Genomic DNA, 72,089 nt, shown 5'->3' on the forward strand with positions numbered 1-72,089 from the left:
GTGTGCATCTCCTTCCTTTTGAAAAAACTACTCAACGTGTCGTACGATATACACGGTGAGTCACTAACTACTGCCACCTAGAATAAATCCGCATGTATGATAGTAGCTGAAATGTTCGTGGGACAAATTTTGCGTGGGACAAAGGGGACCATGATATGACGTTGGTTTCTTGTTGCTAGGTGGGGTCGATTCAGAGATATGGTCAACTATTTTTTTTAAAAGTGGGATGCTATAGTTTGGTACTTATTTTCTGATAGCGGCTATCGAGACGAATCCAATGGTGTGTAACAGTGAGGTCTTTGAAGGTCAACGAAGGTCAAAAAGGTGGCATGAACGTCCATTTAGGGAAGGTGTTCGAAATGATGACCATTGGTATCAATGCAGTGCTACAGTCTTCTTATCATGGAATGAGTGGTACTCCTTATCACTTTGGCACTTATCGAAGCACATGCTCTGACAATTCTCTCTCGTATGTCGTGCAAATAGTAAATATTCGCCGAATGTGCCATTGAATGTAAACACCATTCGACGGTATCGCAATACAACACTAATAGGAACGGTGAAACAAGTATCGTCGAATCAAGCGAATGTGAATGATGTATTCCTTCGAAGAACAAGTCGATATGCTTCTCATTTACGAAGAAGGTCAACGAAATTCAGTGAGAGCTAGAGACTTATACACTGAAAGATATCCTCAATGTACCCACCCTACACGTCGTACATTTAAATATGTTTATGATAAACTAAGAACAACTGGATCTTTAACGCATCGGAAACATCCGGCAAAGGAAAGTTACTAACGAGGAAGCGGAACTTGGTACTCTTGCCACTGTGGTTCGAGATCCTTGGGTTTAGCTCGTGTCAAATTTCAAGGGAAACTGGCATGAGCCAGAGTAGTGTTGTTCGTGTTCTGCATCGCCATAGATATCATCCTTACTGTATCAGTCTCCACCAAGAACTAACTGGTACGGATTGCATGCGTTGCATTGAATTCCGCCGATGGGCTCAACTTCTGATTCACATGGATGACACATTTATTAATTTGATTTTATTTACTGACGAGGCTACATTCACGATCCACGGAAATGTCGATAACATGCATTATTGGGCAACTGAAAATTCATGTTGGTATGCGGCATGTTGCATGCGATAAACCGTGGTCGGTGAATATACGGCGTGGCATTCTGGAGGACAGAATTATAGGTCCCTTTTTCATCGAAGGAGATCTTAATGGTAGAAAGTACACCACATTCCTGGAAGAAATATTAGGTCTGTTATTGGAAGGAGTACCTTTAGGAACAAGGAACAGAATGTGGTATCAACACGATGGGTGTCCGGCACATTTTTCGCTGATGGCTAGAAATGAGTTGCACAGACAATTCCCAAATTGTTGGATTGGATGCGGAGGAGATGTGTCGTGGCCTGCTCGTTCGCCACATTTAAACGCCTCTGGATTTTTTCTCGAGGGGATTCGTAAAAGACGTTGTTTATAAAGACGTTCCAAGTACACCTGAAGATATGCGAGAGAGAATTGTCAGAGCATGTGCTTGAATAGGTGCCGATGTGATAACAAATACCACTCAATCCACGATAAGAAGATTGCAGCACTGCATTGATACCAGTGGTCATCACTTCGAACACCTTCTGTAAATGGACGTTCATGCCACTTTTATGATCTTCGTTGACCTTCAAAGACCTCACTGTTATACATCACTGGATTTGTCTCGACAGCCACTATCAGGAAATAAGTACTAAACTATAGCATCCCATTTAAAGAAACAAAGTTGACCTTCATACCTCTGACGCGACCCCACCTACCAAATAAAACCACCGTCATGTTATGGCCCCCGTTGTCCCTTGCAACTTTTGTCCCACAAATTTTTCAGCTCCTGCCATACTTTCAGAGTTATTCTTGGTGGCAATAGTTAGTGACACACCCTGTATAATATAAAGCACTGTAAGTTATCGTGGTTGTTGAATATGCAAGACCTGTTTCGAGTTTCCAGTTTAGGGCAATAAACTGAACACAACTGAATTTAGTATCAGATTATGTCTCCTGATAACGCGCATTATTCTACACTGATCCACTTTTAAAAAGAGCTGGTGTACGAGGGTTGTTCAATAAGTATGCCCCAAAAATTTATTTTCTCCGATCATATTATTTGCTAAAAGCCAGAATTTGGTAACAATGTACATCAACATGTCTTGTCCATGTCCTATTTTTCTACGGAGACTGCATCACGTTCTATGGTCGTAAGCCAACGTTGTGGAAGAGCATGTATTCCCTGCTGGTAAAAGCTCTTGTCCTGTAGGCGTAGCCATGTTTTCACTGCATGACTTGGCAGTCTCGTCAGCTTTCGTCCCCCGTAACGAACCGTGACAGAAATGCCTCTCCGTCGGCCTCAAAACGCTCCAACAATTCAGATGAAATGGCCTTTATTTGAATCTTGTGGTCCGCTGTGAGCATTCGTGGAACCGATCGTGAGCCCCTCTTTGAATATCCGAGAGTCTCGATCATTGCAGACGCACTTCCAATGCTGTCCGAAAGCTGTAGAATCAATTGTCGAGTTTTGATGCGCCGGTCAGCACGAATAATGGGATCTGCACGATTCAGCATGTCTGGAGCAGTGGCTGTGATAGAACGTCCCGAGCATGGCTGATCATGGAGCTCAGTTCCTGCATTTCCTGAGGCTGTAACTTTCTTTACCCATCACACAACTGTACCCCCATCAACTGCAGCATGGCCATACACTGCACACAAACGATTGTGGATGTTCACCGCGGCTTCCAGAACGGTTCGAAACTTCACCGGCGCACACTGTGGGCCATTACGACCATCGTACATTACTGAAGGTGGAAATTATGTCCAACAGTTTCTACACTTATATTCATCCAGCTGCTATACTTTCTTGAGACAGCAGCATTATTTGTGATTTATCTGGAAGGGTTGTAGACTTTCTTGCACGATTTTTTTTGAGAATACTGGTGGTTCTATTGCCCTTTAATGCAGTCCATACGTCGTTAATTTCGTCTATGTTCGACATTTCTAGTCTAGTATAAAATACTAGGTTCTAGAATGAATCTACAGCAAAGTGAGTGCTTTTTTCTAACTTCCTGGCAGGTTACAACTGTGTTCCAGACCAGGATACAAAATCGGAACCTTCCCTCTTTCCGAATGAGATATCTAGGCGGTATTTACGACTTCAGTACTGGATTTTATTAGTGATACTGACCGAGGTGGCGCTGTGGTAAAACACGTTGTGGTACGAGGTGCATTCAAGTTCTAAGGCCTCCGATTTTTTTTCTCCAGACTGGAAAGAGATAGAAACATGCGCATTGTTTTAAAATGAGGCCGCGATCATTGGCAATATGTCCCAGAGATGGCAGCACCGTACGGCAGATGGAATTTTACCGCCAGCGGCGAGAATGAGAACTGTTTTAAATACTTAAAATGGCGACATTTTCCTTATTTGAACAGCATGCAATCATTCGTTTTCTGAATTTTCGTGGTGTGAAACCAACTGAAATTCATCGACAGTTGAAGGGACATGTGGTGATCGAGTTATGGATGTGTCGAAAGTGCGTTCGTGGGTGCGACAGTTTAATGAAGGCAAAACGTCGTGTGACAACAAACCGAACAACCTCGGGCTCGCACAAGCCGGTCTGACGACATGATCGAGAAAGTGGAGAGAACTGTTTTGGGGGATCGCCGAATGACTGTTGAACAGATCGCCTCCAGAGTTGGCATTTCTGTGGGTTCTGTGCACACAATCCTGCATGACGACCTGAAAATGCGAAATGTCATCCAGGTGGGTGCCACGAATGCTGACGGACGACCACATGGCTGCCCGCGTGGCATGATGCCAAGCAATGTTGACGAGCAACGACAGCACGAATGGGACTTTCTTTTCGTCGGTTGTGACAATGGATGAGACATGGATACCATTTTTCAATCCAGAAACAAAGCGCCAGTCAGCTCAATGGAAGCACACAGATTCACCGCCACCAAAAAAATTTCGGGTAACCGCCAGTGCTGAAAAAATTATGGTGTCCATGTTCTGGGACAGCGAGGGCGTAATCCTTACCCATTGCGTTCCAAAGGGCACTACGGTAACGGGTGCATCCTACGAAAATGTTTTGAAGAACAAATTCCTTCCTGCACTGCAACAAAAACGTCCGGGAAGGGCTGCGCGTGTGCTGTTTCACCAAGACAACGCACCCGCACATCGAGCTAACGCTACGCAACAGTTTCTTCGTGATAACTTTGAAGTGATTCCTCATGCTCTCTACTCACCTGACCTGGCTCCTAGTGACTTTTGGCTTTTTCCAACAATGAAAGACACTCTTCGTGGCCGCACATTCACCAGCCGTGCTGCTATTGCCTCAGCGATTTTCCAGTGGTCAAAACAGACTCCTAAAGAAGCCTTCGCCGCTGCCATGGAATCACGGCGTCAGCGTTGCGAAAAATGTGTACGTCTGCAGGGCGATTACGTCGAGAAGTAACGCCAGTTTCATCGATTTCGGGTGAGTAGTTAATTAGAAAAAAAAATCGGAGGCCTTAGAACTTGAATGCACCTCGTAAATCACTGGACTCGCAGTCGAGGTGACAACTGTTGAAACCCCATCAAGCCAACCACATCTAGGTTTTCCATGGTTTCAACAAAACGGTTGAGGTAAATGCCGAGAAAGTTCCTTCGAAGCGGCCACGGTAGGTTTCTTTCCTCTTCCTTTCCCAATTCGGGTTGAGCTCATCAGTCTCAGCCTGTAATAACCCAGTCGTCGACGTGAAACCCCGAGCTTCCTCCCTTGATTTTCTATTAGTTACAAATTGTTCAGAATAATCTCGTGTAAAATGGTTCGTACTACGTGTTGTGTGCGCACTGTACACGGTATTATAGTGCGTGGGAGGACAGACGGCAGAGCGACCACATCTGGAGGGCAATATGCGCGCGTAGATAAGTGTGAGATAACAGACGCCATTGCCAGTGCTAGTTTAATGTCGGCCGTAGTGTCGGTTGACAACTGTAGTGGAGATACCACGAAGAACAAAACAGACACCGTTATTAAGAACATGTGCTCCCAAGTGCTAGAACCTAATTCCAAGATCGCTGTCTTGTCTTAAGTGCTAAAAGACGTCGGGCCAACGCATTAACTGGTGGCCCCACAGTCATTCTGGCAATCTCTCGGTAACAGAAATACCGTGAGACTCGTTATGGTCAAACTTCGAAAAGGTAGTGTGTGTGTGTTGGACAACAAATTCTCGCTGTCTGTTCCTCTGGCGTTCTCCTAAGACACGTCAAAACCCTGTCAATAAAGCCGTTAAGGAATGGCCACAAAAGAAGGGATTGACATTATGCAAGTACATCACCAGTAATACTAAGTAGACCTTGGTACGCGAAGAGCTTTTATGACAGGGAGTTTGTACCCAGTACAACACGGCTGAGCTGCAATCGTGCATGCTTTACACAACAGTTACACCGCATTCATGCTGTTCACTCTCTGCTCTGTCAACGTGGAAATCACGGAGGATATGCAACCAGTTGCTCTTGGCACGTGACAATCCAAGACACCAATTCTCGACTTCGGTTCGGCGTCTGATGGCACCAAAATGCTCTCTTCCAGTATCTGTACTGACACTCCCCGCGATAAGGGAAACAGAAAAGGTAAATACACTGGTGTGCCACATTTAATGGCAAAAGTAACTTTCGTATGATGTTTCAGTGCCAAGTAACATACCACGATGAAACTTTGACCATACATAAAACAAACTGCTACAGTTTAGTAAAGATAGTAACTGAAATAAATACGCAATGACACGAACGGATATGACACTTTTATTGGTTGGTTGATTTGGGGGAGGGGACCAGACAAGGAAGTCATCGGTCCTATCGGATTAGGGAAGAACGGGGAAGGAAGTCGGCCGTGCCTTTTCAAAGGAACCTGTAACACCATAGCTCTAATGCTGTACTGATTTATTTGGCCTTTTCTTTTGTTTGTGTTATATCGTTGAGTTTCTGTAATTATTCTATAATTAATTCGGGACTGTATAAAAATATGTATTTCTTTTCTTTGTAGAAACTTTGATGTACTGATTTAATACTGTGCAATGTACTGTCTTTATTACTTAAATTCTTTGCCACATTTGGAGGGAACAAAACTTAATATATATAATTGTAATTTTGTTTAAATAATTTTTTATATAAATACCAACATGAGCAAACGATGTGTTTTGTTTAAAGTAACTACTTGCTGTTATGTAAAGACTGATCCTCACTAAGAACTTTTAGTTATTTTGTATGTAAAAGGTGGTGTGGTTCCCCTCGGGAACGGAACTACACTCCTGGAAATTGAAATAAGAACACCGTGAATTCATTGTCCCTGGAAGGGGAAACTTTATTGACACATTCCTGGGGTCAGATACATCACATTATCACACTGACAGAACCACAGGCACATAGACACAGGCAACAGAGCATGCACAATGTCGGCACTAGTACAGTGTATATCCACCTTTCGCAGCAATGCAGGCTGCTATTCTCCCATGGAGACGATCGTAGAGATGCTGGATGTAGTCCTGTGGAACGGCTTGCCATGCCATTTCCACCTGGCGCCTCAGTTGGACCAGCGTTCGTGCTGGACGTGCAGACCGCGTGAGACGACGCTTCATCCAGTCCCAAACATGCTCAATGGGGGACACATCCGGAGATCTTGCTGGCCAGGGTAGTTGACTTACACCTTCTAGAGCACGTTGGGTGGCACGGGATACATGCGGACGTGCATTGTCCTGTTGGAACAGCAAGTTCCCTTGCCGGTCTAGGAATGGTAGAACGATGGGTTCGATGACGGTTTGGATGTACCGTGCACTATTCAGTGTCCCCTCGACGATCACCAGTGGTGTACGGCCAGTGTAGGAGATCGCTCCCCACACCATGATGCCGGGTGTTGGCCCTGTGTGCCTCGGTCGTATGCAGTCCTGATTGTGGCGCTCACCTGCACGGCGCCAAACACGCATACGACCATCATTGGCACAAAGGCAGAAGCGACTCTCATCGCTGAAGACGACACGTCTCCATTCGTCCCTCCATTCACGCCTACCGCGACACCACTGGAGGCGGGCTGCACGATGTTGGGGCGTGAGCGGAAGACGGCCTAACGGTGTGCGGGACCGTAGCCCAGCTTCATGGAGACGGTTGCGAATGGTCCTCACCGATACCCCAGGAGCAACAGTGTCCCTAATTTGCTGGGAAGTGGCGGTGCGGTCCCCTACGGCACTGCGTAGGATCCTACGGTCTTGGCGTGCATCCGTGCGTCGCTGCGGTCCGGTCCTAGGTCGACGGGCACGTGCACCTTCCGCCGACCACTGGCGACAACATCGATGTACTGTGGAGACCTCACGCCCCACGTGTTGAGCAATTCGGCGGTACGTCCACCCGGCCTCCCGCATGCCCACTATACGCACTCGCTCAAAGTCCGTCAACTGCACATACGGTTCACGTCCACGCTGTCGCGGCATGCTACCAGTGTTAAAGACTGCGATGGAGCTCCGTATGCCACGGCAAACTGGCTGACACTGACGGCGGCGGTGCACAAATGCTGCGCAGCTAGCGCCATTCGACGGCCAACACCGCGGTTCCTGGTGTGTCCGCTGTGCCGTGCGTGTGATCATTGCTTGTACAGCCCTCTCGCAGTGTCCGGAGCAAGTATGGTGGGTCTGACACACCGGTGTCAATGTGTTCTTTTTTCCATTTCCAGGAGTGTATGTAGCTCACGCAAAATGTGGTTGGCATGGATGGAAAGGTGGAATGGAGAGTCAGTCAGTCGGGGATGAGCTACTGAACCACCAACAGCTCACGAAAAGGTTGTGAATTGTGCTGGTGCCGAGAGGGGCTTTTTGTGCCGTTTTCCAATGTGCCAAAGCCTCGGATGGATGCAGTAACTAGCTGGAATTATGTTGGAATTGGTATCTGTCATCGCCACCAAGAAATGACAGAGTCCAGCAATTCTACCTGCAAATCCACCTACCAACATGCACTTGCCACCACACTGCGCAATCACTGTAATGGAACAGAAGAACTATAGTAACGGACAGTGAAGGATAAGCTCATTGGATGCTATAGTTTACTCAGATATAAGGTAACTTATAACTGAATTTATGTACCTACCTTGATTTTTTCCTTATCACTACACTTCTCAGGTTTCTCTCCGTTTGAACTATGATTACCGAGTGTCCTTGTTGTGGAAAAAATGAAAGCCTCAAAGCCAAACAGTTAATTAAATAATGTTGTTTGATATTTGGTAAGAAGGGAGTATTCAGATTTACTGTGGATTTGGTAAAATTGTAGGAGGTAGTAAATGTAGCTTTGTGAAAGCCTCCCAGTGATTGAAACAGTCCAATTTAAAGTTTTGTGGACTTTCAAAGTTACCTATTTAATCATTGACTTGAAAGTAGAAGACTGTGATAATAGAGACATTTGCTGTTACTTTTAAAAATTAAAAGTTCGTAAAACTGAGGCTTATAAAGTTTTGCTTAGTTAATGATCATAGTGCTACCTGTTGTAAATTTTAAAAGGTGAGTCAGTTTCCTACAAATTTGTCAATATTGTGTCTCACTACAGTAAAAGTTGTGAACTGCTTTTGTGGAAAGTTATATATTCATGTTTGCTAAGCGCTTGTCTCTCTTCTCTATTGGAAGAGCATATTAATAGTGTAACAGGATCCGCAGTTTGTCTATTGTGCGTATGCTAGGTAACAAGTAACAGAAAGACCACTATCTATGAAAACAGTAACTTCTTTTATTCAGAGGACTGTGAGAAATAGTTTGCTAGTGAAATTTTTTTTTTCCATGTCAGATAGAAAAGTAATTGGTAAAAGATAGACTGAACCTATGTCCAATTTATGATTCTACAGCGAATATTAATAGTAATGTTATTGAGACCATTCAGTTCAATAAGCCCTGAAGGTAATAGTGTGTATCGTTATCTGTTATATTTATGCAAATAGTTTGTTCTGATCTGTCAGCTCCAACCTTAACATGAACAGATGCAGGTGCCAGAGTTCATTGCACTCTCGTGTGACAAAAGTATAGGCTGTGTTTGCCCATTGAAGTTACTGATTTTCAGTTGTTGAACAAGAATTTTACTTATTCTAATGCCTAATTAGGATGGCGACCGTTTTTATTATCATTGGAACGCTGTGGATAGGTAAATTATTGTTTTTTACTGTTTAAATATTTACGTAATTCTGACTTTCACTTCCGATAGGCCACATCCATTAGGTATATCACGGTCAACACAACTAAATTCCTTCCAGAAGGTAACGCTGCTCTACTTCTTTATACTATAATTGCTTTTACTAATAATTACGTGATACAATTTGCCTCCAGCTTTGAGGTTATGGTATAACAGTAGCAGACGGTAGTGTTATAAATCATCCCGGCAATTGCCTGAAGCGATTTAGGGAAATCATGGAAAGGCTAAATCAGGATGGCCGGACGCGGGTTTGAGCCGTCGTCCTCCATAATGCGAGTCCAGTGTGCAACAACGATGTCAACCGCCATTTATGGTGGTCCCCTGGATACTCCAAAACATGTGTGTGATCACTGTGGGCAGCAATGCATGCTCTACAACGTGTTCCCAAGCTGGCCAGAAGGTTAGTAAGCTGTTCTTGTGGCAGGGCATTCCATTTCTCCAGCGCGCTTGACAACTGTTGCATGGTCGCTGATGCTCGTGAACGTACTGCAACATATCGTCTCAACCTAGTCCACATGTGCTCGATAGGATTTAAAGCTGGGGGACGGGCAGGCCAGTCCATTCGCCGAATATCCTCTCGTTCCGAGAGCTGCTCCACCTGTGCTATTCGACGCCGTCGCGCATTGTCATCCATAAAGATGAAGTCACGGCCGAATGAGCCTCTGGAAAGACGCACACTGGGAAGGAATACAGTGTCACAATAGCGTTTACCGGTGTATGTACCCTGTTCAGACATCTGGAGGTCAGTGTACCCACGCAACATTATGCCTCCTACACCATAACACCCGAACTACCAAAACGATAATTTTCCACAATGTTGCTGGGTGCATTACACGTTCTCACCTCTCGTCGTATGAGGTACGCCCAGGATGACTACTCACAAGGGGAGGCCGCCAATTGTGAAATTCAGATTCGTTCATACTGCACATAATAAAAGCTCATGGCCAGAGGTGTAATGTGGCAAAGCACCAAGATGCACTTCTCAGCCGTTGTCGAGAAAATCGACAGTGAAAAGAAACCGTTGCGGTGAAATGCCCTCTACGGTTAATAATTTTATATAGCGTCGTGGCGCAGCGGTAAGCGCACGGGTTTGTAATCGGAAGGTCGCCGGATCGAATCTCACTCCATGCAACATTTTTTTTATTATTAGTTTTTCGTAATTCAAATATATATATATATATATATATATATATATATATATATATATATATATAAACTATTAATGAATTGCTTATGCATGTAGGTGAAGGCGGGTCGCTCTCCAATTGTACCGCTTCCATTTTTCCGTTTGTTTAACAGGGTGTACCAAAGCTCTCACGTCCGCACTGATTTTCGACGATGTTGTAAGTTGCGCTAGGGACCGCATCTACCTTCTTTCGAAGTTAGCACGAAACTACGCTTTTATGCGGCGGCTCGTTTCGGCCCATTCAACATCTGTCCTTCAAGTGTAACGAGCGAGTAACGGAGCTTATATTTCATACCTGCCACAGCAAATTTGTGTTCGTGGGGTTTCTATTCTAATTCGAACGTTTGACTTACGCTATACGTATTCGTTTTGGAATATCGTTTCTACGTCTTCCGTTAACTATACGTGGTTAACATTATGAAGACAATAACATTTGTGAAATACAACTTTGTTTGCGGAAAACATAATGATGTTCGAAGTCGCCAGTTTTTCCACGACAAACGACCTTCAACAACTTATTATATGCATAATTGTTGCAACTGATTGCCGGGAATTATATATATATATATATATATATATATATATATATATATATATATGTGTGTGTGTGTGTGTGTGTGTGTGTGTGTGTGTGTGTGTGTGTATAGACACATTTGAATAACAAAAAACAAATACTAAAAAAAAAAATTGCGTGGCGCGAGATTCGATCCGGCGACCTTCGGATTTCGAACCCGAGCGCTTACCGCTGCGCCACGACGCTGTCGATAATTATTAATCGTTGAGAGTATTTCACCGCAACGGTTATTTTAACTGTAGATTTTCTCGACAACGGCTGAGAAGTGCATCTTGGTGCTTTGCCACATTACACCTCTGGCCATGAGCTTTTATCATGCGCAGTATGAATTGAATCTGAATTTCACAATTGGCGGCCTCCCCTTGTCAGACTGAATCTGGGAAGAGCACGTGATCCCTCCCCTCGCTGATCAAGTCCCTTTGCTCCAGCGACCATCGCAAACGTTCTTGCTGATGTTCAGGTGTCAACGGAACACAACACACTGATCCTCGAGCAAAGCGACCACCCCTTGCAGCCGCCCTGCCACTGTGGAGTACGATATTGCTTGCCTTGCCGTCCTATTAAATTTAGTTGTAATTGCACTCGCTGTTTGACGTGGGTTCCCTCTCACCTGTTACACAATGAAGTCATCTGCTGCTACACTTGACTGAGGGGCGACCGTCTCCTCTCCTTCGCGCAGTACTGCCAGTGGTTCGAAACGCTGGTCGATGGTGGCCGAGCAACTGGCTCGTCACAATACGCCAGTCGCTACTCTTGATGAACTGTGGTATCGTGTTGAAGCTGCATGGGCAGCTGTACCTGTACACGCCATCGATGCTCTGTTTGACTCAATTCCCAGGCGTATCAAGGCCGTTAGTACGGCCAGAGGTGGTTGTTGTGGGTACTGATTTCTCAGGATCTGTGCACCCAACTTTTGTGAAAATGTAATCACATGTCAGTTCTAGTATAATATATTTGTCCAATGAATACCCGTTTATCATCTGCATTTCTTCTTGGTGTAACAATTTTAATGGCCAGTAGTGTAGATTAGCTACCGATGTTAACAGACAACACCGTTCCCTCCGCCGACATCAACGACAAAACTTTCTTGCCAAGAAATCTGAACTCTGACGTCCCCTTTCGTTCCGTTGTCAGGCCTGTGTGAATAACGTATCTGAAACGCATTGTGGAATGTTTTACGTTCCGTCTCGTTCCATTACGCAGAGTGTTAATCGACCTTCAATCGATTATGCTGACGCCACTGCTCGACGACTGTCGCTTTCGTTCGGTATTCAACAGCCTCGTAAAACTTTTTTTTTTAATCTCACTTCCTCGGAAACGCTTGAGGAGCAATTCGTACTGGAACAGTATTTGTTATATCTTAGTATGTGCTGTAGTCACACGAAAGATGATCGAAATCTGTAACCGCTTTGGGTGTACGGCCCGCTCGTGAGCGGAGAGTTGGCTGCGTAAACCGTCGGGCAGCGATGCGCGCAGCCTTGACGAGCGAGCGTAACATTCCTCGAGGCTGCCGCAACAGAATGAACGCTGGGTGCTGGCGCGCCGGCTCTCCTAACGGTACTCACCGCGCGCCGCCAAACAGCTCTCTATTCCCGCCCGCGCTGGGAACTTCCTTCTCGGAGAGCTTGAAGGAAACCTCACACGATCGCTTATTCGCTAACACACCTCTAGGAAAAAAAGTCTAAGGTAATGTCATCCCCAGGAAATGAGCGGATTCGGGAATCCCGCTCTGTCACCCTGGGCAAGACAGGGGAAAGCTGGGTAAGGTAGTCACCCTAAGACAGATACAGTTGTTGTACGTCCATCTTTGTGACTGGAGGTCTGACGCACATGGGCCGTTTACTTATGTAATAAAAAGGGACACCTAAAACCGTCCTTACGATGTCGTTTACTATATGGCTACTAGTTTCGGTGCTTCAGTGCACCATCTTCAGGCATTAGCTGACTCTGAGGGGGTTAACATCATCAGTATACACGATCCATCAGTGGCTAAGATCTGTATCTGGCTTTCGTAGTTCATGGTTGGAGAGACAACATCGCTGCAGTCCGCTAAAAACAGTTATAGATGTTAGTTAGCCACTGATGAAATCTTGCTATGAAATCTTCAGTTACGTCGAACTGACCAGTTATCTCCCGGAACATATTTATATCATTGATGTAATTCGTCTCTACTGGAAGGGCGTGCCCATCGAGCTGTAGCCTGACGGACTGAAGCACATGATTATTTTACATTGACCGTGTTCCTCGATTATCCGCGCTCTATCAGGTGCGCGTTATCCCGGATAATCTGAAGCTTCCTGTAGGTGTAACACTGCAACCGGGGTTCATTAACTGTTTTTGAAGCGCCAGTCGCGGAAAGAATACGTCGTGACAACCAAAAATTTATACCGCATAGGGACTCGACTCCGGATGTCTTAGCTACCGCTTTCTTACGCATTAAACAATTATGCACACCTCCACAATCGCTATGGTATTTATCTTTGATGAAGCAATATGTTTCGTGGCATTACCTTGCGGAACGCCAGATATCACTTCTGTTCTACTCGATGATTTACCGTCTATCACTACGAGCTGTGACCTCCCTGAGAGGAAATCACGAATCCAGTCACACAACTAAGACGATACTCCATGTGTACGCAATTTGATTAATAGTCGCCTGTGAAGAACGGTATCAAAAGCCTTCTGGAAATCTAGGAATATGGAATCGATCTGACATCCCTTGTCGACAGCACTCATTACTTCAGGTGAATAAAGAGTTAGCTGTGTTCCATAAGAACGATATTTTCTGAATCCGTGTTGGTTATGTATCAATAAGTGATTTTCTTCGAGGCGATTCATAATGTTCGAGTACAGTGTATGCTCCAAAATCCCACTGCAAATCGAGGTTAGTGATATGGGTCTGTAATTCAATGGGTTACTCCTATTTCCTTTCTTGAATACTGGTGTGACCTGTGCTACTTTCCAGTCATTAGGAACAGACCTTTCGTCAAGTGAGTGGTTGTATATGATTGCTAAGAAAGGCGCTATTGTGTCTGCTTACTCTGAAAGGAACCTGTTTGGTATACCATCTGGACCGGAAGACTTGCATTTCTAAAGTGATTTGAGTTGTTTCGCAACACCTAAGATATCTACTTTTAGGTCACTCACGCTAACAGCTGTTCTGCAACTGAAATGGGAAAGACCACATAGATAATATTGTGGGGAAGGCGAAACAAAGACTACGCTTTTTTGGCAGAACACTTAGAAGATGCGACAAACCCACTAAAGAGACAGCCTACATTACACTTGTGCGTCCTCTGCTGGAATATTACTGCGCAGTATGGGATCCTTACCAGGTAGGATTGACGGAGGATATCGAAAAAGTGCAAATAAGGACAGCTCGTTTCGTGTTATCACGCAATAGGGGTGAGAGTGTCACTGATATGATACGCGAGTTGGGGTGGCAGTCATTGAAACAAAGGCGGTTTTCTTTGCCGCGAGATCTATTTACGAAATTTCAATCACCAACTTTCTCTTCCGAATGCGTAAAAATTTTGTTGACACCCACCTACGTAAGGAGAAATGATCATCATAATAAAATAAGAAAAATCAGAGCTCGAACGGAAAGATTTAGGTGTTCCTTTTTCCCACGCGCCATTCGATAGTGGAATGGTAGACAAGTAGTATGAAAATGGTTCGATGAACCCTCTGCCAGGCACATAAGTGTGAATTGCAGAGTACCCATGTAGATGTGGATGAACCGCGTATACGGATGGTGTTAACCCCCTCAGCATCAGCTAAGGCCTGAAGATGATGCACTGAAGCACCGAAACCGGTAGCCACAAAATAAATGATATCGTAAAGACGGCTATAGGTGTTCCATTTTATTACATAAGATACAGTTTTTTCTCTGCCATCAGCTCACATATAATCACTTGAAATATATCTGTATAAACTGTGTACATCTTGTAACTTTAAAACAATCGAGGCGCTGAGAACCATAAGGGCCTAAAGCACACCGCCGTCGAGCGTACATTGAAGTGATGATCAGAAGCATCGATGAGTCAACTTTCCGTGAATGTTCATATATGCAATGTGGACCTTGTAACGCTCCAAGGACAGAAAACCCCAATTAACAAACTTTGTGGAAACTTAAAGTATGGAAATGAGTCATCTTGACAGTGACGGCAACTATTGACGATAAAATCTACACTGGTAATATTTTAATAAAATCTACACTGGTAATATTTTGATTAACACCTATATCATTCAAATGCTGAGAACAGCAAACAACGAGGGGGGATAAAAGGAAAGGATTATCATAGGTTCTTTATCAAACATCTATAGAATAAATTCAAAATCATATGAACGAAGGTTAAATCCAAGAAAGTAATTCAGTCAAAGATAATATTTACCATGGAAGAGAGTTGTACCCGCATCGAATAGGAAATTCAGTGCGACTACAATGCAACTCGGATATGGAAATGTTCAGTTAGTTAGTTGCTCTTGAGTCGCTCTAGAGTACTTTTGCGATAGTTGTCTGGACGCAAACGCCATTAGATTGTTTCAGTTTTGGAGGGTTGGTAATTCGTGAGGTAGAGACTGAAGTATTGCTCAGTCATTCGACTGATGCAAATTAATCTTTACCGTTCTCAACGCGACGGTATAGTAAGACGAGTGTTAGACTTCAATTGAGTGATATTGGTTTATCGGACTTGGCCTTCGTACTGATGAAAAGTTGCAATAGATCAACGACAGGAAAACAATTCGTAGTCTTGAGTAGGACACAATAAAACGAAGAGACGAAGAAAGACAAGTACGCCGATTAGTTAAAAGTTGTCGTCAGCATCACGATTACTGAACTGAAGTTAATCTTCAATGACACATCGGTGTGCGTGTGTTGTTGGGACAAACGATTAGTTACAGAAAGAACGATAAAATCTGAGTCAAAAGATAAATCTTACGTGTCACCTAACTCATTAAACGGACAATACAACGTGTATTAATGCAAGTTGATTAACTCTTTAAACATTTTAAGTGACTAAGTGAGTACATGAATAATGGGCAGTGAAAAGTGATTAGTTTAAACCAGTATTACGGTGTATTAGAAAAAAAAAACATTTACTCTAACGTAAGTTATCTCTGGAGTTACGTCGGACCGTTGTTAATACACTGCTGGCCACCGTAAATGCAACACCCTGAAGGAAGCATCCGAATCAAGTGAAATTTACACCATGGGTTTGCAGCGATGAGATATGCAACTGATTAGAATTTCAGCGCAGACGCACATCACGCGCGCCTGTGGCGCCACCTCATAGCGCCATTTAAGGCTTGGCGATTTCGACGAGTGTACGTTCGGCACATGTGTTTATCTTGTGGTTGTTTCACAAGACGATCAGTTTTGCCTCGTAGACAACAGCGAACATCTTTTGATCAAGTATCCGAGTTCGACAGAGTAAGGATAGTGGCTTACCGAGATTGTGGATTATCATACAGAGAAATCGCTCGTCATGTTGGACGAAACCAAACAACTGTAATGCGGATATGTGACCGTTGGATGCAGGAGGGTACGACGGACCGACGTGGTCGATCGCATTCACCTCGGTGCACCACTGCACGTGCTGATAGGCAAATTGTGCGCATGGCAGTGACGGATCACTCAGTGACATCCCGAACCAAAGCACAGCACATTGCGTCTGTAACGCATCGTCCAGTGTCTGCGTGTACCATTCGAAGCCGTTTACAGCAGAGTGGTCTGTCCGCAAGACGTCCATTGCTTCGTCTACCATTGAGGCAGAACCACAGACGTCTCCGTCGCCAATGGTGTGATGACAGACGGATGTGGACGGCAGAATGGAATGACGTTGTCTTTACAGACGAGGCACGCATCTGTCTGCAGCACCACGATGGTCGGATTCGAGTGTGGAGACACCGTGGAGAGAGGATGCTGGACAGCTGCATTATGCACCGCCACACTGGTCTTGCACCGGGTATTATGGTATGGGGCGGTATTGGATATTACTCTCGCACGCCTCTAGTACGCATTGCCGGTACTTTAAATAGCCGGCGCTACATATCCGAGGTGCTGGAGCCAGTTGTCCTTCCTTACCTTCAGGGCTCGGCCACAGCCATATTTCAACAGGATAATGCGCGACCACACGTGGCACGCATTGTCCAAAGGTCCTTCGTCAATAACCAGAGTGAATTGCTTCCCTGGCCGGCTCGCTCTCCGGACCTTTCGCCGATAGAAAACATGTGGTCCATGGTTGCTCAACGAGTGACCCAGATTACATCCCCAGCTGCCACACCAGATGATCTTTGGCAACGTGTGGAAGCTGCTTGGGCTGCTGTACCCCAGGAACACATCCAACGTCTCTTTGACTCAATGCTGAGACGTGTGGCAGCGGTGATCTCCAACAATGGCGGTTACTCTGGCTACTGATTCTGGCAGGAACCACATGTCACAGACGTCTGTAAACGTAATAATTTTATACTTGGTCAACATGTTATCTACAAAATAAATTTTGTTGTGCTACCTCCTGTCTTTCTTGGTGTTGCATTTACGGTGGCCAGCAGTGTAACTTGACGTAGCAACGGCATAGCAACGGAATAGTAGACATCAAAATGATGAAATCAAGAATCAAGATTTTATTTCATCACGGAACTAACCGGGCATAAAAATAAACGATTGCACTTTACCAGTTCGCACAAGCTGAGAAGACAGTTGCGGACAGATAACAGAATATTTCTAAACCACGCGAGGAGTTGTGTTCTTACGAGAGTTACAGGTGCTTTTCCCACGTCACACAGACGGGGACGAACATCGTTACAAGTCGCGTTTCCTCCTGACGAGTGAAGAAGGAGGGAAGTAACGTCACAAGCTACAGCACAGATAAATCTGAATCATCAGAAGAACAACAACTGTCAGAAGCATGAATAAATGCTACAAACTCCGAATCGAGGATAATATGCTTTATGCTCTTATGTCTCTCTTAGTGCCTCAATTGTATTTTTATTCAAACCCTACTTAAGTAGCAAAAGTGAAGGGGAATTCCATTTGGTAGTGAAAAGTGGTCAGAGACAGAGAAAAGGAAAAATAACACTCAACTGAAGTGGAATCTGGTTTTCTAATGTTATACCTGGATGTCTCCGCTCAGCAAGCTAATATGCCAAGTTGCGTGGATCAGTTACCGGTCCGCCGTACTATCCTCGTTCCATGTCAGAAACATGGTTAAGGAGTTTTCCCTCTTGCTCTTGGCTGAACACACAACTGATGTACCCAACAATCTTCTTGTCTTAAATAGCATCATGCTTTTTTAAAAGGACTCTTCTTTCAAGTGTGAGTCTCGATGAACTGAAAAGTTTGGTTGCTGTAGCGAACTGCATCTCTTCTTTTCCTTCAGCATCCAACGTCTATTGCACAGCTTCGGAATCCCATGACTGTTGCAGTGATTTCCTTAAATAATTTGATACCATCTTAACATTGCTTTTCATCAAGTAGTTAATACAGTAATGCCTTAGTAAACTTTTTTTATGAAACATACTTGTCTTATCGCTTCGGCTGTCGTGAAACAAGGTAGATACAATACGAAAAATATGGCCACTTGACCACTTTACCCCGTCGGGCGACTAGCCGCTATGTTCGAATGTGCACCATTACGCTAAATGTTGTATGAATAAGAAATTATTTAACCTAGGCAATTCATACATAAGTGGTTTCGAAAGCCAAAAGATAAAGCTTTATCAGAATTATTACAATTACCGTCATAATATATACATATTTTTAAGATACGTAAATGAATTTGTAACTAGCCTTATGTCAAATGTAGAGAAAATACAGACTATTTTACCACAGAGGAGCACGGGCAACTATCGCCAGGAAACTCGCTGACGAAAACAAAGAAGTCTCTTCGAATAGTTATAAATGTTCGGCAGTAGGCTGCAGCAATCTCCAAGAGAATAAAACGGAGTGGCCATTTTCCGCAAGCTGGCCATTACAGATGTCCTTACGCTACTACTGGATGTGTTTTGCCGTTGCTTTCGTCCGACATATTATGAAATGACAAGTGGCTGTCTGAGTCGTGTGCATCGCTGTGACGAATGCTTGTACAGTGTAGAGTTGTCACAATCATGCAGAGTATCTTCGCAGACGTGTGACTGTCTCGAAGAATATTTCACTTATTGAATCCAGACCCTTATAAGCAGATGTTCCACAGGAACGAAAGTAACATCGCGTGTACCTCAAGGGAGCGTAGTAGGACATCCAATGCTTCCAAGAGACATGATAAGCAGCTCTCTAACTATCGTCCACTGACGCTGCTATTTTGCACAGGAACGTATCATCATTTGGATGATCGTAAGGAAATTCAGGAGGGCTTGGACAAAATTACCGCTTGGTGTATTAAATGGCAGCTCTCTTTATATGAGGAAAATTGTGAGAGAATATCTACAACAAAAATTTCAAGATTAGTGATAAATATTAAGTGTACCAGAGTGTACAGACTGTGGAAGGGCTGGCCGAGTATGTGGTTATCCTTAACAACTTTTATTAAAACCAAATAAACCACACAATAATTCTCAGGCGGAGTGCCTTAAATAAATACAATCTAGCTTATTTACAAAAAATAATAAAAATACTAAATAAAATTTAGCTGCTCGCGCACACACGCCCAAATAATTCTCATGGTAAGTGCCTTGAATAAAAATAATTCAGATTCAGTTTCTTAAAGCGCTTGCTAACGACTCTGTAAACAGTTGCAGTATTTACATTATGCGACTAGTTGCAAACCTTAGAGATTCATTTTCAAGTCAGGCCTACTGAGCCTGCACTGGCAGTGCCTGATCTTAATAGCAAACATCAAAGTGCCAACACATGCTTTATAAACGTTTGCAGAATGACTGCCACAATCCACACGTACCTCTTACCAAGTCAAAATTTTGACTTGGCAAGAGGTGCGTGTGGATTGTGGCATTCATTCTGCAAACATTTATAAAACAAGTGTTGCCACTTTGATGTTTGTCATTACGACCAGGCACTGTCAGAGCAGCCTCAGTAGGTCAGATTTGAAAATGAATCTCTAAGGTTTGCAACTAGTGGCATAATATAAATACTGCAACTGTTTACATAGTCGTTAGCAAGCGCTTTAAGGAATTTATTGAAGTTGCTGGTTCGCTGTCAACAAAATGTTGAAACTGAAAAAAAGTTTCAATTTATTTACCAAAATTAAAACTTAATTTAACTGCTCAGGCACAGTGGTCACATAATTCTTAGGCGCAGTGCTTAAATACAGAACAATTTAGTTTAAGTTTAATTACAAAAAAAATTAAGTGCCCTGGCACAACGGCCACTATAACAAGAAGAGCAAGAACAGTAAAACAATGGGTATTCCCCTCCCATTTTTAAGAACTTCAGTTCAAGTGATTACATTTACAAACACGGTGGTTTCCTTCAGCAACTGGTGTACAAGAAAAAGTTGTCTTCTCTCCAGATTCCTCCTGGGTTGCTGACAGTTGCTCGGGACTCCCGCCGGCATGCCGTGCAGTAACACCCTGCCACACCCGGTAAGACTTGCAAATGTCAACGGAGGAGAAACCGTTGCATTCTGTCACCAGCGTTCACGGCCTGCCGCCTATGTAAATGTTGACTAGGACTGTTGATATTTTTAAAAATATGGGGCATCCAATACACGACGCTTCAAAGAACATCATTATCGGTCCTCGATATATCGAAAAATGTCGTTGTATCGACGGAATAACATCGACGTATCGGCCTATAAAAATACTGGCTGCACGAAAACATGCTGCCGGTTTTAGATCTGTATATTAAAGTATTGATTTATTGTTAGATACTGTGTACATCAATAAGCTAGCAGCCTGGTTATCCCCCTTAGAAAAAACAATTGTTAAGTCAGTTCAAGGCGTACAGACGCAATGTACTGAGCTGAGTACCGAAGTAGGCAGGAAATCAATGCAGCGTTACGCGAAGTTGATAACTGTATGGTTAACGTACCTCAAGTTATCATAGATAATGGATTGAGCGTACGCAACTTTCAAGATTACGATCCGAAACAAGGTATCCCTGTAGTTGCCTTTACTAAGCAATTTAAACACGCGTTTCCAAGACATTATACGGAACGTGCGAAAATTGATACGTGCATTAGCCACATGAAAGGCGAAGCACGTATCTGGGGCATCGGTGTTTCACAAAATTATTCAAAGTACAAAGAATTTGATTCTGCATTCTTGAGTAAATTTTGGTCGCGAGAAAAACAATGGGATGTAAAATCAAAGATTCTTACTCCGCCGAACTATGCAAGACATTATGGAACAATACGTGAATACATGCAGAAATTTTGTAACGACAATGCCTGTCTTGATGATCCGGTCAAGGAAGAGGAATTGATGTTAATTTTGATACAGAAGCTACCATTCGCGGTACGTCAAAAGTTAACGGTCACTCCAAAATCGAACATGGATCAGACCTGCCTAATGATCGATGGGATTGATGTTTTTCACCATGAACGCGAACAGTGCGAGAGAAATAATGACGATCGTCATTTGCTAACAATGGTAACTGGATGTAAGTGGCACACAATAAATGGTGTACGATCGGTCCGTCGGCTGGTTTCGTCACATATCGGATTTGTCTGGATCACTTCATGTAGATTTCCCTGATTTTTTTTTCATTTCTATAGACGCCAGCGACCTATCAGTTGAAGTGGCAAAATTGCATGGTGAAGTTAAACGTTGCAGTTGCTATTGGTAACACCGAGCGCCGATTACATCAGCATTTCCCCTGATCGTCTCCGCCTGTCTCCAACCGCAAAGACCAGTCTTGTCATTCGGATTTTTGTCCTCCATTTTCAAAACGTCTCTGAGCACTATGAGACTTAACATCTGAGGTCATCAGTCCCCTAGAACTTAGAGCTACTTAAACCTAACTAACGTAAGGACAGCACACACATCCATGCCCCAGGCAGGATTCGAACCTGCGACCGTAGCGGTCGCGCGGTTCCAGACTGTAGCGCCTAGAACCGCTCAGCCACCCCGGCCGGCCTATTGCGTAGAGTTATCGATGCTAACAGACAAGCAAAACTGCGTGAAATAACCGCTGTAATCAATGTGGGACGTAGTGCCTAGGCGCTACAGTCTGGAACCGCGCGACCACTACGGTCGCAGGTTCGAATCCTGCCTCGGGCATGGATGTGTGTGATGTCCTTAGGTTAGTTAGGTTTAAGTAGTTCTAAGTTCTAGGGGACTGATGACCACAGCGGTTAAGTCCCATAGTGCTCAGAGCCATTTAAACCATTTTTGTAGCGCCTAGAACCGCTCGGTCACCCCGGCCGGCTCCTCCTTTTTGGCAACTGTTTCTGAAGAATGACGATATGAATAAATAGCATAGTAGTTGCGTTAATTTTTTTTTAATATCGGAGTTCTTCATTGGGCCACCTACACTTGCTTACACAGTCAAAGAGAAAGACGGAATATCATTATAGTTCCAAAAGTAGTAAGATTCCTTCACACAGCGAAAGTAAAGTTATGTTCTGCTACAATTTCAAAAGAAAAATTTTAAATATTTACCAAAAATTGCGAAAAAATAAAATAAAAATATTGGCACTCGATATTGTCATGTCGATATCAATATATCGATGTTAAGTGTACCACGAATAAATATCGATACTTTCGGAAAGTACCGATATTTTATCAAAAGCCCTAACGTTGACCGTACCAACTCGGCGCCAAAACTTGTTCTCTTCGCGAATGGCGCGCTGCTTCAGTGTGCGCGCGCCCTCTATCGCCCAGAAGCCGCTCAGCACGAACGCCGCGAAGTTCAAAGTTGCGCAGCTGGCAGCCGCGGATTGGTACGTCTTCATAACGGCACCCTAAGAAGCGATATGAAACTGGACGATCACGTAGAATCAGTATTATGAAAGCGGAGTGGAAGGCTAGTGGAAGACATAGAGTTGTTGGAAGCGTTCAGGTAAAGTGCAAGGCATCTGTAAAGGAAATCACATTTAAGCCTATAACGCGATCGGTTCTATTGTTCCAGTATCTGGAGCTATTATCAGATAGGAATGACAAAAAATACTGAACGCACTTAGAGACGAGTTGCTATGGTCGTAACGGGTCGGTATGGCCCATAAGGAAGTGTAGCAGGAATGCTCGGGCAACTTTGATCGAAATTCTTGCAACGAAGACGAGGAAGTTAAGCAAATTTAGAGAACACGTACTTCAAGGAGCCTGTGTAACTATTATGCTGCTACAATTTTACATCTCGCTTAGTAAACACGAGAATAACAAAAGAGCGATTAGCGGGCGCACAGAGGAAGAAAGTGATATCTCCCTCGCTCAGTACGCAAATGGAATAGGAAGGAAAATCGATGATATCAGATGATGTGCCATGCGTGTGAACTTGACTGTGGTTCGTGGAGTACATATCTGAAAACCCGTTTTTGGTTAGATCACATTCTTAGTAGTTAAAACTACATTGTACTGAATAGCTGTGTTACAACTAGAATTTATTGTTGGCCGAGAAAGAATGTTAGCTATAATTGGTTTTAACTAGACAAAACGCGTTTCGACAAAATGCCTCGGTTAAAACTGTTTCCACTCAGGTCAAGGTTCATTTAGCTTACACGTGACGCATTAGCACGATTCTGATTGGTCGAGCGCCGTCGCCTGACTCGGTGTGGACAACTCGATCGACACGCCGCCCACATACGCGCACACGCTCAGTCTTCCACTAAGCAAGTATAGAGCGACTCGTGCGCGTTTCTCATCGCAGATCTAAATCGAGAAACGTGAACGAAAGAAGACTTTTTAAAAACGATATTATAGGTCGATGAACACGAAAAAAAAGAACACGACTACAATGTGATGAAGAAATTTTCTATAAATTAGTGGACGAACTTGAAGAAGCACAATTAGCTGAAAAGAAAGACACAGAAACAATACCGGAGATTAGATCGATTCAAGGTTATTCATATTTGAGGGACGCGAAAGTTAGTGTCAAAGAAAAAGAGCCTATGAAGTACTACTTACACGTAGACGAAATTTTCGATATTATGGAAGCAGCTCATGAGGCCGTTGGTCGCGGAGGTTGAGACAGACTAAAAATTTAAACTTCACGAAAATATGCGAACAGCAGAGACAATCAATATTTATCTGCCGATGTGTAAACTTTGTCAGCGTAAAAAGAGTATGAAGAAAAAGGGGCTTGTATCGAAACCTATACTTCATTCACAAATGTACAGTAATTGCCAATTTTATCCGATCGACATGCGAACCCTTGTAGATCGTGGATTTAAGTTTATACTCATGTATCAGGACCACTTGACAAAATTTGTTTTCTTACGTGTAATGTAAAGCAAAAGAGCCATGGAAGTGGTACATCAATTAACAAACGTAATACAATATTAATGTATTTTTAATATATGATTATTTTTATCTGACTTTTTTTAAATTAATCCTGTCGACTTGACTCTGTGATATTCCTTAAAATGTTCATTTTGTATTAGATTACACTGAGTTAAACAATACAGATTTTTAACTATATATGACAGTAGTATCTGTTCCCGAAAGAACAGTTACCGTGGATGACCATGCAGCTTTGCTAGAAATGAAATGATAATTAAATGGACACCCTAGCTGCAAGCAGGCGTTGATATACTTCATTGGGGACATGTTGAAAATGTGTGCCCCGACCGGGACTCGAAGCCGGGATCTCCTGCTTACAAGGCAAACGCTCTATCCATCTGAGCCACCGCGGGCACAGCGGATAGTGCGTCTGCAGGGACTTATCCCTTTCAACATGTCCCCAATGAAGTATATCAACACCTGCTTGCAGCTAGGGTGTCCATTTAGTTATCATTTCATTTCTAGCAAAGCTGCATGGTCGTCCACGGTAACTGTTCTTTCGGGAACAGATACTACCGTCATATATAGTTAAAAATATGGCTTCCCGGCCATTGACCTTCTTGTGCTAACGCACACGCTATGCCCGAACTCGTACGGGACTTGGTGGATTAATCTGCCACGAGTAATGAGTATGATGGGCAAAAATCTATTAGGCGCACTACGAATGTAGTGGTGTGGACATGTTGGGAATGTGGATCTCACGGGGAGCGTGCAAGGGATAAGTCTCTGCAGACGCACCATCCTCTGTGCACGCGGTGGCTCAGATGGATAGAGCGTCTGCCACGTAAGCAGGAGATCCCGGGTTCGAGTCCCGGACGGGGCACACGTTTTCAACATGTCCCCTATGAAGTATATCAACTCCTGCTTGCAGCTAGGGTGTCCATTTAATTATCATTTCAATACAGATTTATTAAAATCCCAACCAACACTTAACTGCTTTTGACTGCATTGTTTCTACAATAAAATTTCTCTAGATAAAACTAGTTTTTCTACTGTAAAAAGTTAAAACTAGTTTTTTCTAAAATTGAAACATATATATAGCAATAAATTCCAGTTATAGCTAGCAGTAACATATGCAGTCACTATAAACTACACTACTGGCCATTAAAATTGCTACATTAAAAAGAAATGCAGATGATAAACGGGTATTCATTGCACAAATATACTATACTAGAACTGACATGTGATTACATTTTCACGCAATCTGGGTGCAGAGATCCTGAGAAATCAGTACCCAGAACAACCACCTCTGGCCGTAATAACGGCCTTGATACGCCTGGGCATTGAGTCAAACAGAGCTTGGATGACGTGTACAGGTACAGCTGCACATGCAGTTGCAACACGATAACACAGTTCATCAAGAGTAGTGGTTCAAATGGCTCTGAGCACTATGGGACTTAACATCTATGGTCATCAGTCCCCTAGAACTTAGAACTACTTAAACCTAACTAACCTAAGGACGTCACACAACACCCAGTCTCAAGAGTAGTGACTGGCGTATTGTGACCAGCTAGTTGCTCGGCCACCATTGACCAAACGCTTTCAATTGGTGAGAGATCTGGAAAATCTGCTGGCCAGAGCAGCAGTCGAACATTTTCTGTATCCAGAAGGGCCCGTACAGGGCCTGCAACATGCGGTCGTGCATTATCCTGCTGAAATGTAGGGTTTCGCAGGGATCGAATGAAGGGTACAGCCAGGGGTCGTCACACATCTGAAATGTAACGTCCACTGTTCAAAGTGGCATCAATGCGAACAAGAGGTGACCGAGACGTGTCACCAATGGCACCCCATACCATCACTGCGGGTGATACGCCAGTATGGCGATGACGAATACACGCTTCCAATATGCATTCACCGCGATGTCGCCAAACACGGATGCGACCATCGTCATGCTGTAAACAGAATTGGATTCATCCTAAAAAATTACGTTATACCATTCGTGCACCCAGGTTCGTCGTTGAGTACACCATCGCAGGCGGTCCTCTCTGTGATGCAGCGTCAAGGGTAACCGCAGCCATGGTCTCCGAGCTGATAGTCCATGCTGCTGTAAACGTCGTCGAACAGTTCGTGCACATGGTTGTTGTCTTGCAGACGTCCCCATCTGTTGACTCAGGGATCGAGACGTGGCTGCACGATCCGTTACAGCCATGCGGATAAGATGCCTGTGATCTCGACTGCTAGTGATACGAGGCCGTTGGGATCCAGCAGGGCGATCCGTATTACCCTCCTGAACTCACCGATTCCATATTCTGCTAACAGTCGTTCGATCTCGACCAACGCGAGCAGAAATGTCGCGATACGATAAGCCGCAATCGCGATAGGCTACAATCCGACCTTTATCAAAGTCTGAAACGTGATGGTACGCATTTCTCCTCCTTACACGAGGCATCACAACAACGTTTTACCAGGCAACGCCGGTCATCTGCTGTTTGTGTATGAGAAATCGGTTGGAAACTTTCTTCACGTCAGCAAGTTGTAGGTGTCGCCACCGGCGCCAACCTTGTGTGAATTCTCTGCAAAGATAATCATTTGCATATCACAGCATCTTCTTCCTGTCGGTTAAAGTTCGCGTCTGTAGCACGTCATCTTCGTGGTGTAGCAATTTTAATGGCCAGTAGTGTAATACCCAGGGCACCATTATGTATCGCGGTGACTTCAAATTAATTACTGTCTATGAAAAAAAGTGTCATTTCTGTTATTCTCAATGCGCATTTGTTCCAGTTGTGTTCTGCAATATAGTTATGGTCTAAGTTTCATCGAGCTGATTTTGCTTGGCAGCGACATGCCTTGTGTAAGGCACTTTCGTCGTTGAGTGCATGCATATTCGCGACCGATCTGAGATAAAATAAGCAAGTACGATGGTAGAGGTTTTGAGCCCTGCGCCACACCTGGTGGACTGAGCTTGGGTGCGTTCGCGTGCCCGCTGCAACGGCGCGTCCAGCCGTGAAAACACCCGGCCCGCCCCTGCAAGCGTCCACGTAGGCTTCCGGGCGCACGCAACCGCCACGCTGCGCAGTGACCGCTCAACCGTGTGCAGCTCATACAAATACATACAGGCAGTCCCGTCACATGCCCGGCGTCGCTCTGATGACGAATCACTCTTCTCCCCTCCCACTCGTTGTACAGCTCCAGTGTTATACTCTGGCTATATACCTCCGTCTGTACTCCGCAAGCCACCTTTGAGCCCTCTTCACACGGGACCAGAAACCGTTCTCGGTCGAGAAACTGGCCGAGTTTTGTGACGTCACAGCGTGGATTTCACGTTCCGACGCATTCCGGAGCGTGAAAGGCTGCATAAGACAAGTTTGAGTTTCGCTTCGTGGAGAGGAACGGAGTGAATACGATGCAATACCGCGTTCTACATCCCAAACTATTAGTAGCAGATTGAGGATCTCCCGAAAATGGGTCGTTACTGGTAAGATTAAGAAAAGGCAAACCTACGTTTCTAGCATTTGCAGACTTAGAGAAAGCTATTGACAATGTTGACTGGAATACTCAAATTCTAAAGATGGCAGGGGTAAAATACAGGGAGCGAAAGGCTATTTACAATTTGTACAGAAACCAGATGGCAGTTATAAGAGTCGACGGACATGAAAGGGAAGCAGTGGTTGGGAAGGGAGTGAGACAGGGTTGTAGCCTCTCCCCGATGTTATTCAATACGTATATTGAGCAAGCAGTAAAGGAAACAAAAGAGAAATTCGGAATAGTTATTAAAATCCATGGAGAAGAAATAAAAACTTTGAGGTTCGCCGATGACATTGTAATTCTGTCAAAGATAGCAAAGGACTTGGAAGAGCAGTTGAACGGAATGGACAGTGTCTTGAAAGGAGGGTATAAGATTAACATCAACAAAAGCAAAACGACGATAGTGGAATGTAGTCGAATTAAGTCGGGTGATGCTGAGGGAATTAGATTAGGAAATGAGGCGCTTAAAGTAGTAAATGAGACTTGCTATTTGGGCAGCAAAATAACTGATGATGGTCGAAGTAGAGAGGATATAAAATGTAGACTGGCAATGGCAAGGAAAGCGTTCCGGAAGAAGAGAAATTTGTTAACATCCAGTATAGATTGAAGTGTCGGAAAGTCGTTTCTGAAAGTATTTGTATGGAGTATAGCCATGTATGGAAGTGAAACGTGGCCGATAAATAGTTTGGACAAGAAGAGAATAGAAGCTTTCGAAATGTGGTGCTACAGAAGAATGCTGAAGATTAGATGGATAGATCACCTAACTAATGATGAAGTATTGAATAGAATTGGGGAGATGAGGAGTTTGTGGCACAACTTGACAAAAGGAAGGGACCGGTTAGTAGGACATGTTCTGAGGCATCAAGGGATCACCAATTTAGTATTGGAGGACAGCATAGAGGGTAAAAATCGTGGAGGGAGACCAAGAGGTGAATACACTAAGCAGATTCAGAAGGATGTAGGCTGCAGTAGGTACTGGGAGATGAAGTTTGCGCAGGATAGAGTAGCATGGAGAGCTGCATCAAACCAGTCTCAGGACTGAAGACCACAACAACAACAACACTGGAACGATTTGCTGAAACAGAATGACGGGGAATACCATACTGGCGAATAAAGAATTTCCGTGTTCTAACTTTCATGTTACGAAAGTATTCATTTTCAGGGCAAGTCATCGTATCTCAGTTTCATTTTTACTTCTCCAGCGTAGCAAGTTCATTTTATTACGATAGAAATTAAAGATGATATCCTTTGTGATCTGTAGCAAAAGAAGGATATAGTTTTTGCTCTTTGGACGTTCACCTGACTTCTTCGTTGTGGAGTCGAAGAAGTGCCAGAGAGATCAGTTTTGCGCTCACCGCTCAAAATGAACGCTTTTCTGTCGAACTTCACCACTCGTAATTAGCTGCCATTACAAGAGGCATAATTATCTGAATAATCCAGAGGAAAATGAATCTAAAAGTCAAATGTATTTATCACTGTGTAGGAGTGCACGTTTGTTACTCCGATAATTACATACTCAAATAAAAGGAAAGTTAAAGGAAATTCTTCTTTCGATACTTCTCTGTGTGTAGTAATCAACCCAGAGTATTAAGTTCACAGATTAATCTGCTTTGTAACACTGGAAGCAAATAATTATTGTTCTCATATCACAAATCTCTCTGTATACGAAGATGCTACACGGTCTAGGGCGCTGTGGTCATGGACTGTGCGGCTGATCCCGGCGGAGGTTCGAGTCCTCCCTCGGGCATGGGTGTGTGTGTTTGTCCTTAGGATAATTTAGATTAAGTAGTGTGTAAGCTTAGGGAATGATGACTTTAGCAGTTAAGACCCATAAGATTTCACACACATCTGAACATTTGAAGATGCTACACGGTAAAGAATAATTTAATATTTAGGAGAGACATTTTCTTCTTTGATTAACATTTTATGTTTTTAGGGAAATGTAAGAAACGAAACACCGAAGATCTTTCACAAACACGTTCCTCGCACGATTTGATATAATTAAATGTCAATTCATAACAATTCGGCGTTTAAAGGCTTCCATTTTCTTTATTTTATTAACATTTTATCTTTTTGATTTTAGGGAAATGTAATAAACGAAACACTGAAGATCTTTCACAAACACGTTCCTCGCACGATTTGATATAATTAAATGTCAGTTCATAACAATTCGGCGTTTATAGCCTTCGGGCGACCTCGAAATAACAGACAATGTCTTACGTTATAGAACTTCAGCCTAGTGTAGTGGACACATGTCCTGAGTAACAAAATCCAGCTACAACAAATATCTTTTTAATCGGTTCCATTAAATTTCGGGAATGCAGCCGCAGAATTTATGCGGCTGCATTCCCGAAATTTAATGGAGCAGTCTTTGCGCCGCGAATACCTGAAGATTCACATCTTTTTAATCATCTACGCGTTTCTAAAATGTTCTGGAACTTTCTTATTAATCGAATTATATTATGTAATACGCGATGTTACGTCAATATAACAGCTCTCTTTGTCTCAGGAGTGAGTCTACTAGATTTTGTGAACATGCCACGGACGTAGAACAATGAAATGGAAGATTGCTTCTACGTCACTGCGTGATTCTATCGCTGTCCAGTATTTATTTATTCATCTAAAAAATACTTTCAAGATTTCGAATAGATGCACTGATACAGTAACAGTGACCTAAAGGTTTAACTAAAAGGTGTGAATGATCAAGTAATTTTTATCTCAAGTGTAATACTATTGTAAATTTGTGTCGCACTGTTTGCAGTGGAACTTTTATAAGCTGTGTGCTCACTAACTGAACATAGAAGTCTCTTTTTTTTTCTTACAACATGTTCATGGTGATTGAAGTTTTTATTTACGTATGCTACAGACAGAAAAACATGACCAGTTTAAGGATAAGGAAGGAAACGTGCGTTGTAGTAGAGCTAAAATAGCAATTTTACGCACGTCCATTTCATAATTAAGTTGTATGATTTGCGAGCCATATACAAGCAGCAACTGTCGCAGGAGAGTGCTGCGCTCGTTAATCACAATGAGGGGCACGTTCCGTGTGATGTGTTAGCTCTTTTCTAAGCGTGCGCCAACCACGATGTAAACCACGTTAGGCATGCTTCGTGGCGAGAAACACGTCCCTTCTGAGGACGGCTTAATGGTACCCCTTCTCCGTTTCATTCGCGAATGGTGCAGGTGAAGAACGGTCGTCGACAAACTTCCTTATGAGCTCTGATTTCTCTGATTTTTTCGTTGCAGTCATTTTGCGAGACATATGTGGGAGAAGGTAATATGTTCCACATCTCCATCTACATTACTACTCTGCAAATACACATAAGCGCCTGGCAGAAGGTTCTTCGAACCACCTTCACAATAATTCTCTATCATTCCAATCTCGAACAGAAAACGAACACCCATATCTTTCGGTGCGAGCTCTGACATCTCTTATTTCATTATGATCATCGTCTCTCGCAATTTAGGTCGGCGTCAACAAAATATTTTCGCACTCGAAGGAGAAAGTTGGTGATTGAAATTTCGTGAGAAGATTCCGCCGCAACGAGAAACGCCTTTGTTTTAATAATGTCCATGCCTAATCCTGTATCATGTCCATGACATTCTCTCACCTTTTTCTGGATAATATAAAACCTGGTGCTCTTCTTTGAACTTTCTCGATGTACTCTGTCAATTTTATCTGGGAAGGATCCCAGAGCGCGCAGCAGTCTCCAAAAGAGGACGGACATGAGTAGTGGAGGCAGTCCCTTTAGTACTTTTGTCGCATCTTCTAAGTGTTCTGCCAATGAATCGCATTGCTTAGTTTGCCTGCTCCACAACATTTCCTGTGTGTTCTTTCCAATTTACTTTATTCTTAATTGTAATTCTTAGGCTGTTGTTGATGTTATGGTCTTCAGTCCAGAGACTGGTTTGATGCAGCTCTCCATGCTAATCTATCCTGTGTACGTTTCTTCATCTCCCAGAACCTACTGCAACCTACATCCTTCTGAATCTGTTTAGTGTATTCATCTCTTGGTCTCCCTTTACGATTTTTACCCTGCACGCTGCCCTCCAATACTAAATTGGTCATCCCTTGATGCCTCAGAATATGCCCTACCAACCGATCCCTTCTTCCAGTCAAGTTGTGCCACAGATTTCTTTTCTCTCCAATTCTATTCAATACCTCCTCATTAGTTATGTGATCTACCCATCTAATCTTCAGCATTCTTCTGTAGCACCACATTTCGAAAGCTTCTATTCCCTTCTTGTCGAAACTATTTATCGTCCAAGTTTCACTTCCATACATGGCTACACTCCATATAAATACTTTCAGAAACGACTTCCTGACACTTCAATCTATACTGGATGTTAACAAATTTCTCTTCTTCAGAAACGCTTTCCTTGCCATTGCCAGTCTACATTTTATATCCTCTCTACCTCGACCATCATCTGTTATTTTGCTCCCCAAATAGCAAGTCTCATTTACTACTTTAAGCGCCTCATTTCCTAATCTAATTCCCTCAGCATCACCCGACTTAATTCGACTACATTCCATTATCCTCGTTTTGCTTTTGTTGATGTTCATCTTATATCCTCCTTTCAAGACACAGTCCATTCCGTTCAGCTGCTCTTCCAGGTCCTTGGCTATCTCTGACAGAATTACAATGTCATCGGCGAACCTCAAAGTTTTTATTTCTTCTCCATGGATTTTAATTCCTACTCCGAATTTTTCTTTTGTTTCCTTTACTACTTGCTCAATATACAGATTGAATAACATCGGGGAGAGGCTACAATCCTGTCTCACTCCCTTCCCAACCACTGCTTCCCTTTCATGCCCCTTGACTCTTATAACTGCCATCTGGTTTCTGTACAAATAGTAGATAGCCCTTCGTTCCGTGTATTTTACCACTGCCACCTTCAGAATTTGATAGAGTATTCCAGTGAACATTGTCAAAAGCTTTCTCTAAGTCTACAAACGCTAGAAACGTAGGTTTGCCTTTCCTAAATCTACTTTCTACGATAAGTCGTAGGGTAAGTATTGCCTCACGTGTTCCAACATTTCCACGGAATCCAAACTGATCTTCCCCAAGGTCGGCCTCTACCAGTTTTTCCATTAGTCTGTAAAGAATTCGTGTTAGTATTTTGCAGCCGTGGCTTATTAAACTGATAGTTCGGTAATTTTCACATCTGTCAACACCTGCTTTCTTTGGGATTGGAATTATTATATTCTTCTTGAATTCTGAGAGTATTTCGCCTGTCTCATACATCTTGCTCACTAAATGGTAGAGTTTTGTTAGGCCTGGCTCCCGGGGCCTTGTTTCGACTTAGGTATTTAGTTGAATTTACGGCCTTTAGATTTGATTAATTTATTGCGTAACGGAAGTTTAACGGATTCCTTTTAGTACTCATCTGGATGACCTCACACTTTTCATTATTTAGGCTCGATTGCCAATTTTCGCATCGTACAGATATCTTTCCTAAATCGTTTTGCAATTTATTTTGATCTTCTGATGACTTTACTAGACGATAAACGACAGCATCAACTGCAACCAACCTATGACGGCTGCTCAGATTGTCTCCCAAATCGTTTATATAGATAAGGAACAGCAAAGGGCCTATAACACTACCTTGGGGAACGCCAGGAATCAGTTCTGTTTTACTCGATGACTTTCCGTCAATTACTACGAACTGTGACCTCTCTGACACGAAATCACGAATCCAGTCGCATAACTGAGACGATATTCCATAAGCACGCCATCTGATCACAATCCGCTTGTGAGCCACAGCGTCAAAAGCCTTCTGTAAATATAGAAATGCGGAATAAATTTGAAATCCCATGTCAATAGCACTCAATAGCATGGATAGGGACTGCAACTGCTGTTTTCGGATGCAGGCTGAGTTGGCATCCCTTCGCTCCCAGCTTCAGGCAGTGTTGGCTTCGGTCACACAGCTTGAGGCTGTTGCCAATGGGCATCACTGTGGGGGTCCGGATGGGGGTTTGTCGGGGACGGCCAGCTCGTCCCACGCATCCCCTGATCGGACTAAGACTGTGGTTGCCCGGGATACTGCCCGCATTGAGGCTGATCCCTCACCTGTGGTAGAGTGGGAGGTCGTTTCAAGGTGTGGCAGGGGGCGAAAGACATTCCGGAGGGCTGAACGGAAAGCCTCTCCAGTTTGTCTGACGAACCGGTTTCAGGCTCTGTCTCAGGCTGATACTGATCTTCGGCCTGACATGGCTGCTTGTCCTGTTCCAGAGGTTGCCCCTCAGTCTGCAAGATCCGGGCAGTCGCAGAGGGTGGGCTTACTGGTAGTTGGGAGCTCCAACGTCAGGCGCGTAATGGGGCCCCTTAGGGAAATGGCAGCAAGAGAGGGGAAGAAAACCAATGTGCACTCCGTGTGCATGCCGGGGGGAGTCATTCCAGATGTGGAAAGGGTCCTTCCGGATGCCATGAAGGGTACAGGGTGCACCCATCTGCAGGTGGTCGCTCATGTCGGCACCAATGATGTGTGTCGCTATGGATCGGAGGAAATCCTCTCTGGCTTCCGGCGGCTATCTGATTTGGTGAAGACTGCCAGTCTCGCTAGCGGGATGAAAGCAGAGCTCACCATCTGCAGCATCGTCGACAGGACTGACTGCGGACCTTTGGTACAGAGCCGAGTGGAGGGTCTGAATCAGAGGCTGAGACGGTTCTGCGACCGTGTGGGCTGCAGATTCCTCGACTTGCGCCATAGGGTGGTGGGGTTTCGGGTTCCGCTGGATAGGTCAGGAGTCCACTACACGCAACAAGCGGCTACACGGGTAGCAGGGGTTGTGTGGCGTGGGCTGGGCGGTTTTTTAGGTTAGATGGCCTTGGGCAAGTACAGAAAGGGCAACAGCCTCAACGGGTGCGGGGCAAAGTCAGGACATGCGGGGACCAAGCAGCAATCGGTATTGTAATTGTCAACTGTCGAAGCTGCGTTGGTAAAGTACCAGAACTTCAAGCGCTGATAGAAAGCACCGAAGCTGAAATCGTTATAGGTACAGAAAGCTGGCTTAAGCCAGAGATAAATTCTGCCGAAATTTTTACAAAGGTACAGACGGTGTTTAGAAAGGATAGATTGCATGCAACCGGTGGTGGAGTGTTCATCGCTGTTAGTAGTAGTTTATCCTGTAGTGAAGTAGAAGTGGATAGTTCCTGTGAATTATTATGGGTGGAGGTTACACTAAACAACCGAACTAGGTTAATAATTGGCTCCTTTTACCGACCTCCCGACTCAGCAGCATTAGTGGCAGAACAACTGAGAGAAAATTTGGAATACATTGCACATAAATTTTCTCAGCATGTTATAGTCTTAGGTGGAGATTTCAATTTACCAGATATAGACTGGGACACTCAGATGTTTAGGACGGGTGGTAGGGACAGAGCATCGAGTGACATTATACTGAGTGCACTATCCGAAAATTACCTCGAGCAATTAAACAGAGAACCGACTCGTGGAGATAACATATTGGACCTATTGATAACAAACAGACCCGAACTTTTCGACTCTGTATGTACAGAACAGGGAATCAGTGATCATAAGGCCGTTGCAGCATCCCTGAATATGGAAGTTAATAGGAATATAAAAAAAGGGAGGAAGGTTTATCTGTTTAGCAAGAGTAATAGAAGGCAGATTTCAGACTACCTAACAGATCAAAACGAAAATTTCTGTTCCGACACTGACAATGTTGAGTGTTTATGGAAAAAGTTCAAGGCAATCGTAAAATGCGTTTTAGACAGGTACGTGCCGAGTAAAACTGTGAGGGACGGGAAAAACCCACCGTGGTACAACAACAAAGTTAGGAAACTACTGCGAAAGCAAAGAGAGCTCCACTCCAAGTTTAAACGCAGCCAAAACCTCTCAGACAAACAGAAGCTAAACGATGTCAAAGTTAGCGTAAGGAGGGCAATGCGTGAAGCGTTCATTGAATTCGAAAGTAAAATTCTATGTACCGACTTGACAGAAAATCCTAGGAAGTTCTGGTCTTATGTTAAATCAGTAAGTGGCTCGAAACAGCATATCCAGACACTACGGGATGATGATGGCATTGAAACAGAGGATGACACGCGTAAAGCTGAAATACTAAACACCTTTTTCCAAAGCTGTTTCACAGAGGAAGACCGCACTGCAGTTCCTTCTCTAAATCCTCGCACAAACGAAAAAATGGCTGACATCGAAATAAGTGTCCAAGGAATAGAAAAGCAACTGGAATCACTCAATAGAGGAAAGTCCACTGGACCTGACGGGATACCAATTCGATTCTACACAGAGTACGCGAAAGAACTTGCCCCCCTTCTAACAGCCGTGTACCGCAAGTCTCTAGAGGAACGGAGGGTTCCAAATGATTGGAAAAGAGCACAGATAGTCCCAGTCTTCAAGAAGGGTCGTCGAGCAGATGCGCAAAACTACAGACCTATATCTCTTACGTCGATCTCTTGTAGAATTTTAGAACATGTTTTTTGCTCGCGTATCATGTCATTTCTGGAAACCCAGAATCTGCTATGTAGGAATCAACATGGATTCCGGAAACAGCGATCGTGTGAGACCCAACTCGCCTTATTTGTTCATGAGACCCAGAAAATATTAGATACAGGCTCCCAGGTAGATGCTATTTTTCTTGACTTCCGGAAGGCGTTCGATACAGTTCCGCACTGTCGCCTGATAAACAAAGTAAGAGCCTACGGAATATCAGACCAGCTGTGTGGCTGGATTGAAGAGTTTTTAGCAAACAGAACACAGCATGTTGTTATCAACGGAGAGACGTCTACAGACGTTAAAGTAACCTCTGGCGTGCCACAGGGGAGTGTTATGGGACCATTGCTTTTCACAATATATATAAATGACTTAGTAGATAGTGTCGGAAGTTCCATGCGGCTTTTCGCGGATGATGCTGTAGTATACAGAGAAGTTGCTGCATTAGAAAATTGTAGCGAAATACAGGAAGATCTGCAGCGGATAGGCACTTGGTGCAGGGAGTGGCAACTGACCCTTAACATAGACAAATGTAATGTATTGCGAATACATAGAAAGAAGGATCCTTTATTGTATGATTATATGATAGCGGAACAAATACTGGTAGCAGTTACTTCTGTAAAATATCTGGGAGTATGCGTACGGAACGATTTGAAGTGGAATGATCATATAAAATTAATTGTTGGTAAGGCGGGTACCAGGTTGAGATTCATTGGGAGAGTGCTTAGAAAATGTAGTCCATCAACAAAGGAGGTGGCTTACAAAACACTCGTTCGACCTATACTTGAGTATTGCTCATCAGTGTGGGATCCGTACCAGGTCGGGTTGACGGAGGAGATAGAGAAGATCCAAAGAAGAGCGGCGCGTTTCGTCACCGGGTTATTTGGTAACCGTGATAGCGTTACGGAGATGTTTAATAAACTCAAGTGGCAGACTCTGCAAGAGAGGCGCTCTGCATCGCGGTGTAGCTTGCTCGCCAGGTTTCGAGAGGGTGCGTTTCTGGATGAGGTATCGAATATATTGCTTCCCCCTACTTATACTTCCCGAGGAGATCACGAATGTAAAATTAGAGAGATTAGAGCGCGCACGGACGCTTTCAGGCAGTCGTTCTTCCCGCGAACCATACGCGACTGGAACAGGAAAGGGAGGTAATGACAGTGGCACGTAAAGTGCCCTCTGCCACACACCGTTGGGTGGCTTGCGGAGTATCAATGTAGATGTAGATGTAGATGTAGAACACTTCGTGTGAGTAAAGAGCTAGTTGTCTTTCACAAGAACGATGTTTTCTAAATGCGTGTTGACTGTGTGTCAATAGATCATTCCCTTCGAGGAAAGACATAATGTTCGAAAACAATATATGTTCCAAAATTCTTCTGCATATCAACGGAAATAGTACGGGCCTATAATTTAGTCCTATTGCCTTTCTTGAATATTGGTGTGACCTGTGCAATTTTCCAGTCTTTTGGTACTGATCTTTCTTCGAGCGAGCGGTTGTATATGATTGTTAAGTAAGCTGCTATTGCATCAGCATACTCTGAAAGGAACTTAACCGGAATACTTGCTTTTATTAAGTGATTTAAGTTGCTTCACTATTCTTACGATATCTACGAAGTTATGCATGTTGGCAGCTGTTCTTGATTCGAATTCTGGAATATTTACTTCGTCTTCTCTGGTGAAGAAATTTCGGAAGACTGTGTTTGGTAACTCTGCTTTTGCAGCACTATCACGGATAGTATTTCCACTGGTGTCGTGCAGTGAAGACACTGATTGTGTCTTGCGGCTAGTATATTTTAGATACTACCAGAATCTCTTCGGATTTTCTGGCAGATTCCGAGACAAAGTTTCCCTGTGGGAACCATCACAAGTTCAAATGGCTCTGAGCACTATGGGACTTAACATCTGTGGTCATCAGTCACCTAGAACTTAGAACTACTTAAACCTAACTAACCTAAGGACATCACACACATCCATGCCCGAGGCAGGATTCGAACCTGCGACCGTAGCAGTCGCGCGGTTCCGGACTGAGCGCCTAGAACCGCTAGACCACCGCGGCCGGCACCATCACAAGTATCTTGCACTGAATCTCGCGCTAAATTTCGAGCTTCTGTAAAAAAATTGAGGATTTTGCATTCGTTTAAATTTGGCACGCTTTTTTCGTTATTTCTGAAACATTATTCTGACCCGTGTTGTATGCCAAGTTAGATCAGCTCCGTCGTGTGTTAATTTACTTCGTATAAATCTCTCAATTGCCGTCGATACTTAATTCAAGCCGTATCTGGCCCACACTTACACTGTTGATTTGGGAGTGGATATTGCCTTTCATGAAGGCGTCAAGTGAATTTTTTCTGCTTTTTTGTGTATATATATTTTTCGTTTATTTTTGGAGGACTTGGGCATTACGGTATTCAGTCTCGCTAAGACAACCCTGTGTTCACTAACCATTGTATCCGTTTTGATACTCGTTATTATCTCAAGGTTATTTCCTGCAAGAGGTCAAGTGTGTTTTCACAACCGTTTACTATTCGAGTGGGATCATGAATTAATTGCTCGAAATAATTTTCCCGGAATGTGTGTACCAAAATTTTGGATGATGACTTATGCCGACCTCTGGATTTTAACATGTATTTTCATCAACATATCGAGGGTAAACTAGGTCACCTCCGACTAAAATTGCATGAGTCGGTACTTCCGGGACCAAGAATGATCTCCACCCAAATTAACTCGCAGGAACTATCCGGTACAAGCCAAATTGCTTCTTACAGCAACAAACACGCCACGCCAACTGTATTTAGCCTGACCTTTCTGAACACCGTTAGGTCCTTCGGAAAAATTTCGGCTGAACTTATCTCCAGCTATAAGCAGCTTTCAGTGCCTATAACGATTTGAGCACCAGTGCTTTCTATTAGAGCTTGGAGCTCTGGTACTTTCCCAACACAGTTACGACAATTTACAACTGTTATACCGATGGTACTTCCTGTGTTCGACCTGTACCGTTTGAGACTGAAGCCCTTTTTGTGTTTCCCCGAGGGCCCCTAACCTAAACAACCGCCCAGTCCTGGCCACACAGCACCTGCTACCCGCGCAGTCGCCTCCTGCGTGTAATGGACACCTTCCCCAACCCTTCTTCGAACGTATGCTCTCGGAATTATAACTATAACCATCTACGTCACACACAACGCCACTCTCCTAACCACTGCTCCTGGAGTTTGTGAGCATCTCCATAACGCTCTCATGCTAAGCAAACGACCCCGTAACGAAACGTGTTGGTCTTCTCTGTTTCCTTTGTCAACGCTACATAGTAGGCGAGCCAGACTGCTCAACAATACTCAAGAACCGGTCGAATACGTCTCTTGCAAGCATCTTATTTTGTGCGTCAGTTGCATTTCCTTAAGATACTTTCAATGAATCTCATCATAGCAAGCCGGCCGGTGTGGCCGAGCGGTTCTAGGCGCTTCAGTCTGCATCCGCGCGACCGCTGCGGTCGCAGGTTCGAATCCTGCCTCGGACATGCAATTGCCATTTTCATATTTTTGGAACCCTGAGGAAAAGGCATTCGTGGATGCCGATTTCCTTCGAACGAAGAGGTGGCACATCTGGCTAGAATCACGGTGCCGTAGGCAATCGCAAACATTTTTCCATGAAGGCACTGACCGTCTTGCCTCAACGTGGGAAAAGTGTATTAACAGTTACTTTTGAAGTAATAAACAGTTTACCTACTTTTTCCCCCATCCGTCTCATTTTAATTTGACTTCTATTTGTATTTTACGGTTGTTACGGTTACACGGATACTTCACCAATAGCTAATTGAGCAGTAACAGGTATATTCGCAATGTGCTACATTTATTTGCGTTCAGAGTAAGCTCCCAGTACCTGGACCCACTACTGATTCTCTGCAGGTCATTGAGTTTCCGACTAGTGCACACCCTACCGTTATCCCCGCTACTGCCGTAGAAGGGGACGAGAAATCGGAGCCCGACTGGAGCAAACGGAGCTGGCAGTCACCTGACCAGACCAGAGGCAGCCAGCGGTTGAGGAATTACCAACGTGTGCTCTCCGAACGGGTCTCAATAAATAAAAGTAAAAACCGTCACGACCATCTAGGACAAACACCATTTTACTTGAGAATGCTATTGCGTTTGTAATCACGAAATACAGCGTGACCCAAAATTCCGTTACCATTCCAAACTTCTATACTTCGCAGATTAATGTAGGTAGAAAGATAAAAAGTGACACACCTGTTTGAAATGACTTGGAGTTTTATTGAAACCAAACAAATGTAGACAGTATTACCAAAGGATGACGCTTCATATGATACAAAAGTGATTGATTCTTAGCAAAGACGATGTTCTTTACAACACTGCTTAACATGCCGGCCGTCATTCATCAACAATACCTTTACTCGAGGGACAATGTTATGAACAGCACTGTACAGCATATTAGTAGTTATGGTGAGAAACTGCGGTCGGATGCCGCCTTTTAGCATCCGTAATGAATTCAGACGATAATGGTACACTTGCGACTTCAGAAAACGACACATCAATAATCACAGGGATTGAAATCTGGGTATCTGGGAGGCCAAGCGTTCCGAAACTGGCGACTCAGTACGCGATCCTCACCAAACGATGTGCGCAGGAGATCTGATACTAAAGATTCACTAACAGTGTCTTTTCTGGTAAACTCAACATGCCGCGCGCCGCAATTGCTGACGCATATGACTCTCTCTTTTCCTTCTTTATACTTATCTCATCTATTCTCGCCCCATGCAGCCGGAGGGGTCGGTTCTCAGCGGTACACTCAACCTGCTCTTCATAAAACAGTTCTAATAAAAGGTAAAAATCAGAAATACAATAAGACTGCAATTAAAAATACCGGGTGATCAAAAAGTCAGTATAAATTTGAAAACGAATAAATCACAGAATAATGTAGATAGAGAGGTACAAATTGACACACATGCTTGGGATGACATGGGGTTTTATTAGAACCAAAAAAATACAAAAGTTCAAACAATGTCCGACAGATGGCGCTTCATCTGCTCAGAATAGTAATAATTAGCATAACAAAGTAAGACAAAGCAAAGGTGATGTTCTTTACAGGAAATGCTCAATATGTCAACCATCATTCCTCAACAATAGCTGTAGTCGAGGAATAATGTTGTGAACAGCACTATAAAGCATGTGCGGAGTTACGGTGAGGCATTGGCGTCGGATGTTGTCTTTCAGCATCCCTAGAGATGTCGGTCGATCACGATACACTTGCGACTTCAGGTAACCCCAAAGCCAATAATCGCACGGACTGAGGTCTGGGAACCTGGGAGGCCAAGCATGACGATAGTGGCGGCTGGGCATACGATCATCACCAAATGACGCACGCAAGAGATCTTTCACGCGTCTAGCAATATGGGGTGGAGCGTCATCCTGCATAAACATCGTACGTTCCAGCAGGTATTTATCAGCCAAGCTGGGAATGATGCGATCCTGTAACATATCGGCGTACCTCTCACCCGTCACAGTAGCAGTTTTGCTGTCCAGCGCCATCTGTCGGACATGTTGTGAACTTTGTTTTTTTTTTTGTTCTAATAAAACCTCATGTCATTCCAAGCATGTGTGTCAATTTTTACCTCTCTATCGACATTGTTCCATGGTTTATTAAGTTTTCAAATTTATATTGACTTTTTGATCACCCAGTATTTTAAAACGCTTGACACAGAACACTATTGTTAAAAAGAAGCATTTTACTGACACTAAAGCTCGAAGGACCTGGTCTGGGGTAGGTAATCTGTCGTTGAAGGAGAACGGTTGATCGTTAAGTAGGGTAGAAAGGAGGTGGTATATGGATGGAGCATGGGTGCTGATGCATAGAGAGGTAGGAGCGGATGTTGGGATACAAAAGGGGTTGAAGTAGAGGGTTATCAGTGAGGCTAAAATTTGATGACAGAAAGAGGCTAGGGAAAGAAAGGTGGAAGGGAAAAAATGGGGAGGGGGTACGGGGAATATGGGGAAAGGAGGGAGAGGGAGCCCCGACGAGGTGGAACGGGTGTGGTGGGTTTAAAGTTGGTAGGAGGGGTTATTGTCGGGACGGAGTTCATGATCTGGGAGGGAGACACGGTTGAAGTTCCTATGGAAGAGTATGTGGAGTGTGTAGATGTAGGGTTCGTGGGATAAACTGTAGGATTATTGGAGCCGAGTTTGAAGATGGTGTAGGTTGTTTGGAGGTGTTCTGTGTGAGTGAGGAGAGTTAGGTATGTGATGAATTGGTAAAGAATTCCTGGGGGCGGGGGGCGGGGGGCGGGGGGCGGGGGGGGGGGGGGGGAAGGCAGATGGATGCAGAAGGTGAGGCGAAGTGCGTGGCGACTTATAGAATAGTTGGAGTATTTGCGTATCAAAGGATGGGTCGGATTAAGTTTTTGCAGGTGTGAAGAACAGTGGAGGGGTCCAATTCCCAAGTTCGGCCGGTTAGTAGGTTTAGTAGTTTTAGTCTATTGTGGTCTCCCTCTCTAAATACAGCTCCTTTTTTATACGATTCTCGTGGGGCATCACTGACATTTTGCTGTCTAGCGCCATCTTTTGACCAGTTTTTGCACCCTTTTTTGGTTTCAATAAAACAAAATTTCATTTCAGGCAAATGTGTCAATTTTTATCTCTCTGCCTACATTATTTCGCGTATTAGTGCAGTTTCAAAACGCTAACTGACTTGTAGGTCACCCTATATATTAAGTTTAAATACACCTAGTCGGTGGCTCTGTGATCAGGTAACGTGCTACGAATCCAAAGGCCCAGGGATCGAGTCTGGGATTTTTTTTTTCTATCGTTTACCACTTCTTACGCCTCTGGCAGTTATTGGATAATATGAAAAATGTCAACCTGCACCGTATGACGGAGTTCACTCTAAACAGGATAAATCAGTTCTAAATCCAGAAGACGGCGAGGATATAACAGGGGCATCAAGGTCATAGCTAGTAAAGCGCTCCGGTGTTCAAACCTCATCCAGGGCGAGCACACCATCACCCTTTTACATCTAGAAGACGATCAGATGTGCAGCAACATTTTTTCAAAGTGTAAAAGAAAGTTTTTTGTCCTTTGTGAAAATTACGATTATATATGAATCGCAGAAAGTCAAAACCAATAATATTTCTGTTATGACTTTGTAAGCTTCCCCGGCGAAACTTTTGATTCTCCTCTCGGATTTGCTTCAAGACAAGCTGACTCAGTATTTCTATGGTCCACTTGACCGTCATTTTCTGGTCAGTCGTTGCTGTTGCTAAGTCTCATACGACTGTTCTTACTCTTTTTTTTCTCCTTGTTGTTGTTTCATTTCCCCACCTACGGGCGGACAAGCAGCTGATAAAGACTGTTCTTCAGCCAGAGGTTACATACACTTAAAAGTGTTTTGAAATACATAAAAGGCAGAGGTGTATGATTAATGTTTTTAAGAAATACATTGGTCGCCAATATTTACGGTATGGTTTTCTGGCATGGTCAGTCACTGCAGGAGACGATTTATAATTTTGTAGTGTAGTTCTCTTTTGAAGACCAATTTATTTGTTTTTAAGTTTTTAAATTGCCTTTGAAAGTGATGCAATATCGAAAACATATAGCAACTTTCATCCAATAATAAAGTGTGGCTGAGACAAGTGAAGTTCCAAGTACAAAAGATGGCAACGACAATTTATACTGCGTTTCTGCAGACTGTCGAAAGTAAATTAATCCCGTAACTTTATTTTTTCAACCTGATAAATTTTGAGGACTACTCCTCGTAGTCAGTTTCATGTTCTACCAATCTATCATTTTTCATTTACAGACGTCTTCATTAATATTGGTTTGCATGAAAAATGGTACAGAACTTCCTGTATTATCTGTACATCGTTTGATTTTCTGTATATGTCGAAAATTCAAGAAGGGACGGATAACATTCAATCGGAATTTCTAAAATCATTGCGGGAAGTGACAATGAAAAGACTATTCACGTTGGCGTGTAGAATGTATGAGACTGGCGATATACCATTAGACTTTCTTAAAAACATCATCCCCACGATTCCGAAGATAGCAAGAACCGACAAGTGCTAGAATTATCGCACAATCAGAGTAACAGCTCATGCATCCAAATTTATGACAATAATACACAGAAGAGGGAAAAAGAAAACCGATGATCTGCTAGATGACGATCAGTTTGGCTTTAGCAAAGGTAAAGGCATCAGAGAGGCAGTTCTGAAGCTGTGGTTGATAATAAAAGCAAGAACTACAGAAAAATCAAGACACGTTCATACGATTTGCCGAACTGGAAAACGCGTTCGACAGTGTCAAATGTTGCAAGATGTTCGAAATTGTGAGATAAATTGGGTTATGCTATAGGGAAAGACGGGTAATGTATAATATTTACAAAAAAGCAAGAGGGAACAATAGGAGTGGAAGACCAAGAATGAAGTGCTTCGATTAAAAAGGGTGTTAGGCAGGAATGTATTCCATCGCTGCTACTGTTCAATCTATACATCGAAGAAGCAATGGGAAAGAGACAAAGGTTCACGAGTGGGATTAAAATTCAAAGGAAAGGATATCAATGATAGGATTCGCTAATGAGATTGCTCTGCACCGTAAAAGTGAAGGAGAATTACAGGATCTGCCGAGTGGAATGGACAGTCTAATGAGAACAGGATATGGACAGAAAATACAAAAAAAAAAAAAGAAAATGGCTCTGAGGACTATGGGACTTAACTTGTGAGGTCATCAGTCCCCTAGAAGTTAGAACTACTTAAACCTAACTAACCTAAGGACAAGACACACACATGTCCAAGGCAGGATTCGAATCTGCGACCGTAGCGGTCGCGCGGTTCCGGACTGTCGCGCCTAGAACCGCTCGGCCACCCCGGCCGGCCAGAAAATACATCAAAGAAAGTGAATGTAATAAGAAATAGCAGAAATGAGAACAGCGAAAATTAACATCAGGCCTGGGGATCACGAAATACAAGGAATTGAAGAACTCTGCTACCTAGACAGCAAAATAACCCATAAAAGAAGACACAAGCAGGGCTTAAAAAGCAGACTATCGTTGGCAAAAAGGATATTCCATGACAAGAGAAATGTACTAGTATCAAATATAGGCCTTAATATGAGGTTGTGAAACATTGTCTGCAGGAACACAAGGACCGAAGAGAATCGAAGCATTTGAGATGGGTGCTACAGACGAATGTTGAAAATTGGGAACGAGGAGGTTCTGTGCAGAATCGGAAAGGAAAGGAATATGTGGAAAACACTGACAAGAAAAAGGGACAGAATGATAGGACATCTTTTAAGACATCAGTGAAAAACTTCCATGGCACTAGAGGGAGCTGTAGTGGATAGTAGCTGTAGCGAAAGACAGAGAATGGAATACGTCCAGAAAATAATTGAAGATGTAGTTCGCAAGTGCTCAACTGCTGCTCTAAAATGAAGTGGTTGGCACAGGAGAAGAACTCGTGGGAGGACCGGGGGGAGAGGGGGCATCAAACCACTCAGCACACTGCTGATTTTAAACATTCTGAAGCGGTGGATTGCTGATCTGTGTGTGGCTACTTAGTCCAGCACTACGCGAGACGATCGATGGAACAGCATTCTTCTCGCTAATTACACTTCCGACACCGCACTGGCAGTCGGTCTACAGATGCGAAGACCGCCGAGTAAGTACAGGGACGGCACGCAGGCTGTGTACGTCGCGGAGCAGGCTCGCGTCAGCACCGCACAGCCGCCGACCTGCCTTTCCAGGAGTCCCTGCTGGTTTTTCCGTCCCGCGAGTGGCGACTCGTATGCGTCACCGAGCACTGCACTTCCCACCTGAGCGCCATGAATGCACTGAGCTTCCACACCGGCCACATCTTCCGCTACAGTCGCTTCTTCTTCCTGCTTCTCTTCATTACTCTATTTCGTTTTTAGATTTCGAGATTGTCTGTGATTTCATACACCGCAGGGGTCTGTTCAGTTGTCTAAGAGAGTTCGGTATGCCAAATGAGCTCATCGACCTGGTTTAGGTCTGCCTGAGTAAAACACGGGGTAAAGAGAAGAAGGAAAACCTAGTAACAGGTGACTTTGAAGTTCTGACGGGTCTCAGGCAAGGAGCTGGTTTATTTTTTTTTTATTTATTTATTTACACGTCAAGTTCCGTAGGACCAAATTGAGGAACAAATCTCCAAGGTCATGGGACGTGTCAGTACATGAAATTCCAACATAAAAGTAATAGATAGAAATAAATGTTCATAAACTTGAAAAAAGTCAGTCCATAAGTTTAAGTAAACGCTATCATCAATACAATAAGAATCAGCTTAATTTTTCAAGGAAGTCCTCAACAGAATAGAAGGAGTGACCCATAAGGAAACTCTTCAGTTTCGATTTGAAACCGCGTGGATTACTGCTAATATTTTTGAATTCGAGTGGCAGCTTATTGAAAATGGATACAGCAGTATACTGCACACCTTTTTGCACAAGAGTTAAGGAAGTCCGATCCAAATGGAGGTTTGATTTCTGCCGAGTATTAACCGGGTGAAAGCTGCTTATTCTTGGGAATAAACTAATATTGGTAACAAGAAACGACAATAACGAATATACATATTGAGAGGCAAATGTCAAAATACCGAGATTCGTGAACAGAGGTCGACAAGAGGTTCGTGAACTCACACCACTTATTGCCCGAACCGCCAGTTTCTCAGTCAAAAATATCCTTGTAGAATGGGAAGGATTACCCCAAAATACAATACCATACGACATAATCGAATGAAAATAAGGAAAGTAGACTAATTTTCGTGTCGAAGTATCACTCACTTTTGATACCGTTCGAATAGTAAAAATGGCAGTATTAAGTCTTTGAACAAGATCCTGAACGTGGGCTTTCCACGACAGCTTACTATGTATCTGAACACCTAGAAATTTGAACTGTTCAGTTTCACTAATCATATGCCCGTCCTGTGAAATTAAAATGTCAGGTTTTGTTGAACTGTGTGTCAGAAACTGTAAAAACTGAGTCTTACTGTGGTGTAGCGTTAGTTTATTTTCTACAAGCCATGAACTGAGGTCATGTACTGCACTATTTGAAACCGAGCCAATGTTGCACACAGCATCCTTTACTACCAAGCTTGTGTCATCAGCAAACAGAAATATTTTGGAGTTACCCGTAATACTAGAGGGCATATCATTTATACAAATAAGGAACAGGAGCGGCCCCAACACTGATCCCTGGGGCATCCCCCACTTGACAGTACCCCACTCAGATCCTAAATCACAACCGTTATCAACATTGTGAATAATGACCTTTTGCTGCCTTTTGCTAAAGTAAGAGGTGAACCAATTGTGAGCTACTCCCCGTATTCCGTAATGGTCCAACTTCTGGAGCAGTATTTTGTGATCAACACAATCAAATGCCTTAGTTAAATCAAAAAATACGCCAAGCGTTCGAAACTTTTTATTTAGCCCATCCAGTACCTCACAGAGAAAAGAGAATATAGCATTTTCAGTTGTTAAACGACTTCTAAAGACGAACTGTACATTTGATAGCAAATCGTATGATATAAAATGCTCAATTATCCTTACATACACAGCCTTTTCAATAACTTTTGCAAATTCTGATGGCATAGAAATAGGTCTAAAATTATCTACATTATCCCTTTCTCCCTTTTTATAAAGCGGCTTTACTACTGAGTACTTTAATCACTCAGGAAACTGACCATTCCTAAAGGAAAAATTACAAATATGGCTAAATACAGGGCTAACATGTGCAGCACAGTACTTTAATATTCTGCTAGACACTCCATCATAACCATGAGAGTCCTTAGTCTTCAGTGATTTAATTATTGACTCAATCTCCCTCTTGTCTCCTACCGTGTTCAGAACGTGTCCTACCAACCGATCCCTTATTTTACTCCTGTGTCACACATTCGTTTCTCCCGATTTCGATTCAGTTCCTCTTCCTTAGTTACTCGATCTGCTCATCAGCTCTGCAGAATTCTTTGTAACACCACAGTTGTGCAGCTTCTATTCCATTCTTGTCTGAAATGTTCATAGTCCACGTGGGCATGGCTTCATTTCTGTCAAATACTTTCAGGAAAGACTTCGAGCACTTACATATTTTATCTTATGTCATAAAAAGCTTCCCTTTTACAGTAAAGCTTTTTTCGCTATTGCCAATTCGCTTTTTATATCCTCTCTATTTCGGCTACCACTAGTTGTTTGCTACCAAAATAGCAAAATTCACCTACTTTTTCTGGTGTCTCATTTTCTAAATACCTCAGCAACGCCTTATTTAATTCTTCTACACTCTATTACACTTGTTTTGCTTCGTATTCATCTTCATATACGTCCTTCTTCGTATACGTTCAATAGCCTATGTTTGTCCCATTTGATATGGGTTGCACACACTGGAGCAGTATTATAAAAATGAAAACATCGCTAGTCCAGAACCGTAGGACAATAGAAATAGTATGGGTCATTCCAATGCAAAACTAAACTTCTTACGACGATATTCATGTGAATGATCACCTATTCAAGGTCTAAGAGAGGAACACGTAGAAACGAAATATCCATATAATAGAACCAAAAACATGCAAATTTCAATATCTTGACTTACTGGTATATTCCCCTCTGATTAAAGTAGTTACGCTACCTGAAAAACAATTTTTTTTACTGACCGGGGTCTGCTGCACAGCTATTCAATCTTCGAAGTGCAGGTGTGGGATTTCGATTTAGTGGTCAATGCAAAGTGGTACTGAACAATATCCACATCTGACTAAAGCCACTTTTTCAGATTCAACATCTCTTCCGCATTCGAGTAGTTCAGTGTCACGTGTCACACTAATTACATTTCCAAACGATGAGGTTGATATACGAATGTCACATCCTACGTTTGCCAAGCATACTCTAACACAGACTCGTACTTCAATGCAGAAAGTTGCTCGAAAAGCAGAGAGTAAAGCCGGGTGATGAAATGACGATCGTGTAACTTTGCTTGTAGTTTTGCACATTGTAGCCTTACAAAATCAACGATCCTTCTCATGTAGAGCTTCTATTGCCTAAAGAAGTACACATCAACAGGTTCGCAATATTTTGTTGTCTTCCGTGGAAGCATCTAGAGCGTAACATTTGTCTTCGGAAAACTTTCGTCCAACAGTGTGAACATTCAAATGGTTCTCGTGAAAAGAAGCGCAACTTTGTATGCGAATAGAGAGCACCACAGTTTTCGGGCGTACGATTTATATTCTAAGCACATTTTCGTGCGGCTCTGCGCGTTCGAGGTCACGTACTTTCCTTGTCAGCATTTTATAAGCAGTCTTCTGTCGTTGACTCACTGAAATTCTCCTGTATTCTGCCAATGGACCACTACGCTTTACATACGATTGAGCGTATGTGATCATTCCATTTCATATTCACCCAGTAAAGGAATACAGCAATCAGTCCTAAATCCACTCTGTGTTTTTATTGTAGATCGTGATTTCAGCTATTAAATAATTGTCTTCAATGCATTTGACTATACATGTTGATACACAGCTTTAGGGTGCACATTGTCAGACTCTGAGACCGTTGTTTACACAACATGGAATCAAGGTTGGTTTCACCCAAATTGTTACACATATTTGTATCGGTTGACTTATTCCAGTCCTGTCAAAGTGATATACACTACTGGCCATTAAAATTGCTACACCAAGAAGAAATGCAGATGATAAACGAGTATTCATTGCACAAATATATTATACTAGAACTGACATGTGATTACATTTTCACGCAATTTGGGTTCATACATCCTGAGAAATCAGTACCCAGAACAACCACCTCTGGCCGTAATAACGGCCTTGATACGCCTGGGCATTGAGTCAAACAGAGCTTGCATGGCGTGTACAGGTACAGCTGCCAATGCAGCTTCAACACGATACCACAGATCATCAAGAGTAGTGACTGGCGTATTGTGACGAGCCAGTTGTTAGGCCACCATTGAGCAGATGTTTTCAATTGGTGACAGATGTGGAGAATGTGCTGGCCAGGGCAGCAGTCGAACATTTTCTGTATCCAGAAAGGCCCGTACAGGACCTGCAACATGCGGTTGTGCATTATCCGGCTGAAATGTAGGGTTTCGCAGGGATCGAATGAAGGGTAGGACCACGGGTCGTAACACATGTGAAATGTAACGTCCACTGTTCAAAGTGCCGTCAATGCGAACAAGAGGTGACAGACGTGTAACCAATGGCACCCCATACCATCACGCCGGGTGATACGCCAGTATGGCGATGACGAATACACGCTTCCAATGTGCGTTCACCGCGATGTCGCCAAACACCGATGCGACCATCACGATGCTGTAAACAGAACCTGGATTCATCCGAAAAAATGACGTTTTACCATTCGAACACCCAGGTTCGTCGTCGAGTACACCATCGCAGGCGCTCCTGTCTGTGATGCAGCGTCAAGGGTAATCGCAGGCATGGTCTCCGAGCTGATAGTCCATGCTCCTGCAAACGTCGTCGAACTGTTCGTTCAGATGGTTGTTGTCTTGCAAACGTCCCCACCTGTTGACTCAGCGATCGAGACGTGGCTGCACGATCCGTTACAGCCATGAGGATAAGATGCCTGTCACCTCGACTGCTAGTGATACGAGGCCGTTGGGATCCAGCACGACGTTCCGTATTACCCTCCTGAACCCACCGATTCCATATTCTGCTAACAGTCATTGGATATCGACCAACGCGAGCAGCAATGTCGCTATACGATAAACCGCAATCGCGATAAGCTACAATCCGACCTTTATCAAAGTCGGAAACGTGATGGTACGCATTTCTCCTCCTTACACGAGGCATCACAACAATGTTTGACCAGGCAACGCCGGTCAACTGCTGTTTGTGTATGAGAAATCGGTTGGAAACTTTCCTCATGTCAGCTCGTTGTAGGTGTCGCTACCGGCGCCAACCTTGTGTGAATGCTCTGAAAAGCAAATCATTTGCATATGACAGCTTCCTGTCGGTAACATTTCGCGTCTGTAACACGTCATCTTCGTAGTGTAGCAATTTTAATGGCCGGTAGAGTAGTTGTCGTGGAACAGTATCGGGTGGTTACATATAATTGAAATTTCTTTATTTAACACGTTCTAACACGGAAACTAATTATTGTGCGAGTACCGGACTTGGTAGCATTAATGTCCAGAGTATAGGAGTCATGATTTTCAGCCGCGCGGTCTATGGCGTCTTGTCACGATTCCCGCGGCTCCCCCCGCCGGAGGTTCGAGTCCTCCCTCGGGCATGGGCGTGTGTGTTGTTCTTAGCGTAAATTAGTTTAAGTTAGATTAAGTAGTGGTTAAGCTTAGGGACCAATGACATCAACAGTTTGGTCCCATAAGATCTTACCACAAATTTCCAGATTTTCCATGATTTCCATGCGTCACAGCGCCACCGTCCAATTTATGGCCGCCAGGTGCCGTGATCAGTCATCGTGTTGCACAGTCTCACAAACCTGACCAGTCAGAGTTCCCCTATTGTCATGTCAACATGAGCTTGGACAAAAGGAGCAGGGCATTATTGATGAAACTCTATTATCAAAAGAATAGGAATGCTGCAGCTGCACTTCGAGAATATTGTTGGTTGGTTTGTTTAAATGGAGGGACCAGACTGCTAGGGCCATCGGTCTCGAGAATATTTCCGGCTGAAAGGATTGCGGAAGGGTCATCTTTCTCCATCTGCTGTGGGGACCATGGTGAAGAAGTTCAAATCAGCTGGAGAACTGGGCGTCGCTCCGGGAAGAGGCCGACGACCGGTTGCACCACAGGTGGTTGACGAAATCGCTGTTGCTGTTGCAGACAACGCTGCGCTCAATTCCCTACCGTCAGGGAGTGCGCGTGCTGCGTCACGACAGTTTTATAACCCGTGGTCCACTGCACAGTAGGTGCTTCGAACCATTCTCAAATGGAATCCGTACAAGATCCATATCGTACAGCGACTTGCACCACAGGACGCACAACGAAGTGTTGACTTCGCTCTCCACTTTCTCCCATGGATTGAAGTTGACGAGGGCTGGCGATGGACCTTGCTATGGACAGACGAAGCTCATTTCTCTCTGACGGGTGAGGTGAACACACAGAATTGCCGAGTGTGGGGATCTTCACCTCCAGTCACTGTGTATGAAGTTCCTCTGTATGGTGAACGTGTAACAGTATGGTGTGGCTTCACAGCTACGTTCATCATTGTCCCAATCTTTTTTGAACAGGGTGGCGCTCAAGGACCAAAGACGTGCAGTGTGACTGGCCAGCGTTACTGCGATATGCTTCGCCAGCGTGTCATAGCCGCCCTACAGGAGAGAGCGGCATTGAACTCAGCAGTTTTCATGCAAGACGGGCTCCACCGCACATCGCTCGTGAAGTTCACCTGCTTCTCCGAAACACGTGTGGAAACGATCGAATTATCAGCCGATCGTTTCCAAATGCTGGACCGGCACGATCACCTGATCTCACTCCCTATGACATCTGGTTGTGGGGTTACCTTAAGGACAGCGTTTACCCGGAGAACATTCACACATGTGCTGATCTGAAGCGCAGCACATCAAGAGAGGTAGTCAGCATACCTAGGGACACGCACTCCTGCGCTTTCAGACTCTTGTGGGAACTGATGGGCGCCATATTGAGCCCCTTTTGTAGCAGTAATGGTACCGGTATGCAATGGTATGATATGCCGTAACAGCACCGTAAAAGTGTTTGAATTGAATTGATTCTGTATTATTTCTCTTCCCCTTGTCCTTGACATTAATGCTAAAAAGTTTGGTACTCGTACTGTAATTAGTTTCCGTGTTATAATTTTTTTAAATAGGGAAAGTCTTATTATAGCCACACGGTACTTTTCTGCGTTTTTTGATGCGCAAATTTCTGAACATTTAATACAAGTTGTCAGTTTTTGCACCACTTTGAAATCAAGAACTGATTCGATACCTGCGAGTGCCGGCCGGAGTGGCCGAGCGGTTCTAGGCGCTTCAGTCTGGAACCGCGCGACCGCTACGGTCGCAGGTTCGAATCCTGCCTCGGGCATGGATGTGTGTGATGTCCCTAGGTTAGTTAGGTTTAATTAGTTCTAAGTTCTAGGGGATTGATGACCTCAGATGTTAAGTCTCATAGTGCCCAGAGCCATTTGAACCTTTTTGTTTTTTTTTTAATTTTTTTTTTTTTGATACCTGCGATGATTTTTGCTCTCGTATTACTTCAGTATACAATTAGAAATCAAAAAGGTTCCGTCTGAGGGCCGTGCTGCTGCGTATATGCAACGTAGCGCGACACTGGTGCAGGTATACTAGCACCGACATGTGGCAACGGACCAGTGTGACATTCGTGTCTTTCCGAGGTGAGTGAAATATCGCTACGTTATTGCCAAATGCGTCGAAGAAGGCCTGATGTATTGTTATTATTTTCCTCGCTGCAGAAGGATAAACGCCTGTAGATATCCATCGGAGACTGAAGAATATGTACGGAACAGTGTGTCCATCGGAAACAACCGTTGTGGGATGGTGCGCCATGTTCTGTGCTGGATGCTGCTGCTTCATGATAACGCACGTCCCCATATAGCTAATGTCGTAACGCAGAAATAATGCCAAATCAAGTAGGAGGTGCTCGAGCACCCCCCCCCCCCCCCTATAGTCCTGATCACTCCCCATCCGATAATCGCGCCTTCGGTCCCTTAAAAAGGGTCTTGATGGGTCGACGATTCCTGTCGAACGAGGGTGTGCAGCAGACAGTTACGGACTTCTTCACGCAGCGGACACGGTGTTTTAACAAACCTGGTGCGTCGGTGGGACGATTGCATCAAAGGCGATTTTGTCTGATTCTGGATTGTAGGCCTTAGAACGGAAACGTTTTGACCGCCCCTTATATATAACTCCAATAATTTGCAAAATGTCTCAGGTTGCTGCCAGGTCATTATTATATAAAACGAACGGAAACGGTCCCTATAGGCCTACATTCAGAGGACAACAGTTCAAATCCACTTCCGGCCATCCAGACTTTTTTCCGTGATTTCTCTAAATTGCTCAAGACAAATATCTGGATGGTCCCTTTGAAAGGGCATTTGATTTCCCTTACTTGAATCAGTTCGGGCTTGTGTTCCGTCGATAATCACCTCGATGTCGATAGGACGTTAAACTCTAATCTTCCTTTCTTCCTACCTTCCATCTTTCTAATTCTATCGACGACTCTCCATCCAAGAAATCATGTTGCGTCCACCCCAGCAGAAAACCCTTAATCTATTCGCAAGTATTGTGTGATACTCCATACTACCGCTCTTTTGTTAATAGGCTTTATTGTTGTATCGAGTAAAATGCTTTTCTGAAGTCAAGATCCACCTGATTGTATTTACCGATGGTTTTCAGGTTGTCATATGAGAAAAGCACAAGTTGGCATTCGCACCATAGTCATTTACGAAATTTATGCTGAATGGAATGGATGTCACTTTGTTCGAGACACACTACGTGATCAAAAGTATCCGGACATTCCCAAAACATACGTTTTCCATATTAGGTGCATTGTGCTGCCACCTACTGCCAGGTACTCCATATCAGCGACCTCAGTAGTCATTACTCATCGTGAGAGAGCAGAATGGGGCACCCCGCGGTACTCACGGATTTCGAACGTGGTCAGGTGATTGGGTGTCTCGTGTCATACGTCTGTACGCAAGATTCTCACACTCCTAAACATCCCTTGGTCCACAGTTTCCGATGTGATAGTGAAATGGAAATGTAATGGAACACGTACAGCACAAAAGCGTACAGGCCGACCTCGTCCGTTGACTGCAGCGACTGCTGACAGTTGAAGAGGATCGTTATGTGTAATAGACATCTACCCAGACCATCACGCAGGAATTACAGACTGCATCAGGATCAACTGCAACTACTATGACAGTTAGACTGGAGGAGATTTCATGATCGAGTGGCTGCTCATAAGCCACACATCACAACGGTAAATGCCAAACAACTCCTCGCTTGGTATATGGAGCGTAAAAATTGGACGATTGAACAGTGGAAAAACGTCGTGTGGAGTGACGAATAACGGTACACAATGTGGCGATCCGATGGCAGGGTGTCGGTATGGCGAATGCCCGGCGAGCGTCATCTTCCAGCGTGTGTGGTGCCAACAGTAAAATTCGGAGGCGGTGGTGTTATGGTGTGATCGTGTTTTTCATGGAGGGGGCTTGCACCTCCTGTTCTTTTGCATGGCACTACCACAGTACAGTCCTACATTGGTGTTTCAAGCACCTTCTTGCTTCCCAGTGTTGAAGAGCAATTCGGGAACAGCGACTGCATCTTTCAACATGATCGAGCACCTGTTCATAATGCACCGCCTGTGGCGGAGTAGTTACACGACAGTAACGTCCCTGTAGTAGACTGGCCTTCACAGAGTCCTGACCTGAATCCTATAGAAAACCTTTGGGATGTTTTGGAAGGCCTACTTCGTGCCAGGCCTCACCGACCGACATCGACATGTCTCCTCAGTGCAGCACTCCGTGAAGAATGGGCTGCCATTCCCCAGGAAACCTTCCAGCACCTGATTGAACGTATGCCTGCGAGAGTGGACGTTGTCATCAAGGCTAAGGATGGGCCAACAGCCTCGTGGGTACTGTGAAAGGTCGCCTTATTTCCAAGGTCAATGTGACCATTTTGGGTCACCAGGTCCATCCCATGGTACAATGTTTGTTCCTCAAAGGCCATGCTGTCCTCCAAGACGACATGGTCCCTGCGAACACAGCATACTAAAGGGCTAGGTTCGTAACCACGAGGATGAACTGCCGCAGCTTTCCTGGTCACCACAGTCGCCAAATCTCACTATAGTTAAGCCTTTGCTGTCTACTTTGAAGAGAACAGGGCGTGATCGCTATCCACCTCCATCACCGTTACTTGATAATGCAACCGTTCTGCAGGAAGAATGGTAAGATATTTTGAATTCCAACGGGTTTCCTACACCGTATTAGGCGTGGCAATTTGTTGTATTTTTTGTGTTCCCATATACACTACAGACCATTAAAATTGCTACACCACGAAGATGACATGCTACAGACGCGAAATTTAACGTACAGGAAGAAGATGCTGTGTATGCAAATGATTAGCTTTTCAGAGGTTGGCGCCGGTGGCGACACCTACAACGTGCTGACATGAGGAAAGTTTCCAACCGATTTCTCATACACAAACAGCAGTTGACCGGCGTTGCCTGGTAAAACATTGTTGTGATGCCTAGTGTGAGGAGGAGAAATGCGTACCATCATGTTTCCGACTTTGATAAAGGTCGGATTGTAGCCTATCGCGATTGCGGTTTAACGTATCGCGACACTGCTGCTTGCGTTGGTCGAGATCCAATGACTGTTAGCAGAATGTGGAATCGGTGGGTTCAGGAGAGTAATACGGAACGCCGTGCTGGATCCCAACGGCCTCGTATCACTAGCAGTCGAGATGACAGGCATCTTATCCGCGTGGTTGTAGCGGATCGTGCAGCCACGTCTCTATCCCTGAGTCAACAGATGGGGACGTTTACAAGACGACAACCATCTGAACGAACAGTTTGACGACGTTTGCAGAAGCACGGACTATCAGCTCGGAAACCCTGGCTGCGGTTACCCTTGACGCCGCATCACAGACAGGAGCGCCTGCAATGGTGTACTCGACGACGAACCTGGGTGCACGAATGGCAAAACGTCATTTTTTCGGATGAATCCAGGTTCTGTTTACAGCATCGTGATGATCGCATCGGTGTTTGGCGACATCGCGGTGAACGCACATTGGAAGCATGTATTCGTCATCGCCATACTGGCGTATCACCCGGCGTGATGGTATGGGGTGCCATTGGTTACACGTCTCGGTCCCCTCTTGTTCGCATTGACGTCACTGTGAACAGTGGACGTTACATTTCAGATGTGTTACGACCCGTGACTCTACGCTTCATTCGATCCCTGCGAAACCCTACAATTCAGCAGGATAATGCACGACCGCATGTTGCAGGTCCTGTACGGGCCTTTCTGGATACAGAAAATGTTCGCCTGCTGCCCTGGCCAGGACATTCTCCAGATCTCTCACCAACTGAAAACGTCTGGTTAATGGTGGCCGAGCAACTGGCTCGTCACAATGCGCCAGTCACTATCCTTTATGTACTGTGGTATCGTGTTGAAGCTGCATGGGCAGCTGTACCTGTACACGCCATCCAAGCTGTGTATGATTCCATGCTCAGTCGTATCAAGGCCGTTATTACGTCCAGAGGTGGTTGTTCTGGGTACTGTTTTCTCAGGATCTATGCACCCAAATTGCGTGAAAATGTAATCACATGTCAGTTCTAGTATATTTGTCGAATGAATACTCGTTTATCATCTGCATTTCTTCTTGGTGTAGCAATTTTAGTGGCCAGTAGTGTATTTGTCCACCTCGTGTACGGTGCCCAAACCACGCAAGTTAAGCCGTCCACTCTGGCCTTAGATGTCTGCCAGCCTACGTCACACAAATAACACAAACACTTTGTAATACACGTTAAACAAATGACAGAGCTACAATCATAAACGAATAATAGCAATTAAGTACTGTACCCTATATCGTGAAGGCAGGTAAGTCGGTTGTACTAGAGTTTAGGCCCTCTACCACTACAAAATGTATTCCGGAAATCACCATGCAGTGTGTGGCAGAGGGTACATTGTCCATCAGTATTATTTCTCCTCCCGTTTACTTTGTCTACAAGAGGAAAGGAGAAGCTGAATTCAGACGAGTATTTATTTATTTGGGCCAAAGTAGGGAGCAGTAACTGTAAAATAAAGATCACTGGTGACTGTATGTTCTATTATAGACAGAGTAAAATTTACCAGTAAGATTACCTTTGTACGACTTGATGTTTTTGTTGCAAGTGGCTACTGTCCCACGTAGTGGCATTTTTTGTTCTGAAAGTAGAAGTTTTATTACCTATGTTACTTTCAGAACAAATTAATGCCAGTAGACGGAACACCAGCCATTTGAGACAAAGATAGTAGGCTTACAAACATACTTTGACTTGTAAAAAGTTACCCTGATTGACTGTATCTGTATTACTGAATGCATTAAGCTGTTACTCAGTCTCATTTGCAGGCTGCTTATCTAACACCTTCCAGGGGCAAAAAAAATTGGCATTTCATAATAAAATACTTCATATAAATACTGCCCGAATTTAAAAATTTAAAACAGTGCCATAAGCTACTTATTAAGACCTACGATCTGAAGTTAAAAGTTTAACACCATAAGACTTGTATTAAAGTAAGAAACTCTGTGTTTGTCTTGAGGCACCATCACTCACGGCGCGCAAATTACCCAGACTATATTCACCCAGTATTTGAGAATGACAGCATTTAGCGACTTCCAACAAATTTTACACGTAATTTCAAACGAATCTTTTTCTCGCTATACTCCTCTCCCCCCCCCCCCCCCCACGGTCCTCCCCCCCCCCCACCCCACCCCTCCCTAGCAAAATAAAAAATACCGTTTTGGGCACAGTGGACGTCATTAAATACAGATTTTGCTAACGGATACGAGCTCTATATGCCAGTTATTGTCCGACGGATAAATTATGATAAATGGAAACAGCAGTATCTGGGAGAGAGCTTGGCAAGATTACAGGTACCGCTCTGTGCATTCTTTACTGGAACTGTGCGAGGCCGGTTGCTGCCTGGCAGGGACAGTACGTCAGATGGGGATTCGTCGGTGACCAGTCGCACGAGGGAATTCCGGTCTGGGCCGGAGCCAGGCACTTCTGTAACTGCAGCTCTGTGCATTCTTTACTGGATACTGTGCGAGGCCGGTTGCTGCCTAGCAGGCGACAGTACGTCAGATGGGGATTCATCAGTGACCAGTCGAGCGAGGGAATTCCGGTCTGGGCCAGAGCCAGGCACTTCTGTAACTGCAGCTCTGTGCATTCTTTACTGGATACTGTGCGAGGCCGGTTGCTGCCTAGCAGGCGACAGTACGTCAGATGCGGATTCATCGGTGACCAGTCGCACGAGGGAATTCCGGTCTGGGCCAGAGCCAGGCACTTCTGTAACTGCAGCTCGCTCCTTTTACGGACAAACGTCACTCAGCTACTATTACCTCACCATCGTCGTTTCATAGTCAAGCGAATCTTGCTTTTTCTAGCGAGTTCTTAGAAAGCAACTTGTAACGTACTAGTGCCTAGATGATTAATCGGTGATCAACAGAACAAGAGTCCGCAGCTCGTGGTCTTGCGGTAGCGTTCTCGCTTCCCGCGGACGGGGTCCCTGGTTCGATTCTCGGCGGGGTCAGGGATTTTCTCTGCCTAGAGATGACTGGGTGTTGTGTGTCTTTCATCCTCATTCACTCGCAAGTCGCCGTAGTGGCGTTAAAGAACTTGTGGAGCGGCGGCCGAACCGCCCCGCGAGGGGTCTCCCGGCCACCAATGCCATACGCTCATTATTATTAACAGAACGAGATACCCGCCATCGGTAAAATAGTGTTAGTCGCTCGAGAAAAATGGAGACCGTGCTGAAAAGTAAGGCCTCCGGATTTTTTTACTCTGCTCTCGATATCAGCTGAGGCAAGTTGCAGCCTTCTGCCGCCAGAGAGCCCCGAATTTTAGCGTGTGACATGACGGAGTACAACCTAACTATGCCGGTGTACTGCGAGGCCCTCAGGAAACTGAAAGCACTAATTCACACACGGAGCACCCTCTCGTTCAGCATGACAATGCCGGAACACACACGAGTGCTGCGACATCTGCAATAACCCGACGCCCTTGGGTTCGCTCTCATCGATCATCCTCCATAAAGCATTTGAGAAATCTTTCACGCAGGAGGATCGTACAAACATACCGCCGTTTGAGTCTCGTACAGACTCCCGTATGGAGGACATAGTGATAGACATCCCTGGGGTTGTGAAGCAGCTGAATGGGTTGAAAATAAATAAATCGCCAGGTCCTGATGGGATTCCAATTCGGTTTTACAGAGAGTACGCTACTGCATTGGCTCCTTACTTAGCTTCCATTTATCGCCCAACGTAAAGTCCCGAGCGACTGGGAAAAAAAACGCAGGTGACACCTGTATATCAGAAGGATAGAAGGACGGATTCTCAAAATTACAAAAAAAAAAAAAAAACACAGGTGATGCCTGTATATAAGAAGGGTAGAAGGACGGATTCTCAAAATTACAGACCAATATCCTTAACATCGGTTTGTTGCAGGATTGTTGAACATATTCTCAGTTCGAATATAATGAATTTCCTTGAGACAGAGAAGTTGCTGTCCATGCATCAGCACGGCTTTAGAAAGCATCGCTCCTGCGAAACGCAACTCGCCCTTTTTTCACATGATATCTTGCGAACCATGGATGAAGGGTATCAGACGGATGCCATATTCCTTGACATCCGGAAAGCGTTTGACTCGGTGCCCCACTGCAGACTCCTAACTAAGGTACGAGCATATGGGATTGGTTCCCAAGTATGTGAGTGCATAGAAGACTTCTTAAGTAATAGAACCCAGTACGTTGTCCTCGATGGTGAGTGTTCATCGGAGGTGAGGGTATCATCTGGAGTGCCCCAGGGAAGTGCGGTAGGTCCGCTGTTGTTTTCTATCTACATAAATGATCTTTTGGATAGGGTGGATAGCAATGTGCGGCAGTTTGCTGATGATGCTGTGGTGTACGGGAAGGTGTCGTCGTTGAGTGACTGTATGTAGTGCTTCAACGATGAAAATCAATATTACGACGATGTCAAACTTTATTTTCATGATTTAAAGTAGTATTCATGATATTAAAAATGTAATTATAATTTTATTATTTTCAGTTTTGTGCTCAGTGCATCAAAGACTTTCTAGTGCACGGAATAAATTAGCATTGTCTGTACTACGAAACTATAATGATTGTTAAGGGTTAAGCATGCATTAATTCGATGTAAGACATTTTGTTGAGTCTGAATTTTGTTCTCGTACTGGTCGGTAGAGAAGGAAAAGTTCCTTAATCGATGTGAAGGTATAAACGCTGTAAAAAGGAGAGAGAGAGAAGGTAAATACAATTTATTCAGAACAAATATCTCGAAGGTGTAACGCTTTGTGATTTCCTATAACTAAAAATTGCAAGGTCTAATCTGAGCCTGTCCTGAATAACAGCGAAGAACATTTATGTTATCATATATTTTCTTCGTTTGATCACAGTTGTGATTCGCATGTTTCTTTTTGTTACGCGACGTGTTATGAATATTATCATTATACGCGCAAAAGTGCACACCGCTTTAATCGAACCTGCGTCTTTCGGAAACGATAACTTTTAATCAGTACGATTACGCGAATACCGTCTAAATCGCAACTCGCAAAAGTGTTCCTGGACCAAATAATTCTCATAAAATGTGTATTTTCCAAAGCGAGCAGCATTGCACTATCGCTGACTCGCAACAATCGAAAGAGTAAAATCAATGCTTAAATAAAATTGCCACCTTTTAATAATTATTATTATTCCATTAAATAAATAAATAGCAATTCAGTGGCTATACAATCAATAAACAGAGGGGGCAATTCATGTAGGAGGATACAAGATGACTTGGACAGAATTTGTGATTGGTGTAAGGAATGGCGGCTAACTCTAAATATAGATAAATGTAAATTAATCCAGATGAATAGGAAAAAGAATCCTGTTATGATTGAATACTCCATTAGTAGTGTAGCGCTTGACACAGTCGCCCTCCGCCACACACCGTCAGGTGGCTTGCGGAGTATGGATGTATATGTAGATGTAGATTAAATATTTGGGAGGAACATTGCAGAGCGATATGAAGTGGGACAAGCATGTAATGGCAGTTGTGGGGAAGGCGGATAGTCGTCTTCGGTTCGTTGGTAGAATTTTGGGAAGATGTGGTTCATCTGTAAAGGAGACCACTTATAAAACACTAATACGACCTATTCTTGAGTACTGCTCGACCGTTTGGGATCCCTATCAGGTCGGATTGAGGGAGGACATAGAAGCAATTCAGAGGCGGGCTGCTAGATTTGTTGCTGGTAGGTTTGATCATCACGCGAGTGTTACGGAAATGCTTCGGGAACTCGGGTGGGTGGCTCTAGAGCAAAGGAGGCGTTCTTCTCGTGAATCGCTACTGAGGAAATTTAGAGAACCAGCATTTGAGGCTGACTGCAGTACAATTTTACTGCCGCCAACTTACATTTCGCGGAAAGACCACAAAGATAAGAGAGATTAGGGCTCGTACAGAGGCATATAGGCAGTCATTTTTCCCTCGTTCTGTTTGTGAGTGGAACAGGGAGATTGTTCAAATGGCTCTGAGCACTATGGGACTCAACTGCTGAGGTCATAAGTCCCCTAGAACTTAGAACTACTTAAACCTAACTAACCTAAGGACATCACACACATCCATGCCCGAGGCAGGATTCGAACCTGCGACAGTAGAGGTCGCGCGGTTCCAGACTGTAGCGCCTAGAACCGCTCGGCCACTCCGGCCGGCAAAATGGAGAGAAGATGCTAGTTGTGGTACGAGGTAACCTCCGCCACGCACCGTATGGTGGATTGCGGAGTATGGATGTAGGTGTAGATACAGTCCCAATTTGGCCCCATCCGATTTTCATCTGTTTCCAAAACATAAAGAACAACCTCGAGGACACGCTCGACTGATTGGTAGTGACGAGGCGGTGGAAGCAGAGGTGCGGTTGTGGCTCCGTCAACAAAGTCAAACATTCTACAAAGACAGTATCAACAAACAGTTTCTCCATTGGGAGAAACGTGTTCGCCGTCAGAGTAACTGTGTTAGAAATAAATATGTAGACATGAAGAAGAAAGGTGTAGAATGTTAATAAAGTTTGTTTAATTATAAGGGCTTTAAGAGTTTGGAATCCACTCAGTGGAAGAACGTTGGGCAGAGTTCATTGCCAAAAAGGGCACCATGTCAGGAAATAAAAGAGTTGGCGCATAAGCTCTGTGCCGCTGTTCGTGAACAGCTCAGTGATGTTGAGAGAGGAGACATCGCTGGAAATTTGTCACGGCATGTGGAGAATCTTTGACGCTGATCAGCACTGGATGCAAGGATTACGAGCTCAGTCTCAACAGCAATAAATAAAATGTAACGTGATGTAACGTGGGTAAATAGCCGTAAAGGCCCCACATCGTTTCGCTGTGCGCTCTTCGATAAGTCATGAAAGTAACGCCTCCGAATTTTGTATTCTGTTCTCAGTATCGGCTGAGATATTACACGTCATGCATATCACCCGGCCGACTTCGAAGCTTCACTGACGCAAGCTGCAACCCTATGCCGCGGTAGCGTGTAACATTGCGGTGTGTAACCTAGCTATGCCAGTGCTCGAGGAACAGCTTACTGTAGAAGAGTTTCGAACCGCAGAAAACGTGCCTCCAATTGAAACCGGCGCATCGAGGAAGCACGTTGCTCCGTGACATCGGCGATGTCACATCTCCTCCCCAGATCCTTTAGAAGGCGCATTGCATTGTGCATTCAGGAACATGGACACACATTTGAACATCTCATTTAAATGAACTTCCCACCGACAGAATATCCATCACCCATCACACAGCCATGTATTAAGTACAACGTGTCGTATCTGCCCCTGAAACTTTGAAGGGTTGTAGCTCCCAAACTAAAAGTGATAGGAATGTAGTTTAAATTGATGTATACAAAGCTGGTGTTACTGATTCCAGTGCATGATAGAAACAACTATTGTTCCATTTTAAAAAATTCTATCTTTTTGCTGTAACTCTTTGGATAATAACACAATAAACTATGTTCATAGCTCCGCAGACAGTGTATCGTTTCTTATGGTGACCTACCGCAATAAATATTTCCGTCGCCTATTACTTCGTAACTTACAGAGGCAAACACATTTAGTGAAACACCCTGTATATTGGAGTCATACGAGAACTTCCTTCCAACACAGTTTTATAGTTGTGTAAACCTTTATTCAAGCGATATTGAGAAGAAGTAACTTTTCTCCTACACTACATGATCAAAAGTATCCCGACAACCCCAAAAATATACGTTTTTCATATTAGGTGCATTGTGCTGCCACCTACTGACAGGTACTCCATATCAGCGATCTCAGTAGTCATTAGACATCGTGAGAGAGCAGAATGGTGCGCTCCGTGGAACTCACGGACTTCGAACGTGTTCAGGTAATTGGGGGTCACTTGTGTCGTACGTCTGTACGCGAGATTTACACACTCCTAAACATCCCTAGGTCAGCTGATTCCGATGTGATAGTGAAGTGGAAATGTCAAGAGACACGTACAGCACAAAAGCGTATAGGTCGACCTCGTCTGTTGACTGACAGAGACCGCCGACAGTTGAAGAGGTTCGTAATGTGTAATAGGCAGAAATCTATCCAGCCCATCACACAGGAATTTCAAACTGCATCAGTACTATGACACTTAGGTGGGAGGTGAGAAAACGGATTTCATGGTCGAGCAGCTGTTCAAAAGTGGTTCAAATGGCTCTGAGCTCTATGGGACTTAACAACTGACGTCATCAGTCCCCTAGAACTTACAACAACTTAAACCTAACAAACCTAAGGACATCACACACATTAATGCCCGAGGCAGGATTCGAAACTGCGACCGTAGCAGTCGCGCGGACTGAAGCGCCTAGAACAGTTCAGCCACAGCGGCCGGCGAGCGGCTGCTCATAAGCCACACATCACGCCGGTAAATGCCAAACGACGCCTCGCTTGGTGTAAGGAGCATAAACATTGGACGATTCAACAGTGTAAAAACGTTGTGTGGAGTGACGAGTCACGGTACACAATGTGGCGATACGATGGCAGGGTGTGGGTATGGCGAATGCCCAATGAACGTCATATGCCAAGAGTAAAATTCTGAGGCGGTGGTGTTATAGCATGGTCGTGTGTTGCCTGGAGGGGGCTTGCACCCTTGTTGTTTTGCTTGACATTATCACAGCACAGGCCTACATTGATGTTTCAAGCACCTTCTTGCTTCCCAAAGAGCAATTCGGCGATGGTGACTGCATCTTTTTACACGATCGAGCACCTGTTCATAATACACTGCCTGTGGCGGAGTTGTTGCACGACAATAACATCGCTGTAATGGACTGGCCCGCACAGAGTCCTGACCTGGACACTTTCGGAACGTTTGGAGCGCTGACTTCGTGCCAGGCCTCACCGTCTGATATCGATACCTCTCCTCAGCGCAGCAGTCCGTGAAGAATGGGCTGCCATTCCCCAAGAAATCTTCAAGCACCTAACTGAACGTATGCCTGCGAGAGTGAAAGCTGTCATGAAGGCTAAGGGTGGGCCAACACCAAATTGAGTACCAGTATTACCAATGGAGGGCGCCACGAACTTGCAAGTTACTTTCATCCTGGTGTCTGGATACTTCTGATCACATAATGTATGTGTCGTACAAAAAGAGAAATTTGTTAACATCGAGTATAGATTTAAGTGTCAGGAAGTCGTTTCTGAAAGTATTTGTATGGAGTGTAGCCATTTACGGAAGTGAAACGTGGACGATAAATAGTTTGGACAAGAAGAGAATAGAAGCTTTCGAAGTGTGGTGCTACAGAAGAATGCTGAAGATTAGATGGGTAGATCACATAACTAATGAGGAGGTATTGAACAGAATTGGGGAGAAGATGAGTTTGTGGCACAACTTGACAAGAAGAAGGGACCGATGGTAGGACATGTTCTGAGGCATCAAGGGTTCACAAATTTAGCATTGGAGGGCAGCGTGGAGGGTAAACATCGTAGAGGGACACCAAGAGATGAATACACTAAGCAGAATCAGAAGGATGTAGGCTGCAGTACGTACTGGAAGATGAAGAAGCTTGCACAGGATAGACTAGCATGGAGAGCTGCATCAAACCAGTCTCAGGACTGAAGACCACAACAACAAAAACTTGCAATGTTAATCACTTAAATACATATGTTACGTAGAGAAATGTAGTTCCGAGATTCATTACTCTACATTAGCACTTATTCTGTTGCCTCTTTTTTCCGTCAGTGTAGTCACGGTAATTTCGACGCCTGAGTTGGGTTGCCTCAAGGCACGTACGCAGTTTCTAACTTTAATACATGCTTTATTGTTTTAAACATTTAACATAAGATTATATCTCTTAACGAGTAGATTGTGGCAGTGTACTGTACGAACAGTATTTTAAATTTTAAATCCCGTCAATAATTACATGAAATACTAATAATAATATTTGTGTTGTCCCAGGACGCCGTTAGATAGACCACCTACAACTGAGACTGCGCGACAGTCTTAGCCGTTCAGTAATAAAGATAGGAAATGAAATAACGCTGGGCAGGTTGTGCTATCTGCCACTTCCGGAGTACATACGCTGAGGTACCACAAGTTCAAAAATGGCTCTGAGCACTATGGGACTAAACATCTGTGGTCATCAGGCTCCTAGAACGTAGAACTACTTACCCCTAACTAACCGAAGGACACCACACACATCCCGAGGCAGGATTCGAAACTGCGACCGTAGCAGTCGCGCGGTTCCGGACTGAGCGCCTAGAACCGCTAGACCACCGCGGCCGGCGGTACCACAAGTCAGGGTACATCTCGTAATATCGTGTCAGACCTCCTCCCGCCAGCTGTAGCGCAGCAACTCGACGTGGTGTGGACTCAACAAGTCGCTGCAAGTCTCTGGCAACAACATTGACCCATGCTGCCTCTACAGCCGTTCCTAACTGTGGAAGTGTTGCCGGTGCAGGATTTTTGTGCACGAGCTGACCTCTCGATTATGTCCCATAAATGTTCGACTGGCAATCTGGGTGGCCAAATCATTCGCTCGAATTGTCCAAAATGTTCTTCAAACCACTCGCGAACAATTATGGCCCGGATACATGGTGCATTGTCATTCATACCATTTCCGCCGTTGTTTGGGAACATATAGTCCATGAATGGCTGCAAATGGTCTCAAAAAGTATCCGAACACAGCCATTTCCAGTTAATGTTCGGTTCAGTTGGATCAGAGAACGCAGTTCCATCCATGTAAACACAGAACACGCTACATCAGAGCCACCACAAGCTTGAACACTGCATTGTTAACAACCTGGATTCATGGCTTCGTGGTGTCTGCGCCAAACTCGAAACCTACCAGCAGCTCTTACCAACTGAATACAGGACTCAGCTGACCAGGCTACTGTTTTCCAGTCATCTAGAGTCCAATCGATATGGTCATGAGCCGAGGAGAGGCGCTGCAGGTTATGTCGTGCTGTTAGTAAAAGTACTCGCGTGGGTCTGCTGCCATAGCCCATTAACGGCAAATTTCACTGTTCTTGCGGATACGTTCATCGTACGTCTCGCATTGATTACAGCGGTTATTTCACGCAGTTTTACTTGTCTGTTAGCACTGACAACTCTACGCAAACGCCGCTGCTCTGGGTGGTTAAGTGAAGGCCGACGGCCACTGTACGAGGTGCATTCAAGTTCTAAGGCCTCCGAGTTTTTTTCTAATTAACTACTCACCCGAAATCGATGAAACTGGCGTTACTTCTCGACGTAATCGCCCTGCAAACGTACACATTTTTCGCAACGCTGACGCCATGATTCCATGGCAGCGGCGAAGGCTTCTTTAGGAATCTGTTTTGACCACTGGAAAATCGCTGAGACAATAGCAGCACGGCTGGTGAATGTGCGGCCACGGAGAGCGTCTTTCATTGTTGGAAAAAGCCAAAAGTCACTAGGAGCCAGGTCAGGTGAGTAGGGAGCACGAGGAATCACTTCAAAGTTGTTATCACGAAGAAACTGTTGCGTAACGTTAGCTCGATGTGCGGGTGCGTTGTCTTGGTGAAACAGCACACGCGCAGCCCCTCCCGGACGTTTTTGTTGCAGTGCAGGAAGGAATTTGTTCTTCAAAACATTTTCGTAGGATGCACCTGTTACTGTAGTGCCCTTTGGAACGCAATGGGTAAGGATTACGCCCTCACTGTCCCAGAACATGGACACCATTTTTTCAGCACTGGCGGTTACCCGAAATTTTTTTGGTGGTGGTGAATCTGTGTGCTTCCATTGAGCTGACTGGCGCTTTGTTTCTGGATTGAAAAATGGCATCCACGTCTCATCCATTGTCACAACCGACGAAAAGAAAGTCCCATTCATGCTGTCGTTGCGCGTCAACATTGCTTGGCAACATGCCACACGGGCAGCCGTGTGGTCGTCCGTCAGCATTCGTGGCACCCATCTGGATGACACTTTTCGCATTTTCAGGTCGTCATGCACGATTGTGTGCACAGAACCCACAGAAATGCCAACTCTGGAGGCAATCTGTTCAACAGTCATTCGGCGATCCCCCAAAACAATTCTCTCCACTTTCTCGATCGTGTTGTCAGGCCGGCTTGTGCGAGCGTGAGGTTGTTTCAGTTTGTAGTCACACGATGTTCTGCCTTCATTAAACTGTCGCACCCACGAACGCACTTTCGACACATCCGTAACTCCATCACCACATGTCTCCTTCAACTGTCGATGAATTTCAATTGGTTTCACACCAGGCAAATTCAGAAAACGAATGATTGCACGCTGTTCAAGTAAGGAAAACGTCGCCATTTTAAGTATTTAAAACAGTTCTCATTCTCGCCGCTGGCGGTAAAATTCCATCTGCCGTACGGTGCTGCCATCTCTGGGACGTATTGACAATGAACGCAGCCTCATTTTAAAACAGTGCACATGTTTCTATCTCTTTCCAGTCCGGAGAAAAAAAATCGGAGACCTTAGAACTTGAATGCACCTCGTATTGTCCGTGTTGAAAGGTAACGCCTGACATTTGGTGCTCTCGACACACTCTTGACTCTGTGGATCTCGCAGTACTAAATTCCCCAACGATTTGCGAGATGGAATGCTCCATGCGTCTAACTCGAATTACTACTCCTCGTTCAAAGTCTCTTAATTCCCACCGTGCGGCCATAATGAAGAAGGAAAAATTTTCACGTGAATCACCTGAGTGCAAATGACAACTCCGCTTGTCTTTCGTTTGTTATTTCATCCTCAACGCTTCATATGGGCGGGGTGGGCTGGCAGTGATACAATACTCCGCTCTTCAGCTAAGAGTGCTCATAAAAGATAGCAAACGTGATGGAAAAGTAAAAATGTGAGCCCTGTTCACATTGTAAGTTAAAAATATTAATGAAGGACAGCTAAAAGGACAAAGAGTACATACAACAGTGATGAGGAGTAATGGTTTGTAGGGAGGGTAGGGCACAAGAAGAAACGGATGCAGATGGGTCTGGAGAGAAAAGGAGAGAGGAGCCCTGACGTGGAGTGGAATAGATGGGGAAGGGTTGAAGTTGGTTAGGAGGGACAAATATCAAGGCGGATCTCATTGTCCGGGAGAGGGAGTTGGTTGAAGTTGCTTTGGGACAGGATATGCAGTGCGTGGAGGTGTACGGACGGAGGGGATGTGTTGGTGAATGCGCGGCAGTGCACCAGGTTTGGTGATCAGAGGGGAGACAATGGGGTTATTGGAAACTAGTTTGTGGACAGTATAGGAGATGTGTAGGCGTTCGATCGGGGTGAGGAGGGGTGTGAACTGTATGAGATGGTAGAGGATCCAGGTGGAGGAAGGTAAACGAATGAGGAATCGAGATGGAGTGCTTGGCATTCGAGGATTTTGAGGGATTTATGGAATTTTGGTGGGGCGGAGATCCATGTAACGTTTGTGTAACAAAGGATGGGTCGGGGTCATGGTTTCGCAGAAGTGGAGAATAACAGAAGAGTGTAATCCCAAACTTCAGCATGTTAGTAGTTTTAGTCTATTGTGGGCTTTCTGTTGGATGATTAGTAAGTGCGAGTTTCACGTTATTTGCTGGTCGAGGGTTAGTCCAAGATATTTTACTGTGTTATCTGGATAGGACTGTTGTAAATGATCAGGTAGAAGCCGTGGAGACGGAAGGCGCGAGAGATTCGTCCTATAATTATTGCCTGGTTTTGGAGGGGTTGATTTTGAGGAGCCATTGGTTACACCAGGAGGTAAACTGCTTGAGCTGAATTTGGTGGGATCGTGGATTTCTAGAGTGTAGGATAGAGGGCGAGGAGAGCAGTGTCATCAGCGTACTGAAGGACACCTCCTAGTGAGAGTGGTTTGAGCGTATCAGCGGTGTAGAGGAGATATAAGACAGGAAAGAGGACAGAACCTTGCCTCCCCCCCCCCCCCCCCCTGCAATGGAATGAAAGATACAGGAATTGGTTTTGTTAATAGTGACAAAGGATGGGCGCTAAGACAGGAAGGATGCAATAAGGCGGACACAGTCAACTGGAAGTGTGTGTGTCTGGAGTCTGAAAAGGAAACCAGAATGCTATAGAAGGTCGTAGGCTTTCTCTAGGTCGAGGGGACAAAAATAGCGGATCTACGGGAGCTGATGTGGTGGGGTAGGAGACTGAGCTATCATTGCTTCAAGTTCGTAGTTCTGTTATTTGTTTAATATTTGTTGGCGCGGGATTAGCCGAGCGGTCTTAGGCGCTGCAGTCATGAACTGTGCGGCTGGTCCCGGCGGAGGTTCGAGTCCTCCCTCGGGCATGGGTGTGTGTGTTTGTCCTCAGGATAACTTAGGTTAGGTAGTGCGTAAGCTTAGGGACTGATTACCTTAGCAGTTAAGTCCAATAAAATTTCACACACATATGAACATTTAATATTTGTTGCCAACTGTTTGCATTATTTGTCCGATGTATACTGGCGGAAATGTGGCGACAGCGGACAACTGAATGTCGCATGGCCTGGACGTCATATGGCACCGGATGCAAATCATCGCTGTTCGACAGCCATCAACCGCAGGAAGTAGTCGAAGCGAGAAAAAAATCTGCAGCTATTGTAAAAATATGACAAATGAACTGATACTAAACGCTACGTGTGAGTGTAAATGTGAGTGTAAAATTGCATTCGGTCTCCTTTTGAGTCTTATATCGTGAAGATATTTACTTTGTAACGCCTGCTCCTGGCTGTTTAATGGTTCACAGTTCGACGGTTCATCGCATATTATTACGAGGCCACGTAAAAATGTACAAAGTGCAGTGAATAAATGCTGTTCACATATTTTACTGATAACTGACCAGCTGCCTTATGGGTGTCATTTCATTCCCATGTCTGAAAAAATACAATTGTTATTTGCTGTGATTAATGGATTAATATATTTTTTTGCATATTCTGACCAGAAGTTAATTTAATTGAAATTTATCAAAAATGTAACAGACATCTAAGGTCCAAAAACATTGTTTATAATCAAGAAAGCATAGAGTGACTTTATCGAAGAAAAATATATTACTATGGACTCTTAAATAGATGCAGAGTAGGTAGTACCGATAAACTGCACCCTTATGACTAAATACTTCACGAGAAAACTTTATTTCCAGTGAAGTTACTAAAACAGAGATTAACGCTTCACTGAGAGTCTTGAATGTCTCAGTCAGACATTACTGCTGGCTGTTAGAACACCGGTGATAAACAGTTAAAGTTACGACGCGTACTGAAAGTTGTAATAAAAGTTTCTTCCTCTCTACAACTTTGTCTACGCTCGAATGAGACGAACCGTCCCATATTACGAAAAACTAATAACATGTAATCGGAGATATTAAAATAAATAGAATTGTTACATCTGATATAACAATTGGTAAGGCGTCCTATCTGCTTCGGCACTAAATTGAATCGTAAACGGCGTGTATTGTTATCTGGGACTTAACATCTGAGGTCATCAGTCCCCTAGAACTTGTAACTACTTAAACCTATCTAACCTAAGGACATCACACACATCCATGCCTGAGGCAGGATTCGAACCTGCGACCGTAGCAGCAGCGCGGTTCCTGACTGAAGCGCCTAGAACC

General features: G+C 44.2%; 1 non-coding gene across 1 annotated transcript; it reads right to left on the bottom strand.

Annotated features, from left to right (window-relative positions):
- Positions 1-24,682: 24,682 nt before the first annotated feature.
- Trnat-ugu (transfer RNA threonine (anticodon UGU)) lies at positions 24,683-24,757 on the bottom strand. The gene has a single exon. It is a non-coding gene; the product is annotated as a tRNA-Thr (tRNA).
- Between the last annotated feature and the right edge of the window lie 47,332 nt (positions 24,758-72,089).

The sequence above is a fragment of the Schistocerca serialis genome, chromosome 9 (genome assembly GCF_023864345.2).
Source record: "Schistocerca serialis cubense isolate TAMUIC-IGC-003099 chromosome 9, iqSchSeri2.2, whole genome shotgun sequence".
In the NCBI taxonomy this organism is placed as follows: domain Eukaryota; kingdom Metazoa; phylum Arthropoda; class Insecta; order Orthoptera; family Acrididae; genus Schistocerca; species Schistocerca serialis.